Source organism: Manacus candei, unplaced genomic scaffold (genome assembly GCF_025592945.1).
Source record: "Manacus candei isolate 608988 ecotype Guabito, Panama unplaced genomic scaffold, ASM2559294v1 h1tg000023l, whole genome shotgun sequence".
Classification (NCBI taxonomy): Eukaryota; Metazoa; Chordata; class Aves; order Passeriformes; family Pipridae; genus Manacus; species Manacus candei.
Window position 1 is genome coordinate 13196009 of NW_026138071.1, and position 68640 is coordinate 13264648.

General features: G+C 40.8%; 1 protein-coding gene and 1 long non-coding RNA gene across 4 annotated transcripts; both read right to left on the reverse strand.

Moving 5' to 3' along the window:
* Positions 1–314: 314 nt before the first annotated feature.
* SP3 (Sp3 transcription factor) lies at positions 315–36339 on the reverse strand. Of its 3 annotated transcripts, XM_051787395.1 has the most exons (8): positions 35388–36339; positions 34929–35053; positions 34636–34749; positions 23658–23748; positions 22383–23552; positions 11099–11291; positions 4304–4500; positions 315–2083 (listed from the first exon to the last, which is right to left on the reverse strand). In XM_051787395.1, exons 1-8 carry the CDS (start codon positions 35392–35394, stop codon positions 1767–1769), a joined length of 2214 nt encoding a protein of 737 aa, XP_051643355.1. In that variant the 5' UTR covers positions 35395–36339; the 3' UTR covers positions 315–1766. The 3 variants fall into 3 exon arrangements, with proteins under 3 accessions (XP_051643355.1, XP_051643354.1, XP_051643356.1); XM_051787394.1 differs by having other exon boundaries at positions 22383–23748; XM_051787396.1 differs by lacking the exons at positions 34636–34749; positions 34929–35053; positions 35388–36339 and adding an exon at positions 26247–28308 and having other exon boundaries at positions 22383–23748.
* Positions 36340–41482: 5143 nt separating this feature from the next.
* On the reverse strand, positions 41483–53102 carry LOC127471086 (uncharacterized). Its single transcript, XR_007904554.1, has 3 exons — positions 53025–53102; positions 50366–50576; positions 41483–45177 (listed from the first exon to the last, which is right to left on the reverse strand). It is a non-coding gene; the product is annotated as an uncharacterized LOC127471086 (long non-coding RNA).
* Between the last annotated feature and the right edge of the window lie 15538 nt (positions 53103–68640).

The following is a 68640-nucleotide window of genomic DNA, read 5'->3' on the forward strand; positions in this document are numbered from 1 at the left end:
TGTATTATGGCATGTGCCAGAGGACTTAGATGCAACCTCTAGGATAGGGCCTACGTGTCCTTCATGCCCTGCTCAGCATAAGGTCAAAACGTTACCACTACACCAACACAGCATATAGTACATTCACGTCCATGCACATATACATGGGGTTTTTTCGGAGCAAGAAGGTGGTGTATTATCATCTCTACGCCCATAGGGAAAGGAAGGACCTTTTCTACTTTCCACCACCTAGCGCAAAATAAAACACGTCAGGCTATCAAGATGTATTATGAAATTACACCTTGTTAGTTAACAAGAAGCACAGTAAACTCATGTCAAAAGAAAAAAAAATAGTGTTTTATTAACTACCACACTGTTATAATACACTTTAAACGTACAATAAGGTAGCCTTTAAATTTGAGGTGGTTTTAAGAATAACAAATGAATAGATTTCCAAATGTTTGTAAATAGGTGAACTGCAGTAATTATTGTTGTACATTTTTTGAAAATGGTATAGCACTTACAGACTGGCTATATAACTTCATTTTGTACATTTTCTATAATTGAAAATATAAACAGTAATTAAAAAATAAAAAGAAAATTCAGCATAATAAAAAACATATATGTTTATCAGTTAAATGTACTGGATACATACAATTTTTAAGGGAAGAAGCAAAAAAAGGAAAGATGGCTGATATTTAAATGCAGATTGACTAACCAAAAACTAAACAACAAACAAATAAAAACCTCATAAACCCCCTAGTTCACTATGACTATATCCATATGTTTGGGAGTACTGTCAATATGGAAGTGATTTTTCTGTTGTATTTGCATATGTTATATTTTACTGGTAATTTACAAGATGGCTTTTAAGGCCCTGGGAGACACATGTTTTTCTGGAAAAAGATTTGAAAAAAAATCACTGCTGAGACGCAATACACCTTATTTTTGGTCCTCCAATGTTCAAAAGAAGGGATATACTTCACTATAACATTTGCCTTACCACCCAAATGCCTCAACCTATACATATTTATTTTTCTTAACATTTTAAGCTTTTTAAACATTGGTTATATTGCCCACCTTGGTTATTGAAAGAATATTAACAAGACATCATTTTGGCAAATTAAATCTTAAACATGGCTTTTCAATAGGATTTAAAAGGTGACTATCCCTAGAGTTCCATGTTAAAATGTAGTTTTCAAAATCTTACAAGAGTAATGCTTAAAATATTGTACATAGTTAACCTAATTAAAATAATTAGCTTCAAAATGACAAGTTGATGAGCTAAGTAAAGCCTACACTATGTAACATTTGCTTGGAAACTTGATTTGTCAGTTATGCATAATAAAAATTCCAGTCATCAAGAAAATTACAAAATTTCTTTTATCATAATGTGATTTCTTTTCACCCATCAACTTCTTTTATCTTACAATAGATAAATACCAACGTGTTCTCATTTTTTTTTACACTAAACCACACAGGATTGATGCATTTGGTTAGACTACCATTTCCATCGTTAAATTCTTTTTTTTTTTTTTTAATATAACTTGGTAAAATTTCATCTCTTCTAGATTCCAAAAGTACCTACAAAACCCATGCAATTTTACCATTTTAATATACTATGGAATATCATACAAAGTAAGGCATTTCAGTGTCATGTATAACCAAGTTACTGTCAATCCAAAAATTTTTGCACATCAATAAAAAGATATCTAAGAACTTAGGAACAATATTCTTCTCACTACTGTATAAAAATAACCACAATTAATAGGTATCTTGTGTAATATTTACTCCATTGTCTCGTTTCCCGAAACTGTGACAAGCTGTAAAGGTATTTCAGTGTTGGTAAGAATATCCTGATTGCTGGTGCCAGATGTATTAACAGTTCCTATTCCTGAAACAGAACCTTGTTGAATATTTGCAAGGATAAGTGTTGTTCCTCCTGCAGTAATCAAAGTATCATCAGGTGTTGCTTCTACTGATGCCAGCACTGTACTGCTAGAGTGAATACCTTTTTTATTCTGATGTGTTTTAATGTGTTTGGCAAGGTGGTCACTTCTCATAAAGCGTTTTGAACATTCTGGACAGACAAATTTCTTCTCACCTGTCACAGAAGATAAGAAAAAAAACACATTCAAGAACATTAAAAATATCACACATACACAAAAAACTGGAACAACTTACTGCCTTTAAGAGTCAGAATTTTAACAACATCTATACTGAAGAAAGCAATCCAATGTGTGTTAAATTTCTACACACCCATACAAATCCTTTATAGGAACTGAATTATTTTTTTGTGTCTAACTGAGTTTGTGGAGATCTTTCAGGTATGTAAAGAATACTGCCATCTCATATTCTTAGGTTGCTAAATTTCATTGCAATTATTACCAATAAATAACTTTCAGAAGGAGAACAAAACCTACGAAATGACGGACATGGAAGACTCTATCACCTCCAGCAGAATCACACTTAAGACTGACAAAGAAGATCATAGGGTAATTCAGGTTTGAAGGGACCTGTAAATGTCTTTATTACGATCACTTTCTAAGCAGTCACCTACGAGGTCAGATCTGGTTGCTGAGGAATTTATCCAGTTTTGTTGAAAACCTTTAAGGATGGAGAGTGCAGAAACTCTATAGGCATCCTCTTGCAGTGCCTGGCTATTCCTATTAGAAAAAGGTTTTGTCTATAGCTGGTCTGAATCTTTCCTGTTTCAACATATATCTGTTGTCTCATCCTCCAATCAGTGCACCACCAGGGAAAGTTTGTCTTAATGGTAGCCTTTGCAGATACTAGAAGGTTGCTACTAAGCTCCCCCCTGCCATTACTGTTCTCTTTGTGCATCTAATAAGCCGAGTTCCCACAGCTCCTTCTCATAAGGCAAATGCTTCTGCTTCCTGATCATCTTGGTCACCCATTAGTGAATTCAGTAATGTCATAAATGTCTTTCTTACACTGGGTGCTGAACACTAGATGCCATATTCTGGATGCAGTCTAACCAGTGCTGAGAAGGGAATAATCACTTCGCTACAACTAGTGTCTTTGCTTCTGTTGATACAGCCCTGGCCATCTTTGCTCCTGGCTCTTGCTCACATTCCAGTTGCCTATCAAGACTCTCAGACACTTTTCAGTAGAGCTGTTTCCCAACTCTTCGTGCTTAACCTGTGTTGCTGTAAGGGTTAATTTCATCCCAGGAGCAGTATTTTGCGACTATCCTCGCTGAATTTCCTAAGGTTCCCATCAGCCCATTCCTTCAGCCTCAATCCCTCTGAATACCAGTCATGCTGTCAAAAGCATTGACTGGTCGCCCCAGTTTGGACTCATCCACAAAGCTAAGAAGAGTGAACTCTGCTGACTCCTCAGGTCAGTGATAAAGATGTTAAAACAGGTCAAAGGATGGATCTCTGCATTTCTCTGCTTTTTACTGATATGCAGGTACACCAGGAGCCATTAACCATATCCTCTGATCTGGATCATTCAACTTGCCTTTCTTTTTAAAGTCATATCTGTTTGCCCATCCAGAAAAACTGTAACATCCTAGATTGGGTTAGAGCATCCAAGATGTCTAACAAAAGCACGATGTTAGGAACAAAACATAAAACATTTTCCATAGACATTGCAGAGACATTTTTCTAAGCAATGCAAATGCTGATAAGCACATAAATTATTTATCTATGGTCATGAGGTTTTTCAAATACTATAATCTTAAAAGGCAAGCATCCTGTAGAATGCAGTTTGTAGGAAAATAGGTAAAACAGACAACAGATTTGAAACTAACTTCTCTGGAAAGGTGGAATATCTAGAATTATTTCTTTTCTTTATATTAGACAAAAGGAGAAATGTGAACCTGGAGTTCCTAAAGGGTGGTCTAACCATGAAACTAAAAGATGCAGAATGAACCACCATCACATGTTCTTCCTTGATTTTGTGAATGATATCTAATCTCCTGGCCATCTAGTCCTCTATTTTTATTTTTCTTTTTTAAAATAATGGAAAATTATTGAAGTTTTGAGCTGGAACAACAGTTCTAATCTGGTTCAAACAATGACATGCACTGCTGAACCTGAATCAAAGTATTCTGATTAAACTATATTAAGCATTAGCTTAAATGTCAGTTCTGAATCAAGAGGTAGCTGTTTTCTCCTCAGACCTACCAAAGATTTTAAAGTGTATTAACAGCAATGAACTACTAGCTGATTTTAGAAAAGTCACATTGCATTAAAATCAATCTATTTCAAAGATATGTTCTCCTCTTAAAAGTTATTTATCAAAGCCCTCTCGATAACATTCCTGCAGTAAAATACCCCAGAGCCAAAACTGAAACCTGTGTGCGTTCTTCGGTGTCGCTGAAGCTCATCACTGCGAGTGAACCTTTTGCCACAGAACATCCAGTTACAAACAAATGGACGCTCTCCAGAATGCCAGCGGAGATGAGCTCTCAAATGTGAAGTTTTCCCATATACTTTGCCACATCCTGGTATGTGACAAATGTGTTGCTTCTTTTTTCCCAAGTTGGAGCCTCTGCATTAAAAAGAAAAAAAAAAAGGTTATTAATTCTAATACCTTCCTCCTAAATACTGGTTATGTATATACACAGGGCTACACATACCACAACAGATCTGCAAACCAACATGAGCAGCTTTCTGTTTTTGTTTCAAACACAGTCCAAGTCCAGTACACTCCAGAAGAAGCTGGACATAAATCCTATAATGCTATCCCAACTCTGCAATAAACTATAAATTCAATTTCAACTATGTGTAAAATTTGCGAGATAGAACCATAATCTTTAGGAAGCATACATGTGTATGAAGTTGGAAATACAGTCATTACAGCAGTTCACACCATTTTGATGCTGAAGTGCCCATATTTTAAATTTCTCCCAGTTTCAGTTTTTACCATACCAAAGATAGTTTTGGCAAGGAAAAACACAAATTACTGCAACTGCCAAAATGGACACTGGAGATTTTGGCAACTGGGAAGAGAACAGATGGGACTTTTGGCATCTTGGGGAAACCTGAGAAGCAGTTTGGGGTTTGAAGACAAGCATAATAATCTGAGTATATTCACTAAAAGGGGTGGAAGCTAATCTTGCTGACATTTAAATTAATTCTTTCACATTTCAGGAAAAAGAAAATAAAAATCCATCACAATGAACACAGAATTCACAGATACTATAACTCAAACTAGTCAGCTTGACGATTATTTTAAGATGCTGCCTCACCAAAATGGCAGGTGATTGATTCAGGGGGAGCACCTGACACAAAAGTCTAATTTTTTTTAATAAAATCACGAGAGATAAGAGCCTCTGAAGACCTAGGGAAAGAGATCAGTCTGGCCAGTGCAGGGCATCATGATTGATTTTAGTCAATTTAAGTGTTTGCTACTGCTGAAAGAAGCACTTCAGGGAATAGGTCTGGCTGACAACGCAGCTATGTGAATGGTAAATGCTGGTACAAGGGAGGAGATTGGAAAATGCAGCCAAGCATCAGGCCACCTTATTCATCAGCAACGTTAACTCAGAACATCTTAAGTGGATTCTGAAATCACAGTCTTGGGTGCTCCATGCTCCATGACTGATTATACAATTTTCAGTTGTCTCTCCAGGTCAATTTTTTTCCCTTAAATTGTGTGCTAAGCTTCTGTTTAACTGTCCAGTGGCTGAAGGATTTGCCAAGTAACTGTTAAACCTAGATTCTCATCCCTGCATTCAGAACAATTCTGGTTTACATCTAATGAGGGTTCAGGGTAAAGTGCATACACACTTCAAGGACCTAGCAAGCATTTCCAGACATGAACAGAAACTAAGGGAATTCCAACCTAAGCACATATGTACCTAAAACACTCCAGATAGCCCAGAACAGTAAGGAGATAAAATCTCATCAAGTCCTACAAAATGTATTTAAGACTTCTCAATATAGAGCAATCCTCATAGTACTTCATTAGTAATTTTGTTTCAGAAGAAAAAAATATCACTTTTACCTACTAATTATTTGTTATGACAATATACGTTTTGACTTCAGAAAAAATTCAAATGCAGTAGAAGCAGAGTCCAGAAGGCTTTTGACTCTGCTGTTGTTGCAGGAGAATCATATGAGCCTAGGACACAGTGACAGAAGAGATTCTGCTTATCTATCTAATTTTGTTGGGTTTATGGCTACCACTCAATCCTCAGCCTCAAAGAAAGTTCATCTGCCTATTTTATCCAGCTTCTTTATAAATTTCATGCAAAAAATTGTCTGACACCTGAACTGACATCTTAAGCTCTTCCCTCATTATTAGTTTTGGCAATAGTATTTTCGCCTTGATTTACCTTTTTCAAATGTCCTGAAAGATCACCACTTCTTTTGGGTAGGACAAATATTGCCTTTTTTATATCTCCTACCTCAACTGAAACATCCATTTTTGGTAACCTTTGCTAAATCTAAACTGTCAGCTTTACACTCTTCTATGGCCTTCCCTCAAACCAAGATTAAAAAGCAAAATTAACTGTAACATCAGGCATTATATGCCACCTACACAAAAGCTCAATACTCACAAGTTTTGAACATTCAGTTAATCTCAAAGGCATTTAGCAAAATGTCTTTAGATTGCTCCTCTTCTTTTCTAGTTTCTCAGCCCCTAAAGATGGCTAGGCTACCACACAAAACTCACTGTACCTGTAACAGTTCCAGGGGCATTCATCTATGGGCCCAAAGCACCCAGCTTCCCAGACTCCAAGGACAAAATTTTCCGCATTCCTCCATTTGCCTCACTGTAACCAGTTCCACTGTTCTCAGGATCTACATTCACCTTTATCTAATGACTCAGTTCTAGACAGCTCTTCTTCAGGTCCTCTTGTTCAGTGGCTACATGCATTTGGCAATTGCAGTGCAAGGCAAAGGAACAGCCAGGGAACTCTTCTCCATTATGCAGTCTTGGTAACTGAAAGAATTCTCCACAGGATCCCACTATTCTGTGTTTTTAGTTGCCTGTCCAACTCCATGTAACCCTAAGAATATATTTCTGCATTTGAGAATGTATTTCTGTATACAGAATATCTCTTTGTATTTGGTATTTCATCCTCACACCATCTCCAAATATACCATAGTTTTCCTTTCCATAGTAATCAGTACGAATATTTCATAACTTGGCATGATACTGAATACAAACTAAATGAAATCACATCAAAATCCCCAATCATTTGAAGTTTCTTCATTGCATCTTTAGTCTAGACTGAAGGAAACCAAGGTTCAACTCATGATCAGCTTACTGTGCATAGGTGGTGTAGAATATGTAATTCTAAGCACCTCACCTAATTGGTGACAGAATTCCTTAGCAGATTCCAAAGTTCAAAGTGATGGGAAAGTTAAGGATCCCCAGAATGAAATCTGCATGACTACTGTGAATTACTAACTAAGTGTATTTATTCTACACAGCTTCATATAGCCATCTGCATGTTTGCTTCATGTGTGCTCTAAACTGACAGGATAGGAGCCAAATCCTGTCTGGACACTTCACAGCTGTGACAGCCTGGCATTATGCCCTAACACATCATGCTAAGAGGCCTTTCTTGCTGCACTGGTCAATAACCATCATCACTGAGTAAAAGGATGTGACTCAGGCCTACTCCTTGACTGGAGTCTTAAAATCAATTAATATTTAAGTATTTTCATAATACATTTTAGTTTTACAGAGATTGGAAACCAAGTTTCTCAGTAACCAGACAGGTTGCTGCAACAATTTTAGCAGGAAACACCTTCATCCACTGAGAAACTAGACTATGATCAGTAGTATTTCCAGGAAGAACATCAAGTATTTCAAAAGTAAAACATACACTTTTTAGTTATTTTAAGAGTGTGTATTTTAGAGTTACATACCTGAAAGCATACTCAGAAGCACTGTTCCTCTATAGATCCAGACAGGAGTAGTTACATCTGAATGTAATTCCAGATGTAAATTGAGAGGAGGGTAAAATCTCTAGATGTAACTGAAAGGAGGCTGCACTTGCTACCCAAGTTGAGACACCCTAACTAAAAGCCTTATACAGCCTGTTTGAAATCAGAGTCATCCTTTGAGGTATGTCTCTCTCTCTCTGCCCACTTGCTTATTCCCCAATTACTACATAAGCTTGAGGCTATATACTGGTGATTTACATACCATACTCTTCCTTTCCTACCTTCCCTCCTGCCAAGTAAGGTAAAGATAATAGGCTTCCCATTTCAAAGAACTGGTACAAATCTGAAGACTGCAACGTAGTCCCAATTCTTGTATCAAAAGTCAAAAAAACTCCCAAAAGGCCAACAACAAAACCCAGAAAGAACCTCTCAACTCCCCTTTGCATCCAGAAAATACAAAATGCAAGAAATACAAAAACTAAGGCTATACAATAGATGAAATTATGATGAAGTCTGTATGTGAAGCCATGTACTACTTTCTCCTACTCCATTTAGTGCACAGGAGCAATAATATTAATTGAGTGAAACACTATTTTTTCATACCAATTTAATGTGCTTTTCTTGTCTTACTAGTAACATATTATTTAAGTACTATGTTAAATACAGAATTATTCATTTCTCCAGGGTTTTTTTTCCTTGCCATGGGTACTGACAATACTCACTCACAGTGTCTAAGCAATTCACAAACATTAATGGATTTATCATCTTGTAACACTCCTGTGTAGTGAACTTGAACTAGTACAATCACTTTGTACATCCAGATAAGAGGTAGAAAGAGATTAAGGCCAAAATTGTCAAACACCCACCAGCTTGAGGTGTCAAGTTCAATATAGCAGAAGCATATTTTCTTAGAGTACTGTAGATGTTCACAATTCAGCTCAATCGACTTCTTTACAGGAATGAATTCAGTACTTCTGCAGTGGACAAGGTGGGGTGGATAGACAAACACCTCCAAAACTTCAGAGCCCTGTTGCTGCAGTCCCGTATCTCATTCCCTAAACGCCTCCCAATTTCTGCAATAAGTGAAGCAGGTGACAATCATTACACAGCCCTGATTCACTCACTCCCTGTGCATCATCCATCCCATCCACTGAATGGCACTGGGATCATATGAAAAAAATAGTATGCAGTCATGTAAATAGAAACTAAGTGATAATGTATATGCACAAGGGATTAAAGTTGCCCAGGATATCTTAACGTCAGCATTCACTCAATTTTCAATTTGTATCTTTAACATCATTTTAAGAATTGTGAATGCTATTGGAATAAATTTACAAAAACAAATGTCCTATTATATGAAACTCTGCAAGTCATCAGCAGAGTTGAAAGACAAATCAAAACTCAGCATTACAGCACTAAACAAGTAACTGTAGCAGCTACAGAACATGATCAACGCTCAAAAATTCCTCCAAGTTGGCTTACTCCTTTTTCCTAGACTCTAAAGGAATTCTAAAGTTGCTCTAGCAACTGTAAGCATTTTCACTCTTTTTCTGTTTCCCTACCAGTGTCTCCTTCATTCTATTCCAGTTCTAATTCCTCTCACATCCTGACTCCTTGTCCTACTTTTCCTAGTTGCTTTGTACATTTGATGTGCCCAGGCCCTCCTTTACAATGGATTTCAGATTCTCATCTAACTAAACTGTCCTAGCTGTTATCTCTCATCCGAGTTTTGCACATTTGAGTTTCAGTCAGACCACACCCTTCTCCAGACTTCATCAAAACCATCTCTCAAAAAGATTCCCTCTTGGGCTTCAACTTTTTTGTGTTACAGCAACTCCACTCAGGAGGAAGAGGATTTTGCAGTACAGATTTCTAAATTAAAGCCACTATAGTTTGGAAGAGCATGACGAAGATGAAGCATGTGAAATCTCTCCTAGGAGCACAGGCAGTGCAAATCACATTTTCAGAGTTTTTTCCCTAATTAAAACAAATCTCAACCCAGGGTGTACTTTTGGCAGATCTTCATGGCAGAGCCAAAGTTCACCAAGAACTTAGAAATGTCTGTGCCATGTTGCAGTGAAGTACCCACAGAAATTTAACAAGAGGACACTGATGGACAAAGATGCTGTATAACCCACAAATATTTTCACTAGCTTCGTTTGTGTGTAAATGTATGAAAGTGTTTCTGTCTTAAACACTTAAAACTTACTTGGCATGGTTGCCTAAGGTATTACCTTTCTGTGCTTGCAAAGAAGGTATCTAGGATATTCTGCAAGAACTCACAAGAGACTGGACAATAGACATAATTCAGCCAGTACTATTAGAACTCTTAGTGCCACTGGACACGGACAGGTTCTTTAAAGAGATTTTAGTAATTTGCACTGTAGTTCCCAAATAAATAAAGAAAAGAAACTATTATCAAAATGTAAAAATTTTAGTGTATTGGAAAGAAGTCCCTGCACAATTCTGTCAAGAACAAACACACCTAAATATTTTCACTTGCAAAAGGCAGCTTATTATCCCCACTTCCCCTCTTATATCCATAATTGAGATGTTTAAAATGAAGTGTTTTGGAGCAGAATAAAATCTTTATTATAAAAAAACCCTGAATAATACTTTAACGAGATGCACAATAAAACATGGCTTCCAATGCAACTCTGAAGGTTTATGAGTTGGAACTTAGTACCTCTTTGTTAGCTAAATCTCCACTAACTTTGATTGAAAGGAATTGGACAATTCAAAATTTGGTATTTAGAGTTATTATACAAACTTTGTTTTTCCTAGGCAACCAGTGACTAAGAAAACTAGGATAACTGTATTTTTGTAACACTCTAAAGCAATCAAACTGTGGGAAAAAATGCTCAATCACTGAGGAAATGCAGGAACACAGGATTTAATCAAGTCCTTGACATATGATAGGAAGTCAATCACAGATGTGCATATTCCAAAATATTTTATTTTCATATTATTTAGGGCAATGTTCTATCTCCCTCAGTTTTACTAGGGGACATCTAACTCCAGACTTTTTCAACTAATCTCAGTGGAGTAACTCAGAAAGGATGGAATAATCTGCCTGTCCATCTGCAAACCCATAAATAAAAGTGGTAGTCCTTTATTGCATAAGCTCTTTTGCATAAGGTTTTAGTTTCCTCTCACTGCAGACAACTGCTTTTAACAAAGGCTCCTTTATTTCCTCACCCTTTGTTTGTTTTTCATCATTATATGCATTATAGGACATTACATACCTTCCACCGCCTTCTTTGCAGTTGGGACATGTGCATGCTACTCGTCGCAGTCTTTTTCCCTCTTGATGTGGTTGGTCCCCTTCCTCATCTACAACCTGTACTCTCAAATGTGTTAGATCATTGGTATTCAGTGTAGAATCACCACTGAGCTGCCACTCTTCTGGATCAGGATCCTCTTCTTTAATCCTAATATCTGAGGAAAAGAACAAACACAGATCCATAAGAAGCCCATTAGACAGAAGGAAACCATAATGATCAAATCTTTTTACTCTTAGAGCACAGTGTCAGTCAGAAGTCAACGTCCTTTAGTGCATACTGACATTGCTTCTGTGCCCTTGTAACCTGTAATGTATTTAAAAAGTTTATCTTACTGCACATTTCAAAGTTAAAGGCAAGCTATAACGAAGTATTAAAGTTTAAGTCTGAACTGTTCTTGGTGAGGAACGATGCCACCAGGAGAATATTGCTTGCTTGAAACTTGGGAAAAACTGAGGAACAAGAGGTTGGACAGAGGTTGAAAAAATGTAAACACGTTTCAAATGATCCTGAGTAGCCATTTCTCTTTCCACAGAATTTCTCAATTAGTGTCACATGCAGTAGAAACAGCCTTTCTCAGTGGTCTTCAGAAGTTTTCAGTATGCACAATGATATATAAAGTAAAATGAGAAATCAATCTAATAAAAGGCTTTGGCCTGAGAAAGACTGAGATACCTAAGGAAAACAAATTTATGTCTTTGTTCCATTTTCCCCTTCTCACCTGAAATTTATGTCTTTTCCACAATATACAGAGAAGAAAATATTTAGGGAAGAATGTTATTCAGCATTAGACAGAGGTAAGCAGCTCACAAACCACTTCAACATTTTCATGTGCCAGTAGTCAAAATAGGTCTTAGCAGTTTCATGGATGCAATAAAGCTCCTAGTTATTCCTCACAGGATGGACATTTGCAAGTATGTGTACCTTCTCCCTACAGAGCGTTCATTCAATCTAATCCAAGAACTAATCACAACAACAACTATGTTAACAAATTTACATTTTAATAGGAACACTTTTCCCCTCAAACACTGTTCTGTATTCCCAATGAGCTTAAAGTCTGGATTCCAAAAAAAGACGGTTTAGATATATAATTTTAGAAAGCTGAACCCCAACCTCTTTTTCAGTTCAGTAGAGTAACTTACTTTGTATTTTTTCTATGAAAATGATTAGTCACTAGCACAAACTAATAAGCAAACCACCATAATTTTTGTAGGTTTTTTTTTTCTTTAAATTTTGTTGAAGTTTCAAACTAAAGGCTGTGTATCTTTCTGGACATGTTCAAGAAACTACTGTCTCTAGGGAAAAAACTCAATTATTATGTAGATTTTTATCCTTAAGCACTGAAATTTTAACTGAGCATTGTGGTCACTCTCAAGTTCTTTCTGGGAGTCAGTGCATCAGCCATCATCAGTGTAATGAAGATCACACCACACAGATTGCATGATAAAATATGAGAAAAAATGAGCTGGGTCATATCATAAAGAGCCTCTTGTCCCAGTAGAGATTAAGAAAGAAACTGATGATAAAATACATAAAGAGTAATAGTTATGTGGTCTACTTTCAAAATCATCTCCAGCATTCATCTGTTTAGACACAAAGGATTTGTCTCTAAAATTTATCATAAAAATTTGCTTGATGCGAATAAGGTCTCAGCCCAGTCATTCCCAACACCAGTTTGCCTTTCTTTTGCACATGTATAACCATTTGCAGGACTGTGCTGTTCACACTGATGTAACTATGGTTACAGTAACTCTCTAGGAAACCACTGCACTGGGAAGAGAATTCCAGGTCAGAAACAGGGAAGTCTAGAATATTTATCTGGTTTGGATGCAAAAGTCAACGCCAAAACTAAGTTTGCATGAATATGATAGGCTCTGGCTGTGGGAATCCAGGAGCTAGCACACTCAGTTTTGCTGACTCTTTTACACATGTGGCACTACTGTGGTAAGCTTGTTCAAAGTCACCTGCACACTAAGCTTCACTGTTACCATAACAAGTTCACAATTTCAGACAGCATCATAACAAATCTTTCACCTGAAGACCTAGAAAACCTGTGGTGACTTCTGGTCTTTGCATGAGCCACCAAACTATCTTTCCTACCAAATTAAGTAATTTTCTGAGACTCACCTATGAAGTAATTTTATTATCTGTAACAATTTGTATATATAGAATTAATTTTACATAAGCAAATATTAAAACAGTATACATCAAAAAATTTATAGAATTATCTTTCAAATTGGATACTATCAAGTATACTAATACATTCACTTAGAGCAACTTTAGAAAAAAACAAAAGCCTGCTCCACTCTCATGCAAAAGCGCACATAATAGGCATTTAAATACAGCAAAGCAGCAAGGCTGCCAGCACAGCCCAATGCAAGTCTCCAAGCAGTTCTTTTGGACTGGATACATTACACACCATACTCAAAATTCTTTTACCAATCAAAGGTTCTACAAAGCATACACTGTATAAATTGTTTTTATTTAAAATAAGAATTAAAGTACTGTTAATAAAATAGCACACTGTATTAAGAAGTAATTTCAGTATGACCTCACTAACATTAGACACTGACATTTAGTGTGTTTGCAAAGTCAGTAGCTGAGTCCACTTAACACTGCATATATATAATTCGAAAGAGGTATGTCCTAGCAAAGATGAATGGATCAAATTAGGGTATGGATCTGTGCTCCCAAGACCCAACTCCACTACTGAAGTCAAACATTCCATATAACATATGATTTCTCCTATTATACTGACCTTCCAAAGTCACACTCCAGTAACACCTAAAAATAGAAGCATGCCTAGAAAGTCTATTACTGCATGCCAGTGTCCATGACTTTATACCTTCTTCTATGCAGTGCTTGTTTCATTTCACAAACTTTCATCATGAGTTCCTTTCCCTTTTCCATCAGTATGTCTCTATTCCCAGTCTCTCCCAATCACCACCATTACTGCAGCAGCAGCACAAAGACTCATGATAGCTTTATAATGGTAGAGGCATAATTAAGACATTTATTTGGACCAAAAAAAAAGAGGGACAGACAAAGCACTCCTAACAGTTGAGGAACTGGAGAAAATAACAATTTACATAGGCATACAATACTTAATATTATTATTTTAAAAAATGCAAAACTGAAATGAAGGCTAAGTAGTACTGTGTTTGTAATTTTGTGCTGTGTTTCCTGGTTATCTTGGTAAGACAGAAAGTCTAGCTATTGCTTTAGTTAATCCTCAGAAGGACTATCTTCTACTCCAGGCACACAGAAAAGTACAACGTAAACTGCCAATATACAGACAGGACTTCTTAATACTTAATTATGTAGATTATACTTTACATAAAAAAACAATTAAAAGAAACATCAATAGATTAAGTGTTTATCTAGCCTCTCCAGGATATAGTATAGCAGAGAGTGGATTGCATCAAAACTCAGAGTGAATGTGCCTTAATTGCCTTAAATGAGGTACTTGGAACCGATGTGTCTGTTGCCCTCCAAGTAGATTTTATACTATTGCAAGAGATAAAGTAAAATTCTGTGACTAATTTTTGGAGGGAGAAGGGCATGCCACTCATGAAGGTGTTGAAAGGGCAAACCATGGAGAAGAGTAAAAGATTAAGTCTTCTCCAATGCAATGGAATTTGAGATTATGCAAATTCATGTAGATATCAAAGACTGCATTTCTCTCTTCGTGTTCTTCTAGATGTGTTCTGTTCTAATTCAGCCTCAACTGACAGGTTTTACACATATTCTGCAAAAAAACGGAACTAAAAGAATTTACATAATCCCTAGTCATGACAATCTGACTAGTAAATAACACTAGTAAATTTGAGACAACTTTTTGTCTTCTACCACTTAGACATAGGCTAAATGAAAGTTACATTTTCTTTGCTACTATTTTATTTCCATGCCTTCAAATTTCTATATGTTATTACTTCTTAATCAAATTCAAGACTTATTATTAGGTAAGTATGAAGATGAAATTTAGACAAAGATACTGTTTTAAACTGCCAACAGATTCTGAAACTCATATATTCTGTTCAAATTCTTCTTCCTAGAAACTCATATATTCTGTTCAAATTCTTCTTCCTATTTAGCATTCTAGATTTGTTTTAGGTTTTACTTTTCTCTAACAGATGGAAATTGGGATCTTGGTGTACAATTTTGTTCCAAAGGTAGCCTTTTTATTCAGCTAAGCTTTACAAGTTCCTGATTGGAAAAGCAGAAATATGGTCTTTCAACTGAAAACAGATTTGCAGCAGCACTGCACATACCTTCACACCAATTTCCTCACAGCATCACAAATTGACTGTCTGCCATTTCAACATCTTGTAATCAGACATGTCTATTCATTTGTTTCCGAATAGAGGCTTCTCTTCCTACCTCTCCCAAGAAAACAAATGTGAATTCCCATTTCCTTTCTGTCTTCTCTTGTTAATTTTGTTTTGTTTTCTCTACAGTGCAACCCACATTCCCTTAGTACCTTGACTCATCTTGTCTTCATCTCTAGATATGAGGAAGCTTTAATGAAGATGGTCAAATTTCTTAAGACACTATCCTTGTTCATTCCCATCTAAACTAAACTTTCTAAATTAAGCTATCTAAATTCAACTCTCTCTACTAGTTGATCAGCTGTGCAAGTCTTTCAGATGGGAAACTGAACAGAGTTAATGATTTTTACTCTGATTTGCCCCCCAAAACTTAAGTGTAAATTTAGGCATTTTTATTACACAATAAATTACAAGGCAACATAAGATACACTACAGATTGTCTTCTTGAAATACTGGTGAACCTCAACTCAGAAGACAGACTGTCATCTAGATTCAATAGCTCTAAATCAGATTTTAATTTTCTGAGGAAAAACAACTGTTGTGTACAAGTTTAGGAGCAGGACCTCACAGTGCTGAATATTCAAGCAGTACCAGTAAAATGATTAAAAATAGAACTAGAGACTTTTTTCCTTGCAAGAAATGCCACAAACTGTATCTCCAAGTGATCCTATACAATATTCTAAGCCAATTATTTAAGAATTTGAATCACGAAAGCACTTAAGCCAGTGCTACCACAACACACATTATGCGTCAAAGAACAGTTACTTCCCCTACATTAACTGTACTCCCTTGAGATGTGCTATCTACAGATCCTCAAGATTTTGGATTCTTACAGACAGTAATGCCTGCTGTAGCATGCCCTTACTTTTTCTGGTTTTCTCACGGTTGAAAATATAAGCAGGGATTAACTAAAAAGGGGGAAGAAGTCAATCATGCTTGACACAGAAGCCATGAACTCCATAAATATGTAAGGAAAGCAAGAGGACAGATCAGCAGGATCAAGTATTTCAACACAGAAGAGTATCAGACTGCTACTAGGGCCAGACAACAGAACTGTCAGCAGTAATTCAGGAAGACAGAACTGTTCAGCAAGTGTTTCTGTTCTGTATTTAGGCGAAAGTCAAACAATGGTTCTATCACTAGATGAGAATGAAAAGCTTCCCACTGACAACAAGTCAGGAAGATGTAAAAACAGATACTGAAGTAAACACTTAATAAATCAACAGATTAGGATAATTTTCATTCAACACTTTTAAGAGAAGGCTGAAGAGCTCTCTGTGGTTTTAATGCTGTAAGCCTTTTGACCATGTGAATGCTCCAGTGGGTTAGAAAAAAGCTAGTACTGTGATAATACTGAAAGAGGGTAATCAAAGACTCAAAGAAGTAAGGAAAGAATTAATGCCACTCAAAATGGGATTATGTGAACAATTAGACTAAAAAGTAAATTTTTTTTTAATCAATGATGACACCGTTGTTGATATAATATACTTGAGAGTTCTGCACAGCAAGTGACTTATTAGGATAAAGGAAAACATTTTTATTAAATGAAGTACAAAACATATGTGGAATACATGAATTAAAGACTGACATGAAGTTCAGATGCAGATTGAGAACTATCATTTCTATACGACAAATTACAAGAACATGTCACTGACAACGTCTGTTTTTATCTCCTTTTGTCCTTAGAAATTACTACCTTTTGAAAAAAAATTGTGCCTTCTCCAAGCAGTGAAAGACAACCCACCAACAACCCAGCCTGATCTTCAAGAGGGCAATCACAGCTAGGATCCTGGTGAGCATTCCTGGTATTATGAAAAGACTGCCATTGCCCTTGGAAGAAACTTCAGGTACATTTTACAAACCAGATGCACTGATGAGTTTTGTTCTGATCTGAGATCAGAACCAAAGTATGTGATCATGCCAGGAGGTTCCAAAGGAAAGAAAACTGCACAGAACCTGAAACAATGGACCTAAAGTGCTGAGACTGCAAAAAGACAGAAGACGAGTTTCTAGCCTTTTTTAAGTTGATGCAGTACTGAAATAAAATCCCTTCCCTCTTTCACTTCATGGATACTTGCTGCACACTCCTATGTATGAGAGGTGTATGAGAGTTTTCCTTTTGCTTCAGGAGTATTTGCAAAAAGAGTATTTGAAAAATGAAAAAGAAACGAGCACCTGAAACTGGGTAATATATTCTTTTGTGAACATCCTGAGGATATCTGAGACTAAGATAACTCAGGCTATCGTCCTTAACCTTGAGAATCTAAGTTGCACCCCCAGACACTTGGCATTCATGACAGATGCTTACTTAGGTACATACGTGCAACAAAGTTTCACCTTACCACTAGGGGCTGTAAGAAAATTGACAAAGACTGAGCTGTTTTGGAACATAGAGCAGAATAGCACATGAAGCACAGAACAGGAGGGATGCAACAATTCAATCTTTTAAAGAATTTGAAAAAAAAAAAATGTAATTCTACTCCACAGCAATAGATTTGCATTAAAAAATTATCCAGACTAACCATAGTTCTGCTAACTTTCTTACACTTGAATTGAGATAATTTACTATGTGCTGTTATAAGCAAGATTCTGAAACACATACAGCATGATCATCTAATTCTTCCACAATTTATTAATTTCCTTTGAAAATGATGCTAAAATAAGGAATGTAATTTAAGCATGCTGTAAGCAAACTATTTACACAAGATTGGTACATAAATAGCTCTAATTCCCACACTAACTTAAATTCATCAGTTTCCAATTTTAATTTTCATATAAAAAATAAAACAGTAGGGGAATTGTTTTTAACTGTTTTGATTCTACAACATGCAAACTAAATCCCTCAAATGAAAATTGGATAGCTCTAAACAGATGTTGTGAGATGAAAATATTTACTCAACATTATTGTTTCAGTTTACTTCATGCATTTCACAAGACTTTTTAAAATCAGATTTAATTTCATAATAATAACGTGCCCTTGTCTCAAAAGCTTGGTATAAAGAATGCCTTAGAAGGGAAACCTGCATAAGTGAAATTAAAATTAACAAGGCTAAACACTGGAACTTGGAAAGGAAGAGAAAAAACTAAGTTGTGTAATACTGAAAACAAGCCAAAACTTTTTAAAAAGTTCTAAATGCCAGAAGAAAGTGCAGAACACTACTTAAAGCATAGCTATCTCATCAGAAGCATTAAAACATTAAAAATGGAGCATTCACAGTTTTACTTGCAGGGATGGTTGTTTCAATTTTTCTTGTTTGGGAGTTTAGACTGTTTTATGAAACAGATGTTAGACCAAAGCCTCACAAGATACCAGCAGATGAAAGATAAATTGTCACCTGGGCAACTATTTACCTTGAAAATTGTCAGGCAATTTTTTGGCCAAATTTAGAGTAGCTAAATTACTCCAGCATAAGATATCTGGCAGGAATGGAATGAAGTCGCCACCACAAACAGCCAGCCACTCCCACTCATTATCAGCTGCTGTAAGCTGACCAACAGCCCTGACTGCAAGTTCAATGGCAGCAGGCAGATGAGTCCGACAAGGAGCTGTGTACACTCTGGCAGAGGAGGAACTGGGAAGAAAGATGTAGAAATGCAGACCCCAGTTTTGCAGTGACACTTTGAGTCAACTCTTGAAAGGAATCCCTTTGACTTGATTCCAGCTGTAGACCAATCTGGAAAACTGTTTGTAGAGGGTTTTTTCTATTTAAATAAATGAATCTTCCAGGTGAGCGTGTCTGGGCTGATAAGTAGCAAAGTCCATTCTCAAGCCAATGCTACTTTCTTTCAGGTAATTTCTAGTTTCTTCAGATGGTACTGGAATAGTCAAAAGAAGTATATATAAAAAAATGTATCCAGCATCCTATAAAACGTTAAGCAACCTATATAAGAGCTGGTACAACTGCTTTTTTTTCCCAGGAAATAACCAATCCAAAACTGTGATTCAGTACATTAATAAATTAGCTGAGATGCTATTATGATTAGATTTTGATTGACACAGTAAGTTTCCTTTGTCCAGACAATGGCAGAGGGAGAAAGGGCAGTGCAGGCGGGAATCCAAAAACTTACAAATTCCTCCGAATTGACAAAACTTACAGGATCAGAAATACGAAAACCAAGTTGGTACATTTCAGTACCCAATAATTTTCAAAAAGAAACACTACTTTATATTAAATGTTTGAAGAAAAAAATCAAGATAAACACACTAAAAAACCTTTCTTGAAGAAGTAAGCCACTAATGAGTAATGTGAACTGTGCATGTAATCGCTCTTTTTGTTACATACAACACAGTATCCTATTACAAACTGCCAACAAAAGGAGTCGACTGCTAGAGAGCTTTCTCAGGTTTAATTTCTTCTCAAGATCAAAAGACTGAAGCCAAAACACAGGCAAGAAAGATATCTCTTTGCCAGTATTTAACATGTAGATACTATTTGATACAGCTTTTGTTGGAAAAGCAATGCTGAAGAGTTTCAGCTATGACTAACCAATACCCTTCCCTTTGCCACCACAAGACAACACTAGGCACAATGAGGAATATGAGCTCTAATAAACATTTGAAGATTAAAAGACGCTCAGCCAAGACTTTTCAGGAGAAATTCAGTGCAATGGAAGTCTCTGCATATGTATGCCTGGTAAAGTGGACATTTTGGTAGAAAATTAATTACTGGACATTTTTCAAAGAAAACTGTACATTTACTGGACAGAGTTGTTGGCTTTGTATTAGGGTTCTGGTGGCTTTCCATTATGCAAATAAAATGTAGGACCTAGGTACAGACATTTTTAATCTCTCACACATTCATGAGTACAGTAAAGATGTCCCCTGCTACTTACCTGGGAAGTGAGCCTTGGAAGAACACCTCTCACACAATGGCCTGTAACAACCAAAATCTAAAACCTAACTGTTTTCACAGTTACACTGCTAATAGAGCAAAATACATTATCTGGACCTCAGGTAGTTACCAACCATCTCTGACCCAAGACTAGGAATATGTTCTTTCTATTTCTGCCTCAGGTAGAAAAATTTCGTTAAATGAAAACAGAAATTACAGCCTGACTCTATTTGTTATGAAAGGAAGTGCATTACCTGGCTAGGAGGGAAGAAAATACAGGGAAACTCTTCTATCTTGCTTCAAAGTTTGTTGTTAGTTTGCAGAAAAAAAGTAATCAAGTAGCTTCACACCCTTTAACTTCTCTCATTCTGCTGTCCCTTCCACATACCTTCCTCTTTCAGTTTCAAATTAAACCATTTTCCTTATTTGCAGAAGAACAACATACTTTTGACTTTAAAAAAAAAATTATAATTTCGTTATCTGCTTCTAACTGCATATTTATTTTTCAACCAAAAGAAAGGGTGCCATACTATATTGTGAGGGGTTATAAACAAGAAGGGGAAGAACAATGCTTTCTGTTACTTTGAAAAAGTGAGTTGCTTCTAACATAAAGAGGGACCAACTACATTCTCCCCAAATTTAGGGGATGGTAGTTTTAATACCTTCCAGTCCATTTACTACTTCTAGACAAGTAGGAAGAATGTCACTATAAATCTCCACCTTATCTTTAATATAATCAGGTATTTATAGCTATTCACTTCAGGCAATAGTGTCTGCTATTCATCTAGTACTTCTGTCTATTAAATCACATTTCATATATCCCATTTAGTCTCTTGCCTTCCCATGTGAAATTTCTCATAGGAAAATACAGTTAAAGAATCCTTGATGGAACTCCCTTGCATTTTATTATGAACACTATTGAAATATTCTCAAGAACCATCAACAGACAAAGTGATACACATGGCACAGAGCAGGCTCAACTTCTTTTTCACGTGGTTTTTTTTTTGCTTCCTTTCTCCTTTTCCTTTCTATCTTTCTTCTCAAGTTTCTGCTACATTTCTTTGCAAGCAGTAATATTAGCTACATACCAAACATAAATCTCAGAAGGAAGTTCTCAACCTTCTTGTATTTGGTATTAGCCACAGGCCCTTTTTCCAAGATTTAGATTCTGACATCTGAGTTTACCTGTATTAACATGCACAATACGTGCTTTTTGTTACTGATGTCTGTACCCCATGTCCGCATAGGTAACAAAGTATGATGGAGACAAAGACCTTCTCACTGGAAACAGAAAATGCCCTGAAATTTGGAATGCACTGTATGAAATTTACCAAGATAAACAAGCATTTTTATTTTTTCTCACATTAAGAAACACCTATTTTAAGAAAATAGTACTTCTTTGCTTACAGAGATAAAATACGCTGTGAAATTTATCACTCATGACTGTACATTCTGAAATATACTGCAAATAAGTAGTACTGGAATTCACACGTTCTTAAGCACAGACTCCATTTCGATATTTACATGCTTGTTTAGCTTCTGCTTACATGAGCTTCCTACATCATAGTTACACTGATACTAAATCAGCAGGAAATGGGTTGAACAAAAGAGTAAATGAACAACAGCACCACAGGGGGCCTGCAAATTTTCAAGGGAAAAAAATTGCATCAACAGATATCTTTGGATTTTCCACAGAAACTTCATCTATTCAGGACTAGGAAGAATGGGTATGCTTACGATGGGTATGCCTTAGAATAGTGGCAGTTGAAAGCCAGATTTTCCCTCTTTCAATTTAGTATGCAGATCTTCTGCATGGTAAGTCTTGTAACCATCTATAAACACTGAAGTGCTGTTAACTAATAGGACCAGTTGGGAGTTACAGGAGCTTATATGAAAAGAAGTGAAGTAGGCTATGTTCTACCATTCTAATGGAACAGTACTTTCAAATAAAACCTATCATCACTATGCTTAACCCACCGTATTATGTAGGCTTCCACAGCAAAACAATCATGTTCCGATAATCACAGTTTAAACCAACGACATGCAGTAATATAAAAGAATTTTCTGCAAAAAGAGTAAAATAAATACCTGCAGGACTGCCAGCATTTTCTCCTTGATGCAGCTGAATACCAGCAGAATCTATAGAGTTTACTGTAACTGTCTGTAGATTTGGCAACTGAGCAGTGCTTAGACTAACTGGAGTTGACGTCAACGCCCCACCTGCTGCAACTTGGCCAAGAGTGAGAGTCTGCACAGGGGTCAGAGTTATTTGTTGACCAGGTGCATTCTGAATTTGCAAGTTCTGCAAGTTCTGAACTCCTTGCACTTGAAACGTCTGCCAGGTTATCTGCCCAGAAGGGGTCACTGTTTGTGCCTGAATTAAAAAAGTTCCAGGATTCAGCTGTAGTTGAAGATTTTGAAGAGCCTGTTGAGAAATACTTTGACTTGCTTGTACACCGTGGATTGTCTGTTGCGCAATACCTTGTACAATCTGGGCTTGACTGGTTGGCTGCTGAGATTCCTGTAGCTGTATGTGTTGTACAATTGGCTGTGCTGTGGAGACCTGAATATTCTGAGCCTGTGTGTCATCAGAGACTGACGTTTGGATGTAATTTCCCTGAAGATCAGAACTATGAACTTGAGCATTGGTTGTGGTCAAGTCATTTGCATTTTGTTCCAATATACTTGAACTGTCTATGGTAACGGGCAATTGTGATGAAGATGATGTTGGCACAAATAAGTCATTATCAGTCGCGGTTTCTGTAATTTCAGGAGAAACTTGCTCACCAGTCCTTTCAGAAGTATCTGAACTCTCCATGGCTTGTCCAGTATTTATCAAGTGCCCATCTGCATTAATGCCTGCTGTCATGGTTTGAGAACCACTGCCAAGTCCCAGAGAATCTAGATCGACACTATTGATGGGTACAAAAGTAATATTTCCTGGCAGTCCAAGAGGGACGTTAGCAACTACCTGTGCTTGGCCAGGGTAGGATGAACCACCAATTGCAACTCCCTGAACCTGGACTTGACCAGACTGACTAGATAAGATATTCTGAATATTAGCTGAAGATGTTCCAGAGGCAATGATGGTTTGATTAGAGCCAGGAATGATCTGAATTTGACCACTTTCTTGATTTATACTGCTATTATCAGAAGAGGCTGCAAAGCCAAGTTGAACTTGCTGACCATCCGCTGTCTGGATCTGGGGTATTACTTGGTATTGTACGTTAGACACTGTACCATTCGACGAATCTGATCCTGGTGCAACAGAAAAGATTTGTTGATTTTGCAAACTCTGAATAGGAAGGACATACTGCCCACTTGAAGTTACTGTGGCAGCACCTGGAATCTGTACTATATTACCAGCTTCGTCCTTTATAGTGGTAGGAGCTGCAGACAAGACCTCCCATCTGTTTGGAGTTCCGGCTAATTGCACAGAAGCCAAATCCCCCGTCTGAATAAAAAGAAAAAAGAAAAGACAAAATTAAAACAAGTGATGTACAGACTATGTGTTAGACCAATCACGCAATTCAACACTAGTTATTGATACACTACTGGAAAACATGCAGTACAGCCTGTATGAACATCAGCAACTGGATTAAAACTATGAAATACAGATTTTGAAAGTGAGCTAATGCCTAACTCAGGGTAACCAATCTGTAGGTTTTGAGCTGCACGTTGCTTGCAGACCTGTCAAACACAGCTCCTATGTCATGGCTATGTCAGGTGACCAGCAGCAGGGTTATTCTGGGGGGGTAGGGCTGCTGGGTAATCTAAACCCCTGGCTCTGGGAAGAAGGGAGCTGGCAGGGGCTCCTGGAGCTCTCAGCACCAATTTACCCCAGGACTCAGCTACACCCTGCACCCAGCCTGGCACCTATCACACAGAAGTGGAGGAATTGCCGTGCAGCCAGTGCTGCCTGTATCTCCTGGAGCTCCACTGCCTTTTGACTCTGTTATGATAGAGGTGAGCATGTTGTGACTCTCAGCAGTACAGAGAATGTTAAGAGGTGGCACAGTCACACAGCTGGAAAGACTGGACAGCCTCAGTCAAGTTACACTAACACAAAGTCCTACTATCTAGAAGCTTATAGGAGTTAGTGTTTCACTAGGAAGAAGGCTTCTAGGATTTTTACACTGATACCATGGTAGGATTAGACATATGTATCATTTGACTAATTAAGTTGGAACAACAGAAAAGACCAGTGTTTCACAGCAGACCCCCTAGATGGTTAAAGAACCTAGTATGCTACTGGATTTTATTCAGCAAAGAAGAGGTAAAAAGCACTTACCTTTCTTTACCAAAGCAAGCTTTTTCAGAATAGGGTATTAAGAATTAGATTTAACATTCTGCAATGCTTAGCACAGATTTGCACAGTCAACCAACTTGATATTGTAAATAATAATCAATCTAAAGAATATCAAGTTTCTCTTTATCTGTTTTACCACACTACAGTAAACCAATAGAATAACTTAATATTTATCAACAAGCAACCAACTTGTCTTACAATCAATTCAGCTTTGTGAAACAAATTTAGTCCCTTTCTCAAAGTCCAGAAGACATAGAAAGAAAACCTCTATTTTGTCCTTCTGCACTGATACTGTGATCACTCCTGGTAGGGAAATTACCAGAGCATATCACAACTTCTTTGTGATGCTGCATTCTGACTTCATTTACAATAAAACCTGAATATGCAAAATATAGCATTCATCTAACTCTTTCCTAACACAGCACTGAGACTTAGCCAGCTTGAATGAATCCTGTGGCAGCTGAGTGAATTTAGTCCACAGCACTGGATGGGACTTTGCTCGTTTCACTTTCTTATCCTATTCCGGCCCACAACACTAAAATCTTCATATGTACAAAAAAATATTCTATTTTCTGAGTGCTTATTAAAAACCAGTTTCACTGTGCTTGTCAAGCTTCATTTCCAACAAGGAAACACATATCTTGGTTCTAAATACCTCTCAAGAACTGTACAAATAATGATTGTGAAAAAAAAGAATGCTGGCCTTCTTTAGCCCTCAAAGATATGGGCCATTCACTTAAGAGTTGGACTCAATGATCCTTGTGGGTACCTTCCAACTCAAGATACTCTGATTCATAAGTGTGATTCATAACTTTTCATGTAGTTTATTAGTAAACAGATTCAGCATCACCAGAACAAAACTAATTTTATGGCCTTAATGCTTCAAGGAAGAGAAAGAGTAAAAGGAGTAATTGTAATTCCATTTTATTATTTTATTTTCCTCTTATACCGATTAACCTGTCATTTACAGAATATATTTAAATCCTTTAGTCTTTCAAGCTTGTAACTTATGATATTTGAAAAAAAAAAGTAATATTCTATATCATATATCTTATCTAGAAGGTGGCAAAAAATTCCATTTTCCTCTGCTATCACATGAGCTTTATACACTTGAGTTTAATATTGTTTACATACAGTTACCAGTTGCTGAAATGCTGCTAAGAAAGTTCATAACTACTCAATTCACAAGCATATAAATACTTATTAACTGAAGGTTTTATAAAGTAACAAAACACCCATAAAAGTTACAAGGTAAAACATCAGTCAGAAAATATCAAAAGCAAAAATATGATTGTTATATGGTTTAAGTGTGTAATTATAAAATAAATGTATAATAACGTGCTGATAGTAGCTGTTAGAACAAAAGAGAAAGAAAAAGTAATGGAAACCATTATAAGTCTGATATAATTCCTCACTGATATAAAACTATGTACAAGCAAATGTTGCATGTTTACGCTAAAACTAGACTGATCTAGTATGCAATAGCATGTCTGTGTGTACTCTTATGTAATACATATGAACATCCTCCACAGAAATAGTTCAAAGGGAACCTGTCTCCATGATATGGAAATAACCTCCGTTATTGTAATTCCAAAACATGTAGGTTCCCATATTGCCATTTTCATGTTAGGCACACATCTCACCTTTTCACGATCTAGTGAAATCTTCCCTCAAATCCTGCTCTGTAAGACTTTTAGCACAATAGAGCCACTCTTCCAATAGATGTACTCGTCAGTCCATGGAGAAGTTCAGGGCAACCATGCATGAGGATATGAAGCCATTGCTACACACAGCACTAAATGCCTGTTATTCACATGTTGCTCTTACACTGGCTATATCAGACACCACCAGACGAATCACGAGGAGGGAGGGGCAAAAAAAGGGTGAGGCTTTCAAGAAGCTATCTGGCAGCTATTGAAATTACTAGCATCAAAGCATGAAAAAAACCTGTATGGTAAAGAGTATTTAAGGATGATCTCTAACCTCAAATGGTCATCAACCTGACATAACAAGATTGACTCTTATACCCTTTCTCAAAGTCTGATGAGCTAGTAGGACATTTCTTGGACTTCTTTCCTACTAACTAAAAGAGTAGTAACCTTTCTCAGCATCCTCAGGCAATTAAGCATTTTGGTAGTAACTCAAAAGTTCTGCAACTGATATATGAGCAGTAACATCTGCAGCCTACTCATTTACTGATCTTTACAATGTAGTTGAAATCCTCCCAGTTTTATTTGTTGTCTCTCAGCCATCCATGAAAAATACTTAAGAGGGTAGAGATAAGGCAACAGTTCTTTTCCTTATCAACTGATACTCAGGCAGCAGCCATTTGGAAACTGTTCCTTTAAGAGAAGGCTGGACGGTTGCAATCCAAAGGCTCCGTTTCAAGAGGAAGGGACAAAGATCTGAGGAAAGTTCAGCACTAGCCAGCCAAAGAGGAGAGAACAGGAAGCAATGGGGAATTCACTGGAAGCAGCATCAGGAAACAAGAGAAAGAGACAGGAACAGAGCAGAGAGAGTAGCTGACACAAGACATGGGAAGAATTAAAATCAAATGATATGTCCACCTGGAGAAAGGTCAAGTAGCAACAAAGAGTGGAAGCAACAACTGCTGTTCAGCTTGTCTTTTGATCCTTTAACAGGCCTTGTATAATTTCTAGTGGGTAAAATAAACAGATGTCTCTGAGCCAAAAATCCCCTCTCTGAAGAATCAGGGGTCATGATAAATAAAAATCTAATAATTGTCTTGTTCAATGTGTTTAGAAAAAATTAAAGCAACATTAAGTCAAATGTGGAAGGATATAAAAGAAAGGCATAGAGAAGATAAAATACCTTTTAAAAGTGATCTAAACCATATTGAATGATAGGACTTGGGTTATAAAAAATAAAATATCCTTCGCCAAAGTAAAACTGGAATGGAAGAAATATCCCTGTGAGAACCTGCCAGGTTGTAGACACCTGAATTTCAACGTGCCAAATGTGACCAACTGAGTACATGCCTTTAGCCATCAGTATTTTATTGCTAAAGAACTACTGAATGCTTATCTCTGCTGGTCTATTGTGGACTGCTTTTTACTGCACTTTTTGGAAAGTCACTTTTGCCCCATTTAGTCCTGGAGCAAAAGCATCCACAAAATGAGCAGAGGTGGACAGATAATGAGTCACGAGCTCCTAAACATTTAAAAATCACATACCAAAAGAAGAAGATTGGACACTGCCTCATCCAAATTGTTGTTTTATGAAAGAGTTAGGGTTCTAATGCATGAGTTTAATACCATGTGTTTACCAAGCTACAGTAAACTATCTGTGCATTCTTAGGTCATTACAAATACTAGATAAAATGCATTTGCTTCGACTCTTTCATTAAAGTATGAGTTAATACATTCTATCTTGTATTTGCCATAGGTTAAAAACATGTTAAACATCCGTCACTGTGGTTCAGTTGACATAAAGCTGCTTGTTAAGGCAAATTAATTCTGTTGCATGTTTCAGCCCTCTACCAATGAAGCCACTCAATTCAGAGAAATACATATGCCCAAATCAAATGTTTAGAGAAACAAAGAATGTTTCAGGGAAAAAGTATTATCTGGGCCTGCTTAAAATGTTACTTTAAAAGACATGCTAATTTGGTGAAATACATCTGTGTCTCTTTTAAAGAACATCATCTTTTTTCTTAACATAGACAACTGGAGTCAAAACTTCAGCAGCTTTTTATCAATCAGCAGAAGTTCAGAACCTGCCCAAATTAAGACAATGCAATATTCCTGATGTTAGTAGAAACAAGGAAGCTGCAATACTAAGGAATGAGACATGGCAACAAGGAGACGTTTTTAACAAGACTGTAGGTAACTTCATTTGTTTATCAATTATTAATCTATATATGTGTATAAATCTCAACATAACTACATGCCAAACTAGAAATTAGCATTGTGTGAAATGGTTTGTTTTCCTCGTGCTTTTAACTCAGGTGCTGAAGGCTCATTCAAATCATCAAGAGGGACAAGACAGGAGGACCTGAGATCAGTCAGACTGAACTTGATCTTTGGGAAGGCAATGGAGCAAATAACCTTGAAAATAACCTTGAAAAAATTAGCCTTCAAATAAATTTAGGGGGTGTGGCAGGGGAGAAGGCAGTGATCAGAAGTAGCCAGCCCAGATTTAGAAAGTAGAAATAACTAAGTAACTAACCTGACAATGGGCTATGATCAGAAGACTGGCTTGGTAGATAAGGTTATGCAAGGAATATTATTTATCACTACTTCAGTCAGGCTTTTGACTCTGTCCCCCATAATGTAGGAAAAAACTTTTTTTTTTTTTGTTACCATAAGGGTGATCAAACACTGGAACAGGCTACCCAGAGAGGTTGTGGAGTCTCCATCCTTGGAGGTATTCAAAACTCACTGGACGCAGTCCTGAGCAATCTCCTCCAACTGACCTGCTTAGAGCAAGTGGGGGGGAGACCAGACATTCTCCAGACTCCTTCCAAGCCTCAACTGTTCTATGAAATCTTAGACTTCTTACTAATGTTTAAAATTACAGAGAGAACTTTCTGGTTTATGCTGCCTTTAAATATGGAAATGTTTTAAAATGTACATTTTCTTACTTTCTCCAAAACTGTAAAGCAAAATAAAACATAATTTTTTTAAAGAACATCCTTAAAGCAACTTCTTCTAGAAGAACTTCTATACTTCATTCTAATCCAGTACTAGAAAGACTGTGTTCCCCTGGACAGCAACAGGGGAAATACACTGCTAGTCACTACATTCTACCTGAAACTTCTTTATTCTGCAAAAGTATAAAACAGAGAGAAGTAAGACAATTTCAGGCAGACTCTTCTATAGTGGCTGAACACATTCTGGTACATCTGTTCACATCCAGAAACACGGCATCAGGAAGCTATCTTATCACTCACAAAGGAAAAAATGGATGTCAGAATGTCCTAGTTAGGACAGCTGAGATCAGTTCATCATGGTGGGTGTAACCCAAAACTGTATTCTATAGCCTTCCATGTCATTTCCCAGAAACTAGACTATTGTTGTCAATAGACTATTCGCACCCTCTGCCCATAGAGCCTGACTCCTCAGGCTATAAACTAGGTGTTAAGAGGCCTGTGAGATAGGAGGATGTTTCTGTCCTCACACCCTTTGTGAAACTCCCCACCCTGAGGGGAGCACTGAACATTCCTGCCTGAACTGGAGGATATATAATCTTGGAGTTTTGGAACATTTCTCAACCCACTCGTGGGATCCAGAGGACGGCTGCATCTCATCGCTCTCAACCAGACTGAGACCACCACTGGACTGCGATCACCAGTTCTGGCCAGACTGCAGCAGCTCTCCCACCAGCAGGTTCTTCCCCTCTCCCTTTACTTTGGACTCAAACAGGGCCCAAGGAACACCACTTTGTTCAGGCCCCAGGGTACTGGGTTATACATTTGGGTTTTTGTGGGTTGAGACCAATTGTTTGTTTGTATTATTGTACTTACTGTATTATTTTAATAAATTGTTATTCTGACTTATAATCTCTCCTTTGAGTTGAGTTCATTCCCCCTGCTGGTTAACTTTTAAACCAGCACACAGAATAATTCTGAACTTCCTCAAAATTATCATATAGGCGAGAGAACCAAGTGGTATAGTTAACTCTGACATGTGGTATTCATGCATATTTTTGCCTAGTGGAAAACATGAAATTTAAAATGCCTTCCAATTTCTCTATGCTATCATCACTATTAGTATTTCCCCCTAAACTGAGGTTGAGCTAGGTGCATCTCAGATGGTTACAGTAATGTTCTGAGGCATAAACAAACTGGAATTCCAGATTTTCATTATGTTCTGTGAAGCAGTGATATTCAATTCTAAAGCTCAAGTTATGCCAAAGCAGTCTTAAAACACTGTAACCTTTATTTGTAAAAGATACAAAGAAATGCTTTGTCTACACCAGATAAATGATACTCATCTTCCCCACATTGCTAATTATTAAGCTGTCCAAATGTTTTCCACATCATGTTGGTAAGCAACAAATTATATAAATAATTCCCCTCAGCCTTTTTTTTTTTTAAGACTGGAGAATCAGCGTACCCAGCACCACACTAGATGCAACTACATACCACAACTGGGGCAGTCATTTCTGACAGCTCCCATTCTTTGGTGGCTGCCAGAGCCCACAGTTATCAGCCAGCCTGTGCTTTTCCCAATTCACCCGCCTTCCAGACCTCCCAAACAACCTCCCATCAGTCTTGCACTGCATCCTCACCTATGCCAGTGCCACACAGATAACCATAAGAATGCTCTTGGGAGTGTGATAGTTAAAGTGCGTCTTTAGTTTTGCATTACAATGAAGTAAGAGAACATAAACAACTGGTTATCAGCTCAGCTTTATGGCTTCTTAAACAATTATCTGATCACGCCAACCATACAGCTGACCAACCATCAACGCTTTGTCTGACCTAAATCTGTTGGCCTTTTCGTTTTCACCCCTATGCACAGCTCTGCCACCTTCTGCTTTTTTTCTCATTTTCACCTAATGCTAAAATCTTCGCAGATGTTTAAACTGGAATGAAACTAGAGTATTTATAACTAAATGAAAAAGAATCCTAAATGTGACAGTTAGAAGTAGAATTATTAGTCAATGATAAATAGTGAAAAAGCAAGACCCAAAATAAAACTTCTCAGACTTTAAATTCCCAGGAGAGGGAAAGACATCCAGAGACCAAAACATGAGCTGTCATTCTAGGTCAAGCAGTAGTGCATACCATCCCAGCAAGGCTCTCACACATACGAGAAGGCAGCAATATTCAAGGCAAAGTTTCCATGGCAAGCATTTGAACAAACCACGGATGCAGCAGTATGGCAGCTGAGGAAAAGATTCTCAGGTAAACAAATTCAAGGTCATGTACATGAAAATCAAAAAGCAGCAAGCAACACACAAAACAGTGGTGTTGGTTAATCACAGGTAGAACAAATCATGGAATCAAAGCTGAAAGACTTCAATCTTCATCAACGCACAGAGAGACAAAATTGGAAAGTAATGCCTGTTAGGGCCTCTCATTCAAAAGCAAATATAGTTCTAACCAGAATCCTGGGCCAAGCTGAAAACCTTTTGGACTAGAGACAGCCTGCCAGATCATTGACAGGACGGAAAGAAGAAGAGGGTTGAGTTTAATTCTGTCAATTGTTTTCATGTGCTTTCCATTACAAGCAGTTGCCATTTTCATTAGTCTTTTTACTTTGCCACTAATCCTGTCAGTGGCATAACAGCAAAGACCACTCAAACAGTAGGCCTGGACTCAGATACCAATACAGAATCATAGGATAATTTCAGTTGGAAAGGACTTATGAAGGTCATCCGTCCCAACCCCTGGGTTTAAAGCAGGGACAACTAGATCACAACAAACAAGATCACATTTGCTCCAGCTCTTCCTCAAATCCCATACACGCAATATTCCCTACATTCCTACGGGAGTTTTGCTGTTGCTTTTAAATCATACTGCTGGTCTCTTGGGGAGCAGCTGCAGCATTCCATTTCAGCCAGGAAAGCAGTGTGCTAGCCCAGCATATGGGCTCCAGCCCTGCCAGTTTCTAGGAAGCAAGTGTCAGTCAGTAAAACAGTAACAAAACACCCCCCAAACCACAGTGCCACTAGCCCTACACATGCAGGCTCTTCAAACACTTCTAAGAGGAAATACTTAGTTTAACTTTTACTATCTCTTTGTATGGATTGAGAATTCTACCAGATGTTCAGCAGACAGAACTGCAGTCCAGGTATAGAACATACCGGGAAAGGGCTGTCTCCCTATCGCTACATTAGGCACTATCACCAATACACAGATATCAAACTGATTCATCTATACTCCTGGGAAAGGAAGGAGCATCACAAACTGCAGGAAGACACTTATGTCGCTATCTATGCGTACAGATTTCATTTTCATTATGAGGTACCTACAACTTAAGGCTTTTTAGCTCCTTCCTCCTTCTTCCATCCTCTGATAAGATAAACTCAGGGGATCAGAAAAAAAAATCTTTACTGCACTAAATCCCTTTTGGCCTTCTGTTTTTCACAAAGAATGTATTTCAGGGCCTTTAGTCCCTCCCCTCTCTTTATTAAGGTCATCTTAATTAACTCCAGTGTCTAGTTCAGCTACTGTAGGTATCTCCTCCAATTTATATTTAGTTTCCACCTAAAATATTCTGAATCATTCAAGAGTTATGTTGTAGGAGTGTAAAAATTACCAGAATGCTATAACCTAACTCACAGAAGATATGTAGGAGGGGCCTATCTGCATGTATGAAAAGTAGTGAGTGAGCTTATATTCAGATTTGGTTTAAGTAAGATTTTGGTTTCTCTTGAATTGCATCTGCCTTGCCCTGAAAAGCTTCTTATACGTAAACACAACAACAGATTAATTTAACAGGAATAAAGAAATACCATTTCAAAACTGCTTTGCCCATTTTGAACTATCAGGAACCATTTGTCCTGTACTACCATTCTAGTATCCTGTCAGACCTAGTACTGCTCATCCTAAGCGAACAACCCCTCCTCACGGTGCACAATTCCACATTTACAATGAGAACAACCTTAAGGTGAACATAGGAAAGGAAGCAATCGATAAAACATCATTTTTCAATATGTATGTTTATACTTTTCAGTGCTGTATGCATCCAGTATTATGAAACAAATCTCAGAGGTGTCAGGCACCTAACAACAATAGAAAGATTTTTAAAAACATACTGCTTGACCAAATAAACAAGTTTGGCAGAAAGGATGCTTGAAAGGCAGTCAGAATCTTAATATATTTTTGAGCTCTATCATTAGTCTACAACCTGCTGTATGACCTCAGACAGCTATTTTACTTCAGCTTCCCTTTATGTAAAGTAAGCTGAAATGCACAGATGAAAAGTGCTTTAAAGTTTAGCACTCAAGTATTTAGAAACTTAACATCACTAACACTTCCACATTTGTTAAAAGCTTGCCACAGACAGTTCATGCACCAGTATAATGCTTTGAGTTTTTCTTCCTACTTGCAGAATTCTAAAACATACAAGGCTGTTGTATGGCAAGTTTAGAAAACAAAAGTTTTTTTAAAAGAAAAGAAAAAAGGTTTTTTTGCTAATTTTAAAAGTGTTTTTGTAAAGAAAAACTAAAATTAGAGGTAATATGTCCGGCTTTCCAAGGCCAAAAAAACTACTTCAGTTTGTCATTTTAGAAGATATTTTGGAACTCTATTTAATAAACCAATATTTTCAGCTATCTGGAAATGCACAAGAGCTTTGAGTTCTATAAGCGTATGCCAACAAAAGAGTTTAGCCAGACCAATTAAGAAACGTGAGTTTCCATAAGGCTTTTGTTATGCGGATTGTCAATTTAGCTTCAGCACGAATACATTTCTAGTCTGCAAGATCCCTCTCATCACGCAAGGTCCCAAGGTCATCAAGGCTCCTTTTAGAGCCGACAGCGCATGAGAGATAAGGACAGAAATTCGGTTTGCAATACGAGGAACCGCACGATAACTCTCCCTAGAAAAAACAGCGTCGATACAGGAAGCTGCTTTCCACCACTGCGTTCGCTTCTAAACAGCCATTTTACTTCACTACATCCTTCCCTACAGCCAGCCTTCATTTTGTGTTCCTGCCTGGCTGCGCGGTTCCCGGCTGACAGCCTGGAAAGGATACCAGGGGCGCGCTCAGGTGGAGGTGAGATGCCTCCCAGCATCGCCGGGTGCCGAGTGAGCCGTTCCGGTGCCCGGGTCGGGGGAGGGAGCCTTCCCGCCTCCCCCCCTTTTTGAAAGTAAATGAAGCCGCCGCTCCCAATGGCGGGGGAGGGGGGAGCTTGGCTCCCTCCTCCTCCCGGGAGCCCGGCTCCTCCTGGAGAGGCAGGGGAGCCCGGGGACCCCTCTCCTGGCAGGTCGGCCCTGCTATCGTCCCTCCCCCCGGGCGGGCAGTGCCGTGTGTCCCGTCCCTCCCCCCGGGCGGGCGGGCTGGCTGTGCAGTCTCTCCCCCCGGCAGGCCGTGCGAGAGCGGCGGGGCGGGCACTCACCGCTCCGGCAGAGTGAGAGGCAGCGGCGGCGGCGGCCTCATCCTCCTCCGGCGACGGCGGGCCGATCTTGCTGCAGGTGGCCGCCAGCAGAGCGAGCGGTGACGGCTGCGCGTCCTACCCACAATGGGCGGGTTCAGGGAGAGAAGGGGGGTGGCGGTTAGTGCGGGACAGCGACCGGGCTCCTCGCAGACGCGCACACAGGAAGCGGCGGCGGCGGCACCGGCTCCGCACCCGCTCACAACGTGTCACCCGGGGGAGGGGGGGGGAAGGGGCCCGGCTGGGCCTGCGCTCACCTGGGGGGCGGCCGCCCCGGCGGAGGCCGAGGCGGCGCCGTTGCCGTGCTGGAGATACTCGCTGTGGCTGCTGCTGTCCACGTCTAAGGCAGCCATTTCCTCTTGTTTCACGGGCTTCTCGGGAGCTGCGGGCACAGCGGGGAGGGGGAGGGGAGAGTCACTGACGGGAGCGATCACCCCCCTCCCTCTCCCTCCCTCCCTTCCTCCCTCCCTCTCCCCCCCCCTAACCCCAGCGCTCCCCCCGCCCTCCCGCACGGAGCCCTCCTCCTCCTCCTCCTCCTCCTCCCCGTGCTGCTGCCCCTGCCCCTCTTCTCCCTCCTCCCCCTGCTCCTCCTGCTGCTGCTCTCAGTGCCGGTCTCGCCTCGCTCGCACACGGACGCTCCGGGGCCGGAGCGGGGACGCGCAGGGCCGGAGCAGGAGCGGGGAGCCCCCGGGGCGGCTCGGTCGGTGCGTACGTACCGGTCATGGTGTGAGTGCGAGCGGCCGGCTGGCTGGCTGGCTGGGCGGGAGGCAGGCAGGCAGGCAGGCTGGCTGGCTGGCTCGCACACAGGCCCTGCTGGCTGGGGCTAGGCGGCTGCCGCCGGGGACATGCTTATTGTGCTCACGGCGGGCTGAAGCGGCGGCGGCGGCCCGAGCCTACTCCGGTTTTTTTTTCCTATTTTGATTGACGGTGCGGGAAAGCCGAAAGGTGGGGCTTGCCGCGGGAGAGGGGGCCCGGCCGACACCGCCGCCCGCCCGCCCGCCTGCCAGCCCGGAACTCCCGCCCACGCCCGCGCGCGCGCGCGCTTATTGGCTGCGCCGCGGCGCCGCCGCCGCCCGCACTGGCCGCCCGGGCTGCCAGTCACCCGCCGGGGGCGGGGGGGGGCGCCCCATGCCGGGGCGGCTTCCTGTTTGCCAGGGCTGGTGCGGGGAACAATGAGCGGGACCCGCCGGGAGCCCGCGGCCCGTGCCCGCCGGGCCCCTCCGCCCCGCCGTCGCCCCGACAGGCGGCCCCGCCGCCGCGCCCCCTTGATTTCCCGGGGCCTGTCCGCCCGCCCGCCCGCGGCGCAGGGGTCAGTGCACAGCCACAGCTGCGCGGCGGCGGTGGCGCTCTCTCCTCCCTGCCCGCCCCCCCGCGCCCCCGCCGCTCCTGTGCCCGGGGGGCGCCGGGCCGCGGCCGCGCTCGTTCGAAATCTTCCCGCCGGGGCTGTCAGTCACGGCTGGCGACAGCCGCGGTTCCGGGGCAGCGGCTGAGCTGCGTCCTGCCTGCACACAGCGCCGCCGCCGCAGCGCTTTGTCCCGTCGGCGCTAAGATGTCGGCGCAGCGTCCCCAGGGGAGCGGGCCCTGCCCGGCGGGTGCCGCGGGCCGCCCCCCCTCGGGACAGGGCACCCGGGCCAGCGCCGGGGGCCGCTCACGCCTCAGTGGGGCGGCCCTGTCGTGACGCGGTTGCATAAGCGCTGTGGCTGCAGCGGGCTCGCACCTGCCTGACCCGGCCGGGCCGAACATAAAAACCTCCTCTGCCTCCTTTGCAAAACAGAGCCCGTCGAGGGTAGGGCTGTGAGTTAGATTTTAGCGCGACACGTCCTCCCAGCGGGAGTATCTGCCCTGAACTGGGGAGCCGAGCTTTGGCACCGATCGGGTGTTTGTGCCAGCAGGTTTTATTTTGGTCATGTTAAGGAGAATTAATAAGATTCCCCTCAGCGTCAGTTTGCTGCTCTGCCCCTCGTGTTACGCAACACAAAGGAAACTGGGAGCTCTCGGATTGTTAAACTAAGGCAGGAAATATGTTTAAAGCGTTACATAAGTATATGATGATACAGGAATGATTATTAGTGGGGCCTGTTTCTCTGTTACACCGCGTAGCTTGTGAAGGGTTCCTGTAAGGGGAAGAACATCGGCTTGGCCTTCCCTTACGTCTAAATGCATGTGCAGGGTGACAGATCAGTATGTGGGTTGAAGCAGTGATTTTGACCCTTAGCTTGCAAATTCCCCTGAAGAATGAGTTTTAATTAGTTACCTTTAGTGTGGTGCTCCAGACAGTCTGAATGAGGTGGAAAAGTGTTAGACTGAAGAGCACAAACCTACTATAGTGTTACAATATTTAATGTAATTAGCACTGAGGATTACCTGGGACATACAGCGAGCACAGTCTCTCATATGTCAATAGTTGTGCTGAGTATTTGTAGTCACCGGCTATGCAGATAAACCCAGGTGAGGTTAGTAACTAGGAAACCTAGAATTATGGTCAGGATTTTCAACAGCTTCTCTGAGCAGAGAATAAACTTTTTAATCAGTCCAACACTATGACCTTGCAGTAACTGCCCAGTCTTAGCTTAGAAACTATTACTGAACAGGAAAAAATGCACTGAGAAAATGTGAACTTAATATCAGAAAGTTATGATGAAAGAAGATTGCTGTATCTTCACTGTCAGTGGAAGATTGCTCTTACTGTGTGATGTTTAGTCTTATTTCAAGCCAATTTACTTTTGCCAGTATGTTGAGAGTACCTTCAGGTAACTTAATAGTAAGTTGTAAATTAAATCCCAAGGCTGTTCGTTACAATTCATTTTTTTCCAGGGCAGTTAAAAAAAAAAAAATCCCACTTCTGTTTGTGAAATATCTGTATTTGTTTACGTAGTCTTTTGTCATTCTACTTTAGAATCAGTTGTTGGCAAGTTAAATAACATAGCCATAAAGAAGAAGCTTTGGTTGCAATTTGTATTTTTTGTTTTAATAATAAAACAATGAGAAGCAAAAGTTGTAACTAGTTAGAGAAGTCAATTCTTTTTTACACAGTGTCCGAAATAATTTTTTGCCAGTGTAAGCTAAAGTATGCAACATTTAAAGATGTGTCAGTAGGCATACATAAGGAAATTTTAGGAGACAAATGAAAATGCAATATCAGAAGTTTCTACTGAAATATATGACATTCTGTCATCCTGGATCCAGAACTATTACAGATTATTTTGGACTTCCAGTAAGGAAGTTGTTCGTTTAAAGACTGATGTGTAAGAAAAATAATTCCTGTTTATATGCTGTGAAAGAGGGAATGATAGTAAAAAACTGGCCCTTGCTATTTAGCAGGGTATTGCCAAACACTGTCAATGGCATTTTGTTAGGACAATTATGTTGTTTAGGACTTAATCTAAATATGAAAGTTGGTCTGCCTTCTACAATTGGGTGTATGTTGAGAGCTCTCTGACTTTAATGAGGCCTTGTCAATAGAGCAGTTTACCTGCATGGATCTGATTGCAGGCTTGGGGTGTAACTGCAGTGCTTTAGGATAGAAGTATCTGAAATACCAATAATGGGATTGAGTTTATATAGAGAGAGTTTTTCAGTGCAGTACAACTCAGAGGTAATTAGGCTTAACAGCACTAGTTGAGGACCATCTTTTTCTAGTCAAGTATCTAAAATTAGGGAGGACACTGTTATGGTAACATTAAATTCAGATAAAAAAGAAGCAAACCAGAACATTTGTAGACCATTTTAAAAGCATACAATTAAAAAGTAAAATTACAAGAAAGTTGCAAAAAAAGATGTACCGTTATAAGAAAGAGGTGTGAAGAGACTCAGAAATATGTTAAAAGTTAAATAGAAAGTGGTTCGTAATAGAAAGCAAGTATTTATTTACCACTTCCCAGTGGAGATTAGGAACACGTGAGAAGGGAAAAAAAATTAAAAAAGGAAAGAAAATACATTATTTGCAGAGTTTTTTGCTTATCAATATACTAGCATCAAGACGTTCACTAGGAAAATTCTGGATGTATCAGGGAGATACTGTTTTGGAACTGGACCGAAGTTCTGTTAGGGGCGATCTTCCTGCTCAGTTAGCACTGCTCTGATATCCCCACAGAGACTGAGCTCCATGCCCAATTAGAGGAGTCATTGTTTTCTCTTTCTTGAGATTACCCACCAGATGTACTGTATCAGTATGTGATCTGAATAAACTAACCATGACCAGTTTATTATTAAAGAGCTTTGACTCTTTAAGCCCCTGCCTCCTGCTTCTAGCCTGTTCGTGGTAAACTGCAGGTCCTGGGATGAATTCTCAATCCATTTGCTGAAAATGGTGTGTTGCAATTTGAGCTGTGTACATACAGAGAAAGTAACACTGGTCTATACATAATGAGAATACCTCCAGCAGATACCAGAATGCAGTAGTTTCAGAACTGAGATGCAGCCTTAGAGGTAAGTAGCAGTGTACTTTGGGAGAGGAAGCAATGCCTACCTGCTTCTGATAAAACTTGAGAGAAGGTTTTGACAGAAAGAACACTAGAACTTGATACCTACCCTGTATTTCAGCTCAATGCTGAATTTGTCCACTGTAAGTTATATCTCGTTGGTGTAAGTCTTGGAGCTCAGTCTCTGTGTGAGTGTGTTCAGTACAAATTCAGAAGAAAGTGCACCACCTAACACAATTTCCAACCAGCACAGTGCCTGCTATACTTGGAAATGCTGTTTCTGTCTTAATAGCCCTTTGAAACTTCTGAGCTATGACATAATATTTTTGTCTTTTAATAGTCCCTTCTGTTGGTAACCCTGCATTTATTTAAAGGAATGTATTATTGAAGGGCTGTTGGTATGTGGTCCAGTTCAGTGTTCACTCACAGCTGTGGTACTCTGTTCCTCTGTAAAGTGGTGGGTTTGCCGTGCTGAAGGCTAGAATGCGACTGGACAAGACGGACAGGAATGCATTCTGCTGTGATGTGTTCTGTACCACTGGGAAAACTCAGGCTGAGGTCGCTTTAGTTTGAAAGGCTGGGTTTAAAATTACATTGAAGAATCAGTAGGGATTCCATTCAACAAGCTACCTTAACACTGCATTCAACAAGCTTCTGGAGAGACAACAAGCAGCATTATCTGCAAATCTTGTACCTCAGAAAGTAACTAGGACACAAAAAAAAAAATACAGGGGAGGTATCCTTTTGAATTTGCTATAATAATCTGTTTAAAATTTAAGTAGAATACAGAAGGCCATATGTTTTGGTTTCTAAGTGACAAATATTTACATGGTACTACAAAACCCAAGATAATTATAAGGTTCTGAATCAGACCTATTAAACTTACTAGAATTCATCTTCATTCTGGATTTTCGCCTTCCTTTGCAATTTGTTTGAGTCTTTCAGCAGACAGGAAAAGGAATGTAGCTACCAGTCCTGGATACTGCACTCTTAATTTCTGCATCCTGTATGGGTCCATTTCCTTAAAAATATTGGGACATCTTTACAGAGGGCCACAGGAAGAACTGACAGGATGTTGCGAGCTTTCGTGAGTCAGTAGTTGGAGATAGTTGCATGACTTGACTGTAGAAATAAACAGAGAAATGAGCTTTTGCCCGGTATAAAATCAGCAGCGGTCAGAGAAAGGTGTTGACTGGCATTGTGTCATCATCCCCCAGAAAGCACCTCCCTGTTCTGACATGAGTGGCTACAAGACCACAAATTTTGCAAGGCGGGAGCAGGCTTGAGCAGTAGGTGTGGTTTGCCCAGAAGCTGAGCCAACCTGATAGCTCACAGACATCACCATAAGAAAATAAACCCTGCAAAAATACTGCTCCCCTTGTTGTGAGCTAAATTGAGTCAAACTAGACACAGTGGGGAACAGTGGTCCATGGGTGGGAGCAGATGAGGAGAGTTAAGACTCCTTTCAACAGCAGCAAGTAGATTAATTCCATGTATCAAGCTTGCTAGACAACACAGGAATTTGCTTTTGGCTATGTTTTTGTAAAGTGCCTGTCAGTAGCCCAGGATTTTAAGCCTTAAAGGAGCACGAACGGTACCTGGGAGCATGTGAAATATCAAGATATTTGTATAGTCTGCTGCACAAGTATGAGGGTATCCAAGTGTAACCATCTAAAAGACAAATAATATTTATTAATAGTGAAATTGGATTTTAGAAGAGCAATTTTTCTGTTTTAAATGGGGAAGCAATTATAAAAATACTAGTATCTGCTTGAAACAATTCCGTTAAAGAGAGTTTGAAATCTGGTATCTGGATCCAGCTGTTAGCAGGGCAGACATTTGATTCCACTGGTCGGCTCACATCCAGTGGAAACTGTTGATGGGATAAAGGCAGGCCTACCAAACTGATGGACAGTGTAGCAGCCACAGCAGGGACATGCCAGCTCCAGACACTTCCTGCACTTGGCTGGAGGTCTCAGACACACAGCCTAGCCACAGTAAGAGGAAGAACCTGTGAATAAGTAGCCGGAGCCTAACAACCTAGTCTGTGCACAAACCTAAAGGCCGTGACTGTTCACCGACACAGATGACAGATCTTTGAGGAATGAGGCCAACAGAAAGTCCGTCCAAGCTCTACATCCACCAGTGTGTGAGGACAATCCTCTGCAACATTGTTTCTAGCCTAGTCATTGTATTCATGAATTTTTTGGAGCAATTGAGACAAAGTAAGTCATGTTCCTTTTTAGTCAGAAATTCTTCCTCGTTTGTTACAGCTGTAACTCTCCCCAGGTGATATTTTCTTGTATATTTTGCAAATTGTCAAATTCCCTGAGGACATCTAATATTTGACTCGTAAACAGGTTCTTGTCTTTAATAACATGTTAGAGAAAACTGTTTCTGCTGTTTTTTCTTTCTTTCTTGTGTTTAACTATGTGACTACGATAGGGAATAAATTTCAGTGTATTTGCACAAGTTGGGGTTTTTTTCCCCATTAATTTTTTTTTCCTTTTAATTGTGTAACAAAATAAATAAAGAGAATATTAATTAAATCTTCCCTGTGTGGGTTTTATTCAACTGGCAGCGTAGTCCATCTAAGTAAAAATTTATTTCATTAACAATATTTGTTTCTTATGAAGATAAAATGAATTCATCTAAGCTCTCTCCCATTTGGGAGAGGTGGCAGGAAAAAGCAGATGGCTATATATCTGAAAACTTGCCATTTAGTGGGTTAATCACTGTAGACACTTCTTTCATTTTACCTCCCTTAAATTAGAAATACATCTCTTTTTTCAAACTACTGCCTTTGGGCCCCATCATTATCCTGTTTGTTTATACTTAATTCCTACCCTTCAAGGTCATCAGAACAGATAAAATTTAATTATAGAAATAATTGGGGAAAAAAATCATAGATCCTTTAGGTAAGGTTAGAAAAATTGTTCAGAGGAAGAGGCCACATAATGATGACTTGCAGAATCAGTAATAGAGCATCTAAGGATCTTTCTCCAGAGCCCATCGCAAAAATGGAGTAGAAGTAAATAAATAGATACATAGATAAAGTCACCTGAAAGGAAAACATGTCTTGTATACTTCTTGTCTAATGTAATTCTGTCTTTCTCACAATTTGGCATTTTATTTTTAATAGTACCAATAGAAAAGTAGGCCATTGAAATGAAAGAGCCTGGCAAATTATATACTTGCACATATGTTTACTGAAAAATTGAAAACTTAATAGGAGTTACGAATTCTGAAAGGAAATACTTCTGGAGGGATGAAATGACTTATTTTTATGAATCTAGTCTGAATTTTCCTTCCCAAAACAAAAGCAAGTAGGACTCTCTGGCTCCCTCTAGAAGAAGGAAGTGGGGGACTGTAGTCCAAACCACATCCTGTGCTCTCTCTGGCATTTCTCAGTTCCAGCAGCCTAAAGGCCTGAATAGACAGTGAGGGGTCAAGTGAGTGTCCATTTAGGGACATTCCAAACCTGAATGGCGGTTCTAAATTCTTACGTATCTTTAGGTGAGGGGTGTTTTTTGTTGCTTAGGAGACAAAAATCCCTTACTGAATCTTTGAAAGAGGAGTTGTGGGTAGTGACTTGCAAAAGAGGGCTGGACAGGAGAACCTTCCCTGAGAGGCGTCTGGTGCAGGGAACAACCTGACCTCATAGTGGTTCTCAGCATTTTGTTTTAGTCAGTGCTAGGAGACTGCACTCAGCCCATGTCATCTCAACTGGCCGGCTTGGATGCCCCCAAGATGACTGGTCTGCTCACCCTATGAGGATTTCTAGTTGTTGAACAGAGTTCTGGCATGTTCAGAGTGGCATATAAAACCTTTGTTGTTTTTCCTACCAGCATAATTTCATTAAAGTAGACAAAAGCACTAAGAGGAGCAGAACAAATTAGGTTTGCGCCTTTCTACTTACCAACTTCGAAAAAGAAGGTGGATAGTTCTAGGGATCATTTCACATTTTTCCATGTCTACATTGCAGAGAAGTCAAAATTTAAAATTTGGACAAGACTATGGTAACAGACGCATTCCCCTTACCTTCCTGCAATACCACAGACAACCAGAACTGCATCACACATACCAAAGAAGAGAAGGCTGAGTGAGAGATGAAATTCCAGTTCTGGTCATAGAAGAAAACTGATTTGACAGGGGGAAAGGGGGAAGTTACTAATTAAAATTTATCTAAGAAATGCCTCAGTAAAAGAATCATCAATCTATTTCATCTGAAGTCTGAAAGAGGCACATTTGAGGCTGAAAATGACAATAATTAACACACCGATGGTACTGACATAAAACACCAGTAGATGCTTTTTAACTGCTAATTAACCTCTGGCTTCTATAAATATCCTTTAAAAAATGCACATCTTCATCACCTTTTTTGCTGCTCACTAGCAATCCCATAGTTTATACTATTAGTCAGACCATGCTGCAGATCGCTCCTGGTCCTTTTGACCTGTTTCCATTTCCAAATTACTGCACAACCTTCCCAATCTAATGACACTTGCAAACATCTGCACTTGCTGCAGGTGTCCTTCCTATTTCTAAAAATTAATTAACGAAAGTTAATTATTTCTTAATGTATTGTTTCTCTCTCTTGTTTCAATTAATATCTGAGTTATTGAAGTGGATCATTTCTATTAGTTTGTTTTCACAAAGTTGGAAAACTCTAACTCCACTATCATCTTAATTACTTACAAATGAAGGGTAAAATGCCTTCTTTTCTGTGGCAAAGCTCCAAAAGATGTAATGGAGACGGGATGTCGCGGCAAACCTACATTCCCTACACATTCCTCCAGTCTCAGCAGGACCACTCAGGCACTGGAGGCGAAGCGTGCGTGCCGTGCACAAGCACCAGTATACAGTTCCAGGACACAGAGCCCACTACATCTTTTACTTTATAGTAGTGGTGCCAGATTTTCAGCAACACATGTTACATTTAAACAAAGCAGTAATTTAATATTCTGTCTGCTGCATAGAAAAAAATTAGTTCATCCTCCTTTTCCTCTCCCAAAGAAATAGCATTCCAATACTTTCTTACCTAGCCTGGATTCCTATAGAAATTAAAAGGGGTTTGAGATCATTATCTCTTCATATGTATAATGAATCTCTGTGTGCATCCGCATGTGTGCACACATACGTGCTTGTACATACTTGTGTGTTGTGCAAGAGAAAGGGAACAAGAACAAACAGTAGCCAATTTTAACCACATCTGACAGAGCAATAAAATGCTGAAAATGCTACATTCCTATACATTTCATAAGAACAGGCTGCTAAGAAAAAGGAGACCCACTGCAGCTTGAGTTAAACCCTTATTAAACACCAAGAAAGCTGCAACGATGAAAGATGTTATGAATACCACCCACAGGAAAAGCTGCAGCCAGAGCTTTCAGCTATGTAGACCTAGGAGAATCCAAAGATTTGCCCAAGGGAAACAAAGCCCTATCAGATTTGCAGCTCACAGGACTACTGGTTTGTGCTGGATTTCTAATCCATCACTGTCCTGCTCTGAAGATAACATACTCCATTTTTGCCCCTTGGCTTCAGGGGAAAAAAAAATATTTTATTTTTTTTTTAATACAGATTTCTCAAACCTGATGAGCTGAAACCTAAGATGAAAGGAAGGACCAGAATTGTTTCTTAAAAACCCCATGCAATACCCTCACCAGAATCCACACATACAGCACACCAGACAAAGAGAAAACAGCATCTTCAGTTTCTGGTGCACTGGAGACTGGAGAAAAACTTCATACTCTGTCAGCCTGGACTTTGGTCTTAAGTTAGCAAGAGTCAGTACTATTAAAAAGCCTTTCATCTCACCTTCTGACCTGTCATATCACTTATGTCCATTCTCAAAAGTTTGGTGAGGAACACACATCTTCGGTCTTTAGATTTTCCTTTTTTTTCTGTAATACAGGTGTGGTATCCGTGCAGAGGACACAGCTGGAGGAGGGAGTTAAGTCAGGGTTCTTGGCAATGTTGACCTTGCCAGTGCAGTGCAGAGTCCCTGGCTCTGCTGGTCTTCCAGAGACACTCCTGCCAGTGTCACATCTCTTTGGCACATCACTTGGATGGTAAAGGAAAGCTGAAAGCGAGAGAGGACCCAAACCCAATCATGCACCATGGATCAGTAAGCAGACTATCCTCAAGAAGACACCCAGTATAGTGTTTGTCTCAGTCACATTTCCTCTCTGTTCATAGCTTGGGAGTGGTTTGTTTGACAAAGTTTGTTTGCTTCACCCCCTAGTTGTGTGTTCATCATCTATCAGTCACACATCCAGGGACGAACTCTGGCACTCCAACATTCACAATCCCTTCTGGATGACTGCCTGACTTTTTATGTTCTAGTCACAGTAAGTCACCTTTCATCTATACCTCTCTTCTGCACTGTATACCCTCAGACCTTTCTTTGCTAGGCACGTTCACATCTCTAAAAATACAATCCAGGAACTTTTTATTCTTCTTGTTGTGTAGCAAGGAAACTTGTCTCTTAAGCTCGGCAGTCTTACTTTTAGGTGCTGAGGCAATCAATGCACCTAGGCTGCCTTGGATGCCTGTAGCCACATCTCGCAGTGCTCTGATACACTGTCCTTCCTACCCCACACAAAGGAAGGAGAGCTAATGAAAGAGTTCAGCAGCCAAATCCTGCTATTCCCCTCTTCTTCCGAAAGAGATTAACTCCAGAAAAAGAGAAGTGCCCATTCTTATTGCAGGGTGACAAAGGGATGTGTGTGGTATTGTTGTTATTATTCTTGCTGCTACATGTTTGTGAGGTTATTTTGAAATATTTTCTATGAAATTTTTTTGGGGGTCTTTTGTTGCAAAGAGTATAATAATGACCTAAATGGTAATAAGAATCTCCAAATCTTGGAGCAATAAAGTCTTCTGAACCCTTAACTTCTAAACTCTAACAGTCTCCTAAACTAGCTATATTTTGCAATTTTATGGGAAAATAAATACCCATTCAATTCAGTATGTTATATCTATCAGTCCCTGTTCTTCCTAGTGTGAAATAAGTTAGATGAGTAGCCTACTTTTTGTGCTTTGTCATTCATTACTTAAGGATATAGAGAGGAAGTTAGAACAGCATGTTGGTTAACTAAGTAAATATTTAACAAATTGGCTCTGATTTTAACAATCTAAGGGAATAGTATCATAAAACCTTAGAAATTTGGCAGTATTCATCTGAAGTTTTTTATGTGACTCTCAAGTTAGTCATTGGAGCCATTTCATTTCCTGGATGAATTATGTAATTCCTGTAGTAGGACAGTTTAACATAAACAAGTATAATAAAACAAGTCAGTTAAATCTGCAAGTTAATTCTAGGGCAAAGGGAGAAAGCTGCCTCCTTCTTATTTACTGTTCCCTAAGGAGTCAAGGCCCCAGAGCAGTAGGACTCTGTACGGACTAAAAGTTAAACTCACATTTGATTTCTGAGTTCCTGGGACCCAGACCCTTACAGTTCTGTTGTAATTCACATTTGGACGTGCTGTAGTCAGCAAACATTTCCTTATACCCCTGATATTCAGGCAACGGAGGAGACAGGCTGGGAAGCAGGTTTCTAAAGGTCACGGAAAAAAAAAAAACAGCAGAGAACAATTTCAGGGGTTTACAAATTACCTGTGAAATTTAGCAATCTACCCTGGGGCTTTCCAAAGGGAAAAGAAACTTACTGGTAAAAGTCAGCATACAGGACTCCCATTTTTGGCTTCTGTAAAGTGTGAGTTAAACACCACTTTTGTCAAATAGAAATCTATAAGAATTATTGTATGTTAATGATTTCCCACAGGGGCAAAGAGGCAGCCATTTGCTCATCAAACATGAGCAGCAACCAACACAACAGTGAGCTGATGATCCTTTCTCCCATTTCCTCATTGGTTTGTCCGCTGTTTGTCCACATTTGCTGTGCAGGTCATCAGTATCAGGATTACAAGCAGAGACTTCACAGGGAACATAACTTGCGGTGTCCTAAGTGAAAAAGCCTCAACCTGCCCAGTATTTCATGGTTAATTCAATTCCCCACTTCAGCCTGTACCAGACTATTTAGAATGTATTAACCGAGTCTGAGAACCCCCAACTAGAGAGTATGCAAAGTATTTTCATTGCTGCAGCTAATCTACGAAGACAAATATTATTGTGTTTACACTGTTAGAAACAAAATATCCTTATCTCCAGTAAAAAACATTTGCTCTTTGTTGGATACCAACACTGTTCAACTCCAAAGCTGTTTGAAATCCTGGCTTGTTGCTTATCTAACTCAGTGGTGCCTGTACTAGAAGGAAATCAGAGAACTCCCTCTGATACTGCTCTACCTCCCTGCTTGAGGACTCAATCTGTTGAGGATGTTCTCCTCATGAAATCTCTTTTGGTCATGGAAGAGATTATCCCCATTTCACGGACATGAGTGAGATGTGCAAGAGCATCAAGAGCCTTGCCAGAGGTTACACATGAAGTCTCATGGCAGGACCAAGTAATAAAGTCCCATTTTTTTAATCCCAGTCCATCCTCTATTTCACCATCTTTTTACCTCAAAGAAGAAAAATGGATCAACATTATTCCCTGCCCTCTCTTTTGAATAAGAGCCTAATTATTTGACTACTGCTCTATTCCATTCTTCAGAAAACATTTTTCCTTACTTTTGTAGATTTTCCCCATACCTTCACAATTTACAAATTCCTGCCACACAGCATCAGTTAGTGTCCCTGGAAGCAGCAGGCCAGTTGTGGACACAGCTCCCAAGCAGTACCAGCCCAGGTTCTGTCTGTACTGTGCATCTGTAGTGATGCAGAATGAGAAAACTCAAGGCATTAATGGTGAGAGATGCTCTGAATTCAGCAGTATCTCACTGTCCTCTTGGGTGCCCCAGTGCCTGAGCAGGGAATCCTGCAAAGCCCACAGAGATCCTGCTGCTGCCTGCCTCATGCTCTCTGCTTTGGACCATTTTGCACACACTGATGTGTAGGAAGTGTCTCTTTACAGCCCTATGGTGTTAGAGCCAACTTGAGCTTTTCAGCCTGGATGTTAATAGAAGCCATTCCCAACATTTTGTCAATTAGTTCTACTACCAAGATACTGGATGGAGACAACTTAGATCTGGTTTTCCACCTTTTTTTTTTTTTAAGGTTGTGCTGCACTTAATAAAACCCCCAGACTAATCTTTCCAAGCCCACCACCTGTGCAGTATTAGTAGCTGTTTCCTTGTGGGACAGTACACTTCTCTCAATCATCTCTGTACAGTTTTCAAGCCTTGCCATCTGCCCATCTAAGTTGTTAATTCTCTGTGACATTTGCCTGTATTTTTCTTTCAGAGAAGAAAGGGACCGTTGAAGAATATCGTGCAGAGTCTCAAGCAGTTCCCGAATTAATTCCTCAAGGATCAGGCTGGTGAGAGGGCAGCACAACTCAGAGGCAGAGCCCAGCAGAATTTGTGGAGGAACCTTTGAGCCAGCAGCATGCTGCTTGAAAAGCCTTTCTCCTTCAGACACATTCGCGCCTCAAATCACTCACTACCAAATATAGAATGTATTCTTTAAAGGATACTACTTTCCCCACATGAGGTATATAAAACTGATGGAAAAAGCAAAGCTGAAAAATACAAGGATACCATATGAGACGTGATTAAATCAAAATGCCCACACAGCCTGACCTGGTGGCCATACAAGCCTTCACTTTGCTCGCACAGGTAGGCGTATGAGATAGAACCACACTACCCAGGGGAGTAGAGGTATCCACACACACATGCTGCCAGCTACGGGATAGACCACGTGGGCACGCCGGCATTCAAGCAGCCTGTCTGCATATAGGAAGGGGCATTCAGCAGGACCACTGTTAATAACAGGAAGATATTAAAAGTAACCAAAGCAAAGAGGCACTGGCGGTTCACAGTTGCTGCTCCCACTGTCATCATATCTGGCCATCACAGAAATGGTCAGTCTCAACTTTTTGTCTCAGTCAGATAGAAAACAATATTATCAGGTCCTTTCCCACCAGGGCTCCAGACCCAGGCACCCACTGCTCCCTTGGCCCCTGGCCTTTCTGCCCTGTTGCCCTCTGGCTGCTCCTGCAATGCAAGCACTGCAGAGCGATGGGTAAAGCAACAGTGCATACCTTAGGCACACACACTCACCTGAGAAGCCCAGAAAAAATGCAGTGCAGTACATGTATTTTTACGTTTGAAGTGAAATAATGATATAAAAAACTGCCTAATTTGCATGGTTTACATAACATATCCTATAATCAGGAAAGGTAGTTCCTAGGAAAAAGTAAAGTATGAGTAGGAGAAGGATAAAGTCCTTCCTGCTACTTTTTAATCCCTTTCTTGCTGTATATGCTTCCTTTTTCCTTCCAAGGAAGCAGTCTTGCATTTTAGGGGCAATTCTTGATCTAAAAAACATTCTAGATTCTTTCACACAAAGAAGAAAAAAATGTTTCTGATTCAGTCCTTACACTGGGTAGTTGTTTTAGTCCCAAAAACTGTGGCCAGCAAGACTAGGGCAGTGATCATACCCCTGTACTTGGAACTGGCGAGGCCAGACCTCCAATTCTGTGTTCAGTCTTGGGCCCCTCACTACAAGAAAGACATTGAGGTGCTGAAGCATTTTCAGAGAAAGGCAAGGAAGATGCTGAAGGGTCAAGACAGAAAGTCATGTGAAGAGCAGCTGAGGGAGCTGGTGCTATTTAGTCTGGAGAAAAGGAGACACAGGGGGGACCTCATCGCTCTCTACAGCTACCTGAAAGGAGGTTGTAGCAAGGTGGGGTTTGGTCTTTTCTCCTAAGTAACAAGCAACAGAGCAAGAGGAAACAGCCTCAAGTTTTGCCAGGGGAGGTTTAGATTAGATGTTAGGAAAAATCTCTTCACTGAAAGGGTTATCAAGCATTGAAACAGGCTGCCCAGGGAAGTGGTGGAGAAACCATCCCTGGAGGGATTTAAAAGCCATGTAGATGTGACCCTTAGGGACATGGTTTAGTGGTGTACTTGGCAGTGCTGGGTTTAATGCTAGACTTGATCTTAAAGAACTTTTCCAGTCTAAATAATTCAATGATTCTAAAAAAGGAGGAATAATTCTCTCTCCCTTTGTTTCTTTTCCACTTTTGCCCAGTCCCTGGTCTGCTTCCTCTGTGGCTGATCTCATCTCTGTGTTTTTCTCATATATCTTGTGAGATTGCTCACTCCATCCATCACCTGTGCATTTGACATGCATTTGCTTCCATGCCAAAGTCCCGAGTGAGCTCTGTTATGTAGTCCAAACCAGCTCAAAGTTGCAGCCACCTACCTTGTCTGCCAGCGCTGCTTAAACTTCTCTCTCTTCAGGTATGTCCTTGACAGGTGTTTTGAGCTGATCCAGGCTTTGCTGTGGGGGCCCAAAACCCTCAGACCTGGTGGTCCCAGCTGGGCTCATTTGCTCCTTCCCACCAGTGCTGCCCTGAATGCCATTAAGGCACAACATTCGCCAGGAAACAATGACCTTGAGCAAATTCCCTCTGCTGCTGCAACACAAAGTGTGAAAAGCAAGATCACAAATACTGCTGCAAATACTGCTGATGCACATCTGCTTGAACATTCAGAGATCCCAGGTCATCTCAACAGCTTTTAGACTTTGTCAACATTTGCCTTGGTGTTTCTTTACCTCATACATAAAGACTAACCATATATAAGCCACTACTCAGGCCAAAACTAAAGGCTACACAAGCAAATGGACTGTTCATTTGTTGTGTAGTGTTTAACCATGGTATGAAATGAGCCATAAGAAAATGGCAGCCATTTACTGGAATTAGCACACTTAGAAATAGATTGGGATAGTCATAATAAGAAGATGCAACTTATATACCAGAAAAGCCTGTGCTTTGGGTTGTGTGCATCTGTTGCAAAATAGCACTTAGATGCTGCAGCACTGGGTGGTCACGCTGCTTGGTTGAATGAAGGGAAAAAAAAAACATGAGGAGAGAAAGCAAACTGTCCCTGCCCCTTGGGTCAGAGCACTGACAGTCTGCCCGCTCTGTTGCTCTGCCTGAGCACCTGAACGTGATCACACTTGCACTTCTGAGACATGAATACAAATATATCCCTAAAGTGCTGGCCAGCTGATTGCTTCTGTCTTGCAACATTTTGATATTGATTTTGGTATCCTTTTCTTATAAGGCTGATAAATACAATCTGAACATTGAGGAAACTGGAAGATCCAGTGTACTTCCACACTGACATTGCATTCCTAGAAGGTAAATCTAGTTAAGGCAAATCTTACCCCTCCGCAGGAACTCAAAGAAAACACCACATACTCCTAGTTTAGGTCTTTGATCCACCAGCTTACACATGGAGCACAGCATGCCTCCCATGGAATTTTGCTGAGGGCTATTTTTCCCTCGTACTGCCAGTGAGACCCCAGGAGGTGCAGTGTTCGTCTGTTCCAGCTGCAGGACAACAGCTGGGGGTCAAGAAAATCAGAGGCAGAAGGGGCATCAAAACTATTTTCTGACTCATCACAAAAAAGCAATAGAGGAAAAAAAGTCTTTAAAATCCTCTCAAGATGTTTTTAATATTAAACATTAAAAATTATGCAGATGTGATACAAGTTGCTCCCAAATAAACGAGAACTTTACAATCAGCTATTAGAATACTATACAGTTTGTAGTAATACTATTAAAACATAAAAATATTTAGTCTTCTCTTCTAACCCAGGGATGTGCCAAAATGCAAAAAATAATTCTGGTAACAAGAAGACTTACAGACAAAATTGTCTTGCAACATTTCCCAAGCTGCAAACAGTGGAAATGCATTGGGATCCTGCTTGTTCACAGACATGGTTTAAGCAGCAAACATCAGGTTTAAATATCAGGTATCATCATAGGAGAGACACTCTACAGCTCCTGCTGGACACCTGGCAGTGGGTGTCTCCCACCTTGGTCTTGGTCTCAATTAAGTTAAAAGAAGTGAATGAAACAGCATACCACATTCTCTATACTCTTACTAATGAACTGTTTCTAGGTGCTCTAAGTTGGAAGTTTCTGAGCATCAGCCAATACTAGTCTTCTCATTATAGTGGTGCAAAGAAAGCCAGTAGTGGCTCCAAGGTTGGATAGGATTTAATGCTGAACACAGCGCTACCAGATGAGCAGAAGGTATAATCAATCTATTTCACTGTTAGACAGACTGTTTGGGATTCTGGGAGGAGCCTACAGAGATATTTCCTTTGCAATTCAAGGCAAGGATCCAAGTATCTCCTAAGTAACTGGTGCTGCTTTCTTAGCTGCTATACTGGATTAGCCACTAGGGACTACAAAAGAAATTGTCCCATTCTGTTGAAGCCCAGTCAAGCAGGCAGTGGCAGGACTACCAGAGTCATATCCAAGTGGCCTGGCAGGGATGGGCACCTCAGTGGGGCTGTGCCACAGCCTCGGTAAGCCAGACCAACAGTGGATCATCCTGTCATGCCTTGTGGTTTCTTATATCCCACCATGAAGTTCTTGCTTCCCTTTCTTGACCTATGATGTCTTCTTTCTGTTTCCTTCATCCCTAGCTGTCCTTGGTATTTATAGAAGTTTTAATTCTCTTTTGTTCAGCTTTATTTATTTTGTTTTCGTGTTGTTCTCAGTATTTCCACCCAAAGATACATGCTTTCTCCTCTCCTTTCAACATGCACATTTGGAACAAACAGCCACTGTGTGAACTCTGTATTTGTCCCTGCACAACCAAGGAGAAGAGAGGCATTGAGTAGAAATGAGAAAAAGAAATAGAGAATGAGGCTGAGTTCATTGCAGCTGCTGTGGTGCCTCTGAGCAAGGCTAGTCCTCCTACATGAGCCTAGAGCCTCCTACCTGCCCCATACCAACAGCAATGACTTTAGCAACCTAAATGTCACAAGGCTTTGCCTCCTTCTGCCTGACGTTCAGATAGTGCAGGGCATGTGGGAAAGAACTCGCCCATTAAAATAACACCTTCAGTGGATCTTTTCTGAACCTTCTAAAATGCCAAGCAGCTGCAGTGCTTCCAACAGGTCAGTGCAGAAGATACACAGCTCCCTGGATAACTCACCATTGTTCCCAGCTCTTCCTGAATTCTTTTGAATCCTGGTAACCCCCGCATCGCACCCAGCACAAAGTGGGGTTCCAGCTGGCACTCTCCTACTGTGACATTGCACTGGGACCTGCCAGGACCTTACACCTCCTGTCCCAGTTCCTCCACCATGCTGGTGTGGAGGAAATGGATTGCTGCCTTTGGCTGGTGACCTCCATGTGCCTCTCAAAAACCCCAGAGGGATGTATGGGCCTTGTGAGCTCTTGCATACACATTCCTTGATATGACTGGAGTGTTATAAACTTCAGAGAAAAACAGGCTACCATTCAATAAAAGTAGTCTAAAAAATTCTTTATAGTAACAGCAAGTAATTTTTACGTGGCTGATGTCTTTGAAATACTGAGTAATATCATGTATTCAGAGAGTCACAGCAAGGTTTTTGTCTTGAGAATGGTTAATTTCCTGAAGCACATATCAAAATCCCACCCAATGAATCCCTTCTGTGCAACCAAGCTTTCCTTGTTAAAATTCTACACAAGCATATTTCCTCCTGCTCCCTCAGGTACCATTCTCCCTATGTACACTGCAATAACAACTGCGCCTTTACTAAAATTGAACACAATAACCAGGTCTTTGTAGAGGATAATTAACAGCCAGCAGTGAATCTTTGTGCTTATTCAATGGGATATGAATGAGTTATGAAAATTCTTTGCTGGAGAGGTAATGGGATATTGTTAAGTTTACATATGCTTCGCCTCTTGCATGATAGCATATTTATGGTGTTCATAGTTAAAGTCAGAAATATGTACACATATATTATGCATTTGTATTCAGCCAGTTATGCCTCAACATGTTTGCCTCCCTTTTTGTCATTAACAAAATCCCCACTCCATCTGCATCTAATCTAAATTCCTCGTGTCCATTCTGAGCAGGATGAGTAGACCTGAGCCTCTCCAGCTGTTCCTAGAGATGCAAAGGTTCATTTCTGGAATTGAATTTCCACGGTCTTACATAAACTATCTAGGTTAGTGCCCTCACACAGGATACTTCACAGAGTACTTGGAGGTAAATATAATGACATAAATATAATGACATTCTGAAATACATGGAGCCTGTAAATTTTTGTGTGCTTTTAATTTCATGATAGAAGACTGTCACGTGGTTCTTCACTACTGATCAGCTAAGTATGTGAGGAAAGTAGCAACTCTCATTTGCAGTAGTGTATATATATCCACAGAGTGTATTCATGTATGTATATACATTATATATCTAAAATACAGAAATACCTCTCAACTCTAAGACTAAAAAACAATTGTAGCATAATTGAAATGGGAACATGGTCTTTTTAAAGAAGAAATACTAATGACCATTGCTACAAAGGTAAAAGGAAGAAAATATGTCCAGATATGTTTAAAAAATAATTAGTAAATAAAAAATTATAATAATTATTTATAATAATGAGTAAAACAGAACAGCTCTCACCTGGCTGCACATTGCACGTGAACTCCCTCATCACCAGGGCGTATTGAGATGCAACTGCTTGAGTGCAACAGACAGATGGGGATGTGCTGAGCTTTGTCGCTGCTGTTACTTGAGTCTGCATTGCTAAGCACACACAAAAACTTGGGAATGCTCCCAGAAAAGGACTCTTTTCATCTAACCTTAGGCCTGTGAAATGGTTGGAAAAGCAATAATGTGATTGCTGGCATACCAACAAAGTGTGCCAGGCAGCTGGTCTGGTGTAGGCTGTAAATCGGCCACAACAGGGAATTTCCCATTGCAGGTCAGGGTTTGCCAAAACTGGAAAGATGGTCACACTTCACACCAGTACTCCCACCAATAGGCCTCATACCATTTCTGTAATTGTTACTGAATAGGTGGGGTTTTTCTTCTCCCTTGCAACCTCAAAATCCCTTTTCAGTCCAGCAAGTCATTCACACTCAAGGTGTGTTTCCAAAGTGACGATCTTAAGAGAGGATGGGGAATAAAAACATTGCAGCCATCAGCTGCAGCACAGCAGCCCTCACCTCCGAGGTGACCTCCAAAGGTACCCTTAGAGCCTCTGACCTCCTCTGCCTTTTTATCGTAATTTAAAGGAGTCTTAAAATTTTTTTTTTCTTTGAAAATTCACAGGGACCGATGAGAGGTTTTACGGGATGGTTTGTTTATTTGTTTGTTTTCCTTTTGAAATGTAGGTCCTGTCTCTCCCAGAAGGGTTTCTGGCTAACTGGACAGCTAATGAAACAATAATATTGTCTGAGACAGGGGAGTCAAAGTCTGGAGGGGAAACACATTTTTGTATTTATTTTTTGTTTTTAATCTGACTGCTTAGCATTCCTTCTTCCTAGTTGACGTTTACTGGAGTTAGGTCATCAACGGACATTTTGGAGAAAAAATCTTGTTGTAAAATATCCAAGAGGTCCACTCTTCCTAGCAAAGCTTCCACACTAACAAACAGCTGCCAGCCCACAGAATGGTATTTCACGCAAGACCAGCATTTAGTACTGTGCACATTTTAGGGGTTAAACAAAGCAAAAAAAAAGAGGATTTGTCTTTTAAGTATCTGTCCACTGCCTTTTTAACCATTGCACAAAAGAAAATAATAAAAAAATATGAATTGTTCTGTAAACCACCTGTGAACAGGAGACACAATGAGTAGGAGATATTTAGTTCATTTGCAGGCATTTCTTCTATGCATCGTAAAACATGTGCTCTGTAGTCCTTAGCTAATGTGTCCTGCGCTGTGGTATAAATGAATGTGAACAGTTTGAACTGCTGGCCAGAAGGGCACTCAACAAGTGCTGCACTTGAAGTTATTTATTGCACAGATGAGTTAAAAACGAGTCTGATTCTGCACAGGTGCAAAAAAGCCACTCTTTGTACAGGAGAGTGTTTTGACATTAGATTAGGTTCAATAGATGATGATGGAGATGCACATGATGAATTTGTAACTATGGGGAAGCGAAGCATTGCTCCTGACCCAGATAAAATCCGAAGAGCTTTGTTGATGTCCGCACAGGAGGAGTCCTGCCTGCCTGCCCCTGCAGCCCTGCAGCTCCTGCCTGGGGCTGACAATGCTCCAGCACCTTTCCCAGCTCCGGCAGCCTCATCACGGCGACAAACACAAACATGGATTACTACACTAAACACGTCAGGCTAAGTCAATAGTTTAATAACCACTATTAAGGCTTTTCCAAATCCATTTAACAACTGTAAATTATTCCAAAATAAAATAGCCTCAGCCAATCAGCTGTACAGTCACTGACCCACAACTATGTGCTTATTTCTCAATTAAGCAAATGTCCACACGCTGGTTGGCATCAGCTGCTTTTGTGGTTTTGTATGTTGCAAGATGCAGTGTATAAATCCCTCTCCCCTGCCTGAGAGCTTCAGTTGTTTCTGACACCAGGTACTGCAGCTTCATTCTGGATAGGAGGCTGGTGCTGGGATAGACCTCTCCACTCCAGTCGTCCCCTGCTATGCCCTCCCGCATCCCCCAGCTAAAAATGCTGCCCAAACCCCCCTGGGCCTGCCAGGGTGCAGGATCACCCTGAAGTCCCGTGATTACCTGTGCAAGGAGAAGTGTCGCTCACTGGCTGGAGCCATCCCTGAGGTCGCTGGGACCAAGTGGGGGCTGCTGCCCTCACCTCTTGGAGCAGCGTCTGAACTCCAGTCGGGCTCGCTGGGTCCCGGGTGCTTCACTGGCACCAGGGAGACAACCTGACAGCGGCAGAGCTGGCACTGCCAGTGAGGCAGAGCCTCGATGAGCCCGTGGCACCGCCAGTCGTTCAAAGCCGAAGAGTTTATAGTGGCCAATCAGCCCATCACAGGGAGTGGGGAGAGCCCGGCAGGCACAGCAGGAATAATTGGAGGGAGCTCCTAATTAATTTGATAATAACCTTATCCTGTATTAACACACTCCACATGCAAAAATGGGTAAAAAGTGCCAATTAGCAGTGAAAGTGAAAGAGAACGCGTGATGGGGATTCAGGGAACCTCGCAGCCAAGGCCTGACAGCAGGCAGGTGTGCCAGGCCCTCAGAGGCACTGTCCTTCCTCCTGCACTGGAGTGACGTGCCCTCAGCCTTTATAGCCTTGTGCCTGCTATAGCCCGTGCCTCCCATGGAAGGAGTTAGCTTCCTTCTCAGTACTTGCACCCATCAACCAGCTGTAGATGGGCTCATGGTACATTTTAGGGGTGCTCTAAATTTTTTTCCTAGTTGGTTTTGCAAGACCTAAAATCCTCATTCTCTTCAAATGAAGGGGAGCCTGTGGGAGCTGAGTGCATGCAAGGCCTAAGGAGCGGTAGAACCAATGCAGCAGGGCTTCTGCTTTAAAAGGGGCTGTAGCTGCGTGGCCAAACTGGGCATCAACAGACATTTTAATCCTTCCACAGCCATCATTTTTTTATTGTCCAATCTGCCAGGAGGTTTGGGGTGAAGAGGGCAGAGCAGCCCTCTGCAAGCTCCGTGCTCAGCTGGCACTGCCACTGGGGTGCTGCCAGCAAGGAGGGCACCTGCAAACCTCACGGAGAGCCAAGACCTGCAGAGACCTCAAAGCTGCCCCTTGCCCCCTTCAGCACTTATCACAAGCTGCTGCTAGTCCCCAAATCAGATTTAGGATTTAATTTCTAAATATTGGTGTTGGCCTGCCACCAGCATGTAAGAGAGCCTTTTTTTTCCTTTTTCTTCTTCTATTAGTCTGTATTAAGCTGTTTCGTATTTTCACTCCTGAATTTTCTTAAAACTGTCAGCTTTCTGTATTACAGCCTAATCCCAGCACCAAAAGTGGCCAATTCAATATATTTTTCAGAAAACATACGACTCAATGTTGTTAAAATTTTACTAGGTATCTTGTACTTGCCACTTATAAAACTCCCATAAAGCATGCAGCTCTAATGAGCTCCAGCTTGCTTTCTGGGCAATTATGAAAGAGTGGTTTTTTTATAATTATTTGTGAACAGAAATCCATGCTCTGTGGATACTGTTGTGATCACTGGAACACACAAGTGGTGTTTACTTATTTCCTAATCTTGCAAAGCAGAGGGCAGGTGTAGGCATTTCTGTATTCCCATCACTGAGCAGTTCACAGAGCTGACAAGGAGAGGAAAAGAGAGAAGAGACAAGGATTTGCTGCTGGCTCCTGTTGGGACCAGAGCAGAGAAAGGGAACTCAAGTCCAACAGCTTGTCTTACAGCAGCAGGAGGTGACTTCCAGACACTCAATATCCAGTACTTGCTTTCATGCACAGGAAAAGGATTGTTGGGATTAAACAGGTGCCCCCAACACCACAGTGTCCCACATGTCAGGGTCACCAGCCCTTGGGGAAGTCAGCCGGGGGGTAAACAGATGAGAGGGCAATTGCAGGAAGTTCTCACCTGGGTAGGGATGTCTGTGCCTATCGTCCCAGTGGGGGTGAGCTGCACCCCAGCACCCTTGGCACACCCACATGTCCTCACCTGGGCTGAAATCATGTTTAACAAAGCCTCAGAGGAACCCCCCCACCCTTGAGGAGCCCCCCCAGGCTGAGGAAGCAGAGAGTCAGGAGAGGGAGCCCAAAGTTGCAGCATGGGCAGGAAGTGGGGGTTGTACCTGTGCAGCAAAGCTGAGGAAGATTCCTCTCTGCATGTGGCAGTATCTCTAATGCTGGGGCCAAATCTTGGGTTTAAAACAAAGGCAAAAAGGAAAACTCTCCAAACATTCATAAGCCTCTTCAGAAAGCTTCAATTTAAGGTGAACCACAAAGCAGGCACCTTGCCACCGGGACTGCACTGCTTTTAGCTGATCCCATCTCTAATGGCAACCCAAGCATGCTGTTAAATGCTTTAATGCAGCCCTCTGGCCCTCAAAGCAACTTCCTCCTGTGAATGCCAGAGCCAAATCTCTGCTACAGCAAGTTTTAAATCTGGAAACACAAACTACCCTCCCATCTTGTTAGAGAATCAAAGTATTCACTGGGACACAGCAAACAGTAAATTGAATGCCCAAGTTAGGGGTAAGGAAGGCTATGTCTCTCTCTGCTGTGAGAGCACTCATGTTTGGGAAGTGTCATTGACTAATAGTGGGAGCACTCTGTCACAGCACAGTCTGCCTTCTGGCTTTTAATTAAGCAATGATACAAAGAGGCTGTCCTTCCTACCACATGCAACAGAGAAGGCATTGGCTCTGAAAAGCGCCCCTTTCATTGCTGTCAGCTCCCAGATAAGCACATTGCACAGGAGGAGGCATCTGCTCCTCCTTCCATGGGAATTTGTGAATTTTAGACTCCATTGCAGTAGAAGACTCACCTCCAGTAGAAACATGAAATAAAATACACTCTCTCCTTAGAGCAAACAGACCAAAACTGAAGCGTGGGACAAAGTTAAAAAACCCAACACACACAACTTTGATGTATTTGATGCAGGAAATGACATGGTTTCTCTAGCTACATTGCTATGAAATCTTAAGTGAAAGATTGCTTCCAGCAGAACACACTGATTAAATCTGAAGAGATTTAAGAAAAATTAACATTCCAAGTTCCAATTAATTTTCTGATTAAGAAGTCAAGATGGGTACGGAATTGGGAGTGGCAGCTGAGATGCAAGTCTTTCTCCTTGATTGTGCTTCTGTTTATTAAAGAAGTTTTAAAAACCAAGGTACGGCAGAATAAAAGACTGGCCTTTGATGTATGTGATATGCCATAAACCAGAACCAGTCCTTCAGATTTTTGCTTGTCAGCTTTACATTTATGAAACAGAAGCTGCCTTTGAATACAGTTTAACATGATTACAGGTCTCTCTATGACTGAAGTTCTCTCTTAAAAGTAGCCTGTGTACATTGCCCCTTTCTTCCTTTATGGTGTTAAAAAAAAAAAAAAAAGGCCTGAAAGTTTTGAAAGCCATCGCTTGCTACTTGCCTCTTTTCCCTGGGATCCCAAACTTGTACAAAATCTTGTCCCTTTTTGCTAGAGAAATTCGTAGATGATCTTGGCTTCTCCACAAGGGTAGAGGGGTTTCCTTGCTCCTGCGGAAAAGTAGGAGAAAGGCAGTTCCTCACTAAAAGAGCCTTTCTTATAAATGTATTAGTAATAACCCCAAGAGTCCAAACAAGAAACATTTCTGTGTGCTGAGCGAGGATATTGAGCACTCAGCAGAAGTGAGCCCATATCAGCCATCCTCCAGCCAGCCACAGAGCCTCCCAGAACAGATGTGCCACTTCAGTGTTTAAAAACATACAACTGAAAAGCAAAATCCTTTCAAAGATCTCCTTTACATCAAGCAGCCCATTATTTTCAAGGAATATTGACTAGAAATCATTTCTGCAGAACCATGTTCATAACAAAATCTAAACCTCCAGCAGAAAAAATTGACTAGAAAGGGAGAAAACAGCCAAACTTACCTGTGTCAAGGAATTTGAGATACTTCCCCATGCCCAGATCAGCCACACGCAAATGCTAGAACAAGGGTTTACCTAAAAAATTGGGGTGGGGGGAAGTCACCCAGGAGTAGAGTGAACTATACTGAGATTCCAATGTACTGCAGGTAGTGAAAACTGTCTAACCCCCTGAAGTTTGCAATCCTCATCTAAAGTACTGTATACTCTGTAAGTAAAACCTCCTGCCCCAGAAATCCAAGGGAGGGTGAAAGAACTCACTTGAAGGTTTGTCTCTTTGAAAAAGACCTGAGGGAAGGGAAAAGGTCCATTTCAGGGCTCACAGAATAAGTGTATTTAGATACTCCTCCTTAAGAAAGGACCCAGACGCAAGGAGGGTTTGTGCCATACTTTAAATCCAGGTTCCCAGGAAAACTTGCTTACAGAAAGATGAGAAGATCTGAGGATCATTACTGCAGAGGATTCAGAGAAATTATCTCCTAATACACAGTTGAAGAGAGAACTAGTCTTGGTCTCTCTTTGGCTTGAACCACTACTGAAATTTAATGCTGACAAATCAAAAAGGGATATATCCAGAATCCGTAACCCTGATAAAAATGGGAAATCTGTATCATCTTAATCAAAGGATATGCCACCCTGAGCTGGATCTGTGTCTTGTCCCTTGGCCTCATATGACTCCTGTGTGCTAGAGGTTAAGGGTTTGTTAAAGAATATCGGTTTTGATTAAGTGTCACATATGGTGTAAAACATCCTCTTTATCGCTGGCAGTGAAGGTTGGGGGCCAGACAGTGCCTTTTAGTGAGCTTCTAATATAAATTAGGTGTCTTAGGTAATGGGTGGTTTTCAGACAGGATTGATCTTTCTATGGTCCAGTGAAAGTAGGTGTGTTTGGTGAGATGTCACAAAAGCAAGCTTCCTGGCACCTATACTAATGGGCTGGTTACCCCTTTTGGAGTAGGACTTGAAAAATGTAGCACAGGATTCCCCCCCTCCCCCTTCTTAACTTTTTCATTTTCTTGATGTAATGGGCAAAGGTCTATATATCCTTTACTCCTTTGGTATTTCAGTTCTTGTATTTGCAGTATCACTCAGTGAATCTTAAGCCACTCATCCTTTTAGTCACTTACAGCTTCCTAAACTTGCATGAACTTGAAGATGAAGTGGTTATGAGTAGACTGTGTTACTTACTATTTTTATCAGTGTACAACCTTTAAAGAAAAAGGTATCAAATACACCATCACCACCACAACCAAATGATTTCTATTCCCCATTAAGTCCTCCTTGGAAACTTTGATGGCACAGAAACCTAGGAAGAACTGTAGAGATGTTAAACCCTAAGTTCCCCTACCTCAAAAATAAGAGCAAACATGCATTTCTATAGACATCAAAACGTGTCTGTATTTTCCTCTTTATGAAGCAGAAATTCTCTCAGCTTTGTGCAAAGAGTGGCATGATCAAAAGCGCAAACTGAGCACACGAGATCCAGAAGCTGTAATGCAGAGTCTAACCATGGACCTCAGGTAAAGAGGGTATATACAAAATAAACCTTTCCTTTATAGTTCATTGACACATCATAGTTAAAACTTTTGTGAAAAGTTTCCATGGATTTATGAAGAAATAAAAGTACAAACGTTGGTACTGCAGGCTCATAAACCCATCCGCTGAACAAAATCCTCAAATCTTTAAACACACAAGAATATGTCACAAACATTTTCATATTTCATTGCATTTACCACATATACAATCATCATTGGAGTACTAGTAAATATCAAATTTGTTAAAAATATTTAGATAATCAAGACACATATGTCTATTCTGATTCTGACCCAGAAAGGTTTCCTTGGACCCCGATTTAACTAACTAGGATAACAAAGATTTACAACAAAATACAGTGGGATCATTGTGATTAAAGTCGCATTTGCCTGAAAACCATAACAGAACTGGCCTGAGATATGGCCTTCCATTTTGGTTATTTTAGATATGAAGCATAAAAACTCTCCTGTTAGCATGGGACACCTAGACAGCATTTTCTCTCTCCTATCTCAGGACCTCTTCTGCTTATTTTTGCTTATTTTCTCATTGTTATAATGAGGTAACTTTGTCAAAGTGCTTTTGAATATCTGTCTTATTAGAGACACTTTCAAAAAAACTGAATAACCAGCTGAGGTTTGGGTTTTTTAATACCATCAAAGGAAGTACACTTATTCTTACACCCCATGTTTGCAAACAGATTCCTAGTTGTCACCTCCTACGTCCAAAGGGGACATGTGGAACCAGTAGTGTGACAGATGGGTATTTCTACTTGGGAAATTACATATTGGGACAAGAAAATAGAAATTTTTCTTGTGAGGGTGCTTGGTGGGGACTTCTGAGGGAACCAACAGGCAGGCACAGGCACTGAGGTCCTCAGGCAGGCCCCCAGCAAGGTTCAGGCACTAAAATGCCTTTGGCCTCATGGGCTGGTCTTTTAGCCCCAAAAAGAAATCAAACTCTCTTATTTCGAAGGTGCACACCTTGACTGTCAGAGATACAGTATGTTTTGATTTCTAATGCATTTAAAGATATTTTGTCCTAAATGAAGACATCAAATGGAATACAAATAACATATGTATTCTTACTGATTGCTAGAAATAATCCATGAGTACTTGTAAGATACAATTTGACATAGTATTAAAATACAAGTCATGCAAATAGACCTCCACTGCCTCACTAATTTCAGGGTGAACATACTCATCTCAGAGTGGCTGCAATGCCAATGCCCTTCCAAACCACTCCAGGAGCTTATTTAAGAGATAACATGCATTTTATGAGCCTGTCTTATATGACATCTCATGTTATCCCTCATGGAGGAACTGAAAAATGTTTCAAAACTGCAGTTTGCAAAATAAGTCATTCACCCATCAGAAACACTCCTGATCCTGCAGGAACAGCAGCCCAGCAGCAGAGTCCCTGCAATGCTGAGTGTCACTTAGCTTTGCCAATTGGCTGTCACTGGGACCATGCCATCAGGAGCACGCAGGATACTTAGGATCAAATTTGGAAGAGCTGATGCCAGAAGCAGGGGAGTTAAGTAGACCCACTGCAGCAGAAGCTCCCTGCAAGTTTCCTGAGCCCTGGCAGGACTACTTTGGATTGCTTCCTCCTACTCTCATCACTGTCCTAATTTCTTGTAATTTTTTTTTAATGGCTTAGACATAATTTCAAGGTGCTCCTATATCCTTGTTACATGTTACATGTTAGCACAGCCTAGTTTGTCACAGAAGCACCCCTTCTCACTGGAGGAATGGAAGGGGATGGTGGGATGGAGCTCAGCCCTGCCATGCTCACTACTCCTCTCCCAGGCACTGGGTTGGGGACTGGTACAGAGGTTGCTGTACCTTCAAGAGGTTGCTGGTCAAGTTGCTTGTGCATCCTTTCCAAATGTACTTTTTCACAGCCTGGGAATTATGGAATATTTCCAACAAGGATACACTGGTTTATTCTGAGCTCGCCCTGTGCATCAGCAGGACAGGAGTAAACAGGCTGTTTGCAGGACCAGGAGCAGCCTGGACCTCCTTGCAGCCCCATTATCCATCAGAGAGGGAAGTTTGCCAGGGGCTTACCTTACAGAGCCAGGATGGCAGCAGCATCCCAGCAGCGCTTTCTGGATTGCCTTGCCATCCTGTTTCCCAGAGACATCTTGACACCCCTGTCTGGGACCATGAGGAGCACACAAGAGGATTCAGCTACTAGTAGTTAATTTCCTCTGTTCCACAGCAACATTACTACAAAGACAAATAACAAAGATATATCACTGCTGCAAAGAAGGATTATAGAAATATGGGAGACTCTCCACCTCATACCACATACAGAGATTTTGTGTCTCCCTTGTGTTATTCACACGGGCAGAGAGAACAAGTACTAGAAAGGTAACGTTGAATAGAAGTTGCCTGTAGGATCAGTTCTATATTTATCACTCTCTTTTTGGTGCTGATGCAAATACAAACTAATGAAAGTCATGACAAAAAAAAGTGATTGGATTCCTGAGATTTCCCCTTTCATCCTGTGACCATCAAATGGTGGGCTGATCTCCTGGCGAGCTGGCTGCCCTTGCCTGAAGGGGAGGTCCATTCTGTTTGGGGATGAAGCACGGAGAGAGGGGAAAACTTAAGGCCTATTGCCATGGGTAGTTCATGGGGCCTTGTGGGTGGTCCTGATTAAATGTACAATAGCATATCCTACTTGAAAGGCCAACCTACTTTAACGTCAACACAGCCCAAAAGAGGGTGTCTTAAATGCAGTTTGATACCCCATCAATTCTACATATCCTTTTGAAGGGGCTCTCCTGCAGCCCTTACCAGTGCAAAATTGCTCTGTACAGAAGAGGTTCTTCCAGGGTTTGATAGTTTCCTCTTTGTGAATGGATGAGAAGAAAAATATGACCCAAACACCTTGACCTTTAAAGAACAGTGTTGTCAAATTCAAAGGACAATCTTCACAAAATGGAGCGTTTAATTGCTCACTGTTCTCCCTGCGCACAAGGTCCCCAATTACTACTCTGCACTCACTTTGGTTTTATTAATTTCTAATTCCTATTGGACTTTATCCATTAGATGGGAGAAGAGTGGGCTTCACGTGCTGTGTTACAGCTCCACCTCTCCACCTCTGCTGTGTTACAGCTCCACCTCTCCACCTCTGCTGTGTTACAGCTCCACCTCTCCACCTCGACCAGAGGCCGTCCCCAGTCCCACAGGAGCCCTGGCTGCCCAGCCCAATCGCCAGGCGTCAAGCCTGAAGCATCATCACACACGAGGCCTTTCTGAGCTGCATTTCAGCATCTCTGCTCCCTCAGGAACTCATGGTGCTTTGTGCCACCCTGGGGTGTGCCGAGCTCTGCCTGAGGCTCCTGTGGTGGCTGGTGACAGATGAGCTTGACAGCCTGCTCAGTCCAGGTGACTGAGCATTAGCTTGCCTGTGAGTGCAGGCGCTAAGTAAATCTCATTCCTAATCTAAATCGCTTTTGATAAGAACAAAAGCTGTGTGCAAATGAATATTTCCATCTTATTTCAAATTCTAGGTTTCAACTGCAATATTAATGCTATTTTACAGTGTAATTTACTTGTAATAATATATCATTATTGCCATTTTACAGTTTTCTCTTAAAGTAGTAAAGAAAATGTTTTAAAAGGCACAAATAGCTGCAGCACAAATCTCCATTCAGCCTAAGAATCTGTGCTCTCCCATCAGAATGGCACGTAATTGAAAACAATGACAGCCCCAATGGGCCAAACACTCCAGTCATTAACGCATTTTTATTTTGGAATAAAAGAGCATGCTTACAGCTTTTTTCTCAAATAGTAAATATAAATTAAACATTTCTCTTCCTTTCCCAGATTGCTGCTTGCCAGTGAAGCCAGGGCTGACCACAAACACTTTCCACAAGCACATCTCAAAACAGCACACTGGGTTTAGACACCAAACTCCCCAAGGTGAAGGGTTTCCTGCAACACAGCACATAAAAGGCGGCCTGCAAGAGGAGAAGTGTCCTTACCTGGTGGCAAGTTCCTGATACCCTGGTGACTGTACTGCTGGGTTGGTAGGCATTGCCTTCAAAAGCCAGGCTGTGTACAAAGGGATGGAGGTGTCAGAAGAATGCAGTATCACTTCATGGAGAAGACATATGTCATATATGTAACTGTAAACCAGTCATGTTTCCATCTCTCCTATATATCTGTAGATGAAAACTGATGCACTGTTAGTACTCTTGCTGACTGAAGGAACCAAAAGACTGTCAGAGACTTCTCATCCTTTTCCAGGAGGATTCCCACCACTCTTCCCCCATAACAACACTCCACAGACTGATGGGGTCAAGGCTATTTGAGATCCGAGTGGTCAGGAGGGTGTAGGTTACACATCAAATTGTTTCCTGCAGGCTGAGGGTTTATCCCAGTAGTGACTATTGTTCAGTAGCTGTGAGATTTATACCACATTTCAAAAATATGATTTCTCAGTGTGATCTCTGTCTGAATTTGGCAGAAAAATATTTAATGGCTGGCAAAACATTAGTAAATAAAAGCAGATCAAGATGATGTTGTTACAATAACAGATTACATTACTATTCCCTGTCCTTAGGAAAACCCTGATTAGAGCAAGATCCTCATGGGGTCTTATGAATAAGTCAGGAAGGGGCTCTAATGACCCCACGTGAGAGTGTACGAGCTGCAGCGCAGCCAGCGAGATGCCAGGTGCCTCTCAGAAGCAGGCACTAGTCTGGATGACTAACAGCAGTTATCACAGGGGGTTGTTGATTTTCTTTAATAATTTGGGACAGATTTTCTGCTGATATAAAATAGTACTGCTCTATTGAAGCCAAGAGAATGCTGCCAATTTATAACAGCAAAAACTGACCCTTAATCTATTTTTAATCCCTTTATTATTCATTATCTTTTTGAAGAATTGTACCTCAGTCTGAATACTCCCCACTACAGGGACAAGCAACAGACTTTTCTTGTTAATCAATGTATGGGAAACTCCAATAGCTGAAGTACCCTTCCACCTTTGCAAGCGCACCTAGCACTGATTGCTGATCTTATATCTTGAAATGCATAATTACTGAACTAAGAGAAAATTACTTTTTGCTTGTGAGTGTCAGGACAGCTCTGAATCCATGAATGACTCACCCTCAGGCACTGGTGTTTAATTTATGAGTTATTTATCTCCTTGCACACACCCCAGCACAAACAATTATACTTAGTAATTTGTTGATCTTATCAAGGCTGTTTGATGTTAGTATTGCTACCTCCAATAATGCTGTGCTTTGAAACTTAAACAGGATTTCTAACCAAATTTGGATACTTAGCACATGATTCATATTACAGGGAAATTTAACTCTTCAGCAACTAGAAGGTTTTGTGTGCAATTTTCAAAGTATCTTTTGCTGACAAATTTGGCGAGTTGGACCTTCATCAGCATGAGAGCCCCTGATTAGAGTTAGAGCTAGTTTTGTCCTTACACAGCATGGGTGACTGTTCCTAGTAGAGGACAAGAGAGGGAACTGGGTCCCTGTCCTAGGCCAGAGCAAGAGCATCACTTCCATCTGCCCTGTCCATGCTTGGGGCTAGCTGCAATGGCCTGGTACAGTCAAAACATCCAACATTCACACACCAATCTGCAGTGTCCTCCCTCAGAGCCTGTACTGCTGCTCTGGCTTTCTCCTGGGAACCTTTTTATGTGGGCAACAGCCTTCCTCATTACCGAGCAAGGACTTTATTAACCTTTAAACTATTACATGTTTACTGTAAATCAAGATCTATGAACCCTTTGCACAATGTAACTCTCTGTTGTCAGGTGCAGGTACTAAACCTGGGGCCACACTCATTTACCTTATCCTGTGTTTCGGGTGCAGGCAGCTCCTTTGCAGTCATGTGGTGGTGAAGGTTGTCACAAATGAGTTTCCAAAATCACCCTCATAAACCTTCTTGCCTCCCCCTTGCATGTTGCTATGATCATTAGGCTCACCAAAATACAGCAAGTGAACCTAGTATAAGAGGTACAAGCAGTGCAGAGATTTCATAGAATCACAGAATGGTTTGGGTTTGCAGAGATCTTAAAGACCATCTAGTTCCAACCCCCTGTGATGGGCAGGGACACCTTCCACTAGACCAGGTTGCTCAAAGCCCCATCCAATCTGGCCTTGAACATTTCCAGGGATTGCCCACAGTTTCTCTGGGCAACCTGTTCCAGTGTCTCACCATGCTCATAATGAAGAATTTCTTCCTAATATCTAAACCCACCCTCTTTCAGTTTAAAGCCATTGCCCCTTGTCCTATCGCTACATGCCCTTGTAAAAATAATTTAAGTCTGCCATTTTAAGTCCAGGCTCAAATTAGCTGTACCTGCAGGTCTGGCAGTGCTGCTGTGGGTGAGGCAGGGGGTCTCTGCCTGTGGATGTGGTGGTGGGAGCTGTGCAGCCAGTGCACACCCAGCTCTGCTTGAGCTGAAGGGTCTGGGTCACTGGGGATGAAAACACGGTCACCACAGAGCAGTACTTTTTCCATCCCTACTCGTACCAAAATAGCCCTTGATATGTTACTTGTGTTTGTCCAAACACCCATATATAATCTTAGGCTTTTCAATTCCCCCTGTTGCGCAGAGTTCCTGCCCCACAGTGCCCAGCAGTGCCAAAGCCA

Bases quoted from the DNA above. Each gene is read 5' to 3' on its own strand.
- SP3 (XM_051787394.1), bottom strand. The intron at 11,292-22,382 runs GTATTTATTTTA...TCTTTTCCTCAG, and splicing joins AAATGCTGGCAGTCCTGCAG to ATATTAGGATTAAAGAAGAG. The intron at 2,084-4,303 runs GTTTCAGTTTTG...CTTCTGTGACAG, and splicing joins ACACCGAAGAACGCACACAG to GTGAGAAGAAATTTGTCTGT.